This window comes from Solanum dulcamara, chromosome 3, assembly GCF_947179165.1.
Source record: "Solanum dulcamara chromosome 3, daSolDulc1.2, whole genome shotgun sequence".
Taxonomy (NCBI): Eukaryota; Viridiplantae; Streptophyta; class Magnoliopsida; order Solanales; family Solanaceae; genus Solanum; species Solanum dulcamara.
The window spans coordinates 2,840,072-2,912,160 of record NC_077239.1 but is presented as its reverse complement, the minus strand read 5'-3'; the positions used below and the strand labels follow the sequence as shown (position 1 = coordinate 2,912,160).

General features: G+C 32.3%; 6 protein-coding genes across 7 annotated transcripts in view; 1 reads left to right on the top strand and 5 right to left on the bottom strand.

Annotated features, from left to right (window-relative positions):
• The window catches only part of LOC129882148 (F-box/kelch-repeat protein At1g57790-like), a 5,523-nt gene extending 1,811 nt beyond the window's left edge, over window positions 1-3,712 (bottom strand). The window contains exons 1-2 of the mRNA XM_055956324.1: window positions 3,578-3,712; window positions 1-1,016 (exon numbers count right to left, since the gene is read on the bottom strand). The exon at window positions 1-1,016 is cut by the window's left edge and continues 100 nt beyond it. Of these exons, the coding sequence (XP_055812299.1) occupies window positions 1-1,016; window positions 3,578-3,609 (1,048 nt within the window). The 5' untranslated portion in view covers window positions 3,610-3,712. The remainder of the gene's footprint in view (window positions 1,017-3,577) is intronic.
• Window positions 3,713-23,985: 20,273 nt separating this feature from the next.
• LOC129881439 (uncharacterized) lies at window positions 23,986-25,537 on the bottom strand. Its single transcript, XM_055955645.1, has one exon. The coding sequence runs from the start codon at window positions 25,400-25,402 to the stop codon at window positions 24,188-24,190; it is 1,215 nt and encodes a 404-aa protein (XP_055811620.1). The 5' UTR covers window positions 25,403-25,537; the 3' UTR covers window positions 23,986-24,187.
• A 5,103-nt stretch (window positions 25,538-30,640) lies between these two features.
• Window positions 30,641-36,267, bottom strand: LOC129882147 (mediator-associated protein 2). 2 transcript variants are annotated; one of them, XM_055956322.1, is made up of 5 exons: window positions 36,123-36,267; window positions 35,131-35,312; window positions 32,463-32,541; window positions 32,227-32,310; window positions 30,641-31,333 (listed from the first exon to the last, which is right to left on the bottom strand). In XM_055956322.1, the coding sequence occupies exons 2-5, from the start codon at window positions 35,257-35,259 to the stop codon at window positions 30,978-30,980; spliced, it is 648 nt and encodes a 215-aa protein (XP_055812297.1). In that variant the 5' UTR covers window positions 35,260-35,312; window positions 36,123-36,267; the 3' UTR covers window positions 30,641-30,977. The 2 variants fall into 2 exon arrangements, with proteins under 2 accessions (XP_055812297.1, XP_055812298.1); XM_055956323.1 differs by having other exon boundaries at window positions 36,041-36,130.
• Window positions 36,268-41,561: 5,294 nt separating this feature from the next.
• LOC129881438 (uncharacterized) lies at window positions 41,562-42,913 on the top strand. Its single transcript, XM_055955643.1, has one exon. The coding sequence runs from the start codon at window positions 41,660-41,662 to the stop codon at window positions 42,554-42,556; it is 897 nt and encodes a 298-aa protein (XP_055811618.1). The 5' UTR covers window positions 41,562-41,659; the 3' UTR covers window positions 42,557-42,913.
• Window positions 42,914-45,866: 2,953 nt separating this feature from the next.
• On the bottom strand, window positions 45,867-52,815 carry LOC129882146 (alpha carbonic anhydrase 1, chloroplastic). The gene is made up of 7 exons (XM_055956321.1): window positions 52,714-52,815; window positions 52,379-52,462; window positions 49,496-49,716; window positions 48,855-48,961; window positions 48,052-48,154; window positions 47,302-47,481; window positions 45,867-46,135 (listed from the first exon to the last, which is right to left on the bottom strand). Exons 2-7 carry the CDS (start codon window positions 52,458-52,460, stop codon window positions 45,998-46,000), a joined length of 831 nt encoding a protein of 276 aa, XP_055812296.1. The 5' UTR covers window positions 52,461-52,462; window positions 52,714-52,815; the 3' UTR covers window positions 45,867-45,997.
• A 5,459-nt stretch (window positions 52,816-58,274) lies between these two features.
• On the bottom strand, window positions 58,275-65,150 carry LOC129882145 (uncharacterized). Its single transcript, XM_055956320.1, has 13 exons — window positions 64,802-65,150; window positions 62,486-62,550; window positions 62,326-62,398; window positions 62,115-62,133; window positions 61,365-61,484; window positions 60,609-60,678; window positions 60,264-60,307; window positions 60,126-60,167; window positions 59,867-59,926; window positions 59,644-59,711; window positions 58,991-59,048; window positions 58,796-58,886; window positions 58,275-58,702 (listed from the first exon to the last, which is right to left on the bottom strand). The coding sequence occupies exons 1-12, from the start codon at window positions 65,086-65,088 to the stop codon at window positions 58,797-58,799; spliced, it is 996 nt and encodes a 331-aa protein (XP_055812295.1). The 5' UTR covers window positions 65,089-65,150; the 3' UTR covers window positions 58,275-58,702; window position 58,796.
• Window positions 65,151-72,089: the final 6,939 nt, after the last annotated feature.

Sequence of the window (72,089 nt, the reverse complement as noted above, 5' to 3'; positions counted from 1 at the left end):
TTCGCGGATAGTATCTGTCATGATCGAGGGAATAGGATATGCAACGCCTTCCATAAAAACGAACTTTAGAAAAATAAATACTATTTCGCATCACCCCAAGAATGTCTGTCCTCGCTTGGGATGAAAGGAAACTCGCAAAAAGAGTCAAACCACCTAAAGTTTGCATTTCCACCCAAATTTTGTTAATTTGGTCCAACTTATATACCACCGGATTTGCAGTAGAGCAAGTGTATATCACATAGATATCTCCATTGTGCTCTGCCATGAATTTCCCTTTCCACCAATTTTTGACGAAAAAGTTCTCAGGGCATCTCGGAGGTGGAACCACACGAACAAGCCAAGTATGCTCTTCTGGATCATAGACTCCCAACCAGCCAGTAAGACTCAGACAATAAAAGAGACCATTGCAGAAAACTAACTTATTCCAAATGCTGCTAACAAATGGCAAGCGGTTTTGGTAATTGGCAGTTGTCCATTCAGTTGCCCCCGGTTGACATGTGCTAATTGCAACCAAAGTGGGGCTGACATGCTTAACTGTGAAAACAATACAGTCAGGAGATGTCGGAGCTGCCGAAAAAGCAACTATCTGGTATGTTAATTCTAGTCCTGGCAAATTGATCACGTTCTTCGTATAAGGATTGAAGAAGAACACACGTAAAGTTCTTGGTTTGTATAGAAGCAACCAACCATCCTTCGCATAACAAAGCCTAGAGCCACGTAACTCTGGTAGCTCAACTGAATAAGTTTGCCTCACTGAAGGGTCATAGAATTCGACCAAGTCGCCGAATTTCGGGAAAAACATAAGCCAAGGTGGTTTATTCGCAACTCGTACAGAAATGGAGGCAGCAAGCCATTGCTTGCAAACAGCAGAAGCACGGATGTTTTCCTTCAAGTTTAACCGGCTGAGAATCTGTTCAAGAATATCAACAGGTACATGAAACAATGAGTTTTGCTCATCAGATCCTTCAGGCTCCTCACTTGAAGCACCACCATTATTTGGAGCTGTCGCAGCTAATCTAGAAATATGAAAGTGAATTAATTTCAAAAAGGATAGTCAAATAAAAAAGTAAATATGGATACCAAACCCTTAAAAGTTAATGTTATCACTCAAAATATAAAGTACACATTACATCCACTTCCACTCCCGCCCCAACAATAACAACATACCCAGTGTGATCCCACTTGTAATCCCCCACAAGTGGAGTCTGGGAGGGTAGAGTATACGCAGACTTTACCCCTACCTTGGGAGGCAAGAGGTTGTTTCCGATAGACCCTCGACTAAAGAAAAAGCACATCAAAGCAGATTGAAAAAGAAATAATGAAAGTGAAGAAATCATGGCAAAATACTATAGAAAGTATGACAAAGCATTCTGAAAAAAAAGAAGGAACAGTAACTACAAAACAAGAAGAAGAGAGAAACAAGAATAGAATCCAAATGTGTCGCCGCGTGTAAACACGCCAGATGAGGCAGTTCCCTTAATAGCCTTAGCAAGAATTAATATACATGATTATAAAGATAGTTACAGTTGGCTTCCCGCATTATTATCCAAAACATTCTGCTTTTAAAGTAACTCCTCACACGCAAACGACAACATGAAAGACGACAAATCCTAAATCAGATAGTAGGTGAACTTTAGCATCAAAGACTAAAATGTTCTGCTTTTAGCTTTTAGAGTAACTTCTCACATGAAAAGGAAAACATCGAAAGACAACAAAAATATCCTTGATCGGATAATTACAGATGGCTTTCAGCATTAAAATACAAATCATTCTGCTTTTTTTTTTTCGCACGCGAAGGACGATATCAAAAGCGACAGCGTTACTGGTGGCTTTCAGCAATGAATCCAAAAAATACTGCAACGACAACATCAAAGACGACAAAGACATATCCTTAATCAGGTTACACTTGACTTCCAGCATTAAAATCAACCCAACGGACAACATCAAATACGACAAAGACATATCCCTAATCAGGTTACACGTGACTTCCAGCATTAAAATCCAAAACATTCTGCTTTTTTTTTCTTGCACGCAAAAGACAACATTAAAGGCGACACCGTTACTGGTGGCTTTCAGCATTGAATCCAAAAAATACTGCTTTACTTTACTTCTCACACGCAAAGGACAACATCAAAGACGACAAAGAAATATCCTCAATCAGGTAATTACAGGTGACTTTCAGCATTAAAATCAAAACATTCTGCTTTTTTTCTCCCGCGCAAAAGGCAACATCAAAGACGACAAAGACATCCTCAATCAGGTAAATTACAGGTGACTTTCAGCATTAAAATCAAAACATTCTGCTTTTTTACTCCCGCGCAAAAGGCAACATCAAAGACGACAAAGACATATCCTCAATCAGGTAAATTACAGGTGACTTTCAGCATTAAAATCAAAACATTCTGCTTTTTTTCTCCCGCGCAAAAGGCAACATCAAAGACGACAAAGACATATCCTCAATCAGGTAAATTACAGGTGACTTTCAGCATTAAAATCAAAACATTCTGCTTTTTTTCTCCCGCGCAAAAGGCAACATCAAAGACGACAAAGACATATCCTCAATCAGGTAAATTACAGGTGACTTTCAGCATTAAAATCATAACATTCTGCTTTTTTTTCTCCCACGCAAAGGGCAACATCAAAGACGACAAGATCCTAAACTAGTTACAGGTGACTTTCAGCATTGAGTCCACAAAATACTGCTTTTAGAGTAACTTCTCACACACAATAGACAACATCAAAGCCGGCATATCCTAAATCATCCAACAAACTGAACATACATTAAGCTGATTAACTGTCAGAACAACACCAAAACACTTGACTCTCCGTATATACAGTTATGTTCACACTAGGAAAACGTAACCGTTATAAACAGTTTTGATCAGAGTAAGAATAACTCTAAGAGCAACAAATCATTACACAAGTACCCAATAGCAACATTATTCAGCTATACAAGTCATCAATCATCATCATCAACACCACATATGTCTATTCCCTAACATTAAAAAAGTCACAGATATGTTATGCAAAGTAACATCAATTTGGAACGTGTTTAGAACAAAAAGATTGAATTGAAGTATAAAATGATTATCAAATAGACATCCTTAAATTCCCAGATAAACAGATCAAGTGATAAACTGATAAAGCCCCTAATTTGGGCATCCACCAAAATTGTCAAAATTCATCTCAAACACAAGAAAACCAAAAAAACACCACATAAACTAAATCTGCTCATTTCATTTCATTTCAACTCAATTTTTCTTCCACCTCTTGCAAAACTTTGGGGTTGGGGTTTGGGGGTGTGGGTGTGGGTGGGGTGGGTTGGTGGGGTTTGGGAATTCTTTAAACTCAACCACTTGAAAAAAGACCACACCTTTCTCAACTCTAACAGTGAAATCAAAGCTGGATCCACACAACAAAAAACAAGAACCATAAACTAAACCAAAAACCCATATAGAATTCATTAAAATTCAAGTCTTTTCACTCAAATTAAACTCAATAAACCCAAAAAAAAGGTGAAAAAAAACTAGAAAACACACATAAAGATTCATAAAGTTTCAATCTTTGAAGGACTTACAACTTCATTTTTCTTCTTTTTCTTCCAGCCATGGCTGCAAGAACTCAGCTTTGGGCGTTTCTATCTAAGTTAAAAGCAAAGCAAAAGCAGTATATGGTATTTTTTTCCAGTGTGCAAAGAGAAGACAGAAAAGAGAAAAATAAGGCCAAAGAGGATTTATATATAAAGTTAAGAGAAAATGGCAACTGGCAACTGGCAAAGACTGTTGTCAACTGATTTCAGTACGTGAGAGTTACCACCACACGTGTAGTTTCAAAGGTTTTTTTTTATATGGAAAAATTCATGGTCCAACCTCATCATCTCGACTCCCGGTAAGAACTACAAGACACCTTTGACAGCCGAGCATAAAAGATCGATCATAATACCTTATTTGATATAATTTAAGTATTGAAGTTTAAAATGATCTTAAGTTTAACGTAAAATAATAAATGAATTCAATATTGATTATTTATAAATATTTTGTGGATACAAATTCAATGTTTGAACAAAAGGGTGTCTTTTTTTAAAAAGAAAAATTCATGGTTCAACCTCATCATCTCGACTCCCCGTAAGAACTACAAGACACCTTTGACAGCCGAGCACAAGAGACCGATCATAGTACCTTGTTTGATATAATTCAGATGAGAATTCAAGTGCTGAAGTTTATGATATTTTAAAATAATCTTAAATAAACATAAAATGATAAATTAATTCAAATTCGAATATTTATAAAATATTTGTGGATACAAATTCAATGCATGAACAAAAGGGTGCCTTTTTTACTTTCTATTTTTATATAAAAAAATAGTTTAAGTTCAAAACATGAACAACGTAAATAATATTTATACAATTAGATTAGTTATTAAGTATAAGTAAATCTTTCAAAAAGACTGACATCATCATCTCGTAAAATTATGAAATCACCCTAAAATCAAGTTCAATACTTAAGTATCAAAGACGATCATAAAATCTTGTTTAATATTTTAATTTCAAATTAATATAAAATAATAACCGAGTTTACAATCAACTATTCTTTCAATACAAATCTGAAAATATGAAGGAAGAAGTAAACGTTTTCAATACAAACAAAAAAGACACCTTTCGATAATATATCGGTTAGTACAACACTTTCTTACACAGCTAGGTCACGTAAATAATATTTTATTACTAATAACTAATAAGTTTCTTTAAACTGTGAAATTTTATACTCTTGAAAATAAAATAAATTACCTGCTACAGAAAATACACACAACTTGATAATATAAAAGATAATTACAATTTACAAGACAATATATAATACTTAAACTGATAATTATTATTAGTGACAAGGTTAAGACAGTTTAAAAATAGTTTTTTTATGTTGTTGTTATTATTGTTGACGTTGTTGTTGTTGTTATTATTATTATTATTATTATTATTATTATTATTATTATTATTATTATTATTATTATTATTATTATTATTATACATGATTTGACACTGAGCTAATTAGGAAATCGTCACATAGGATAATAGGATTAGTGGTTTGTCATAATTATTTATATGTTGTGTCTGATTATTGGATGATTAGATTCAGAGAACATTACCACTTTTTTAGGGAAAATGGATTTTGTGTACTTACGAATTTTCTAAAAATGGATGATTACATTACTGGTTAAAAAATTAATATTTATTTTTTTAAAAAAAAAGAAGTAGTAGTAATAGTTTTACCTTAAATTGATTTTACTTGCTTGGGATTTTAAAATTAGTCATTGATTTTATAATCACTCCAAGGGGTGTACATCGGTTGGTTCAATTCGGTTTTAAGTATTATCGGTTAGGTTTATCGATTTTTGGTTTTTAACTACTCTAAACCGATACGTAAACCAATAAGATATTTGTTATCGATTTTTGATTTATCGATTTTTTGGCCTTTAACGATTTGGTTTTCGATTTAAGCAATAAGAAAATGCTTTCAAAACAAATATACGATTTCTCCAACAATTTTTAGAAATCTTGAACAAGAAAAAGGAAAAAGAGTTTATTAAGGAAAATATTCAAATGCTCATCAGATTTAACCTCAATTAGGACGAAGTAATTTCCTAATTGTTTATCATCAAAGTCAATTTTTTTGAGAACGTGATACGGAGAAAAGGAGAAATCAAAAAAGGGAGAAAAAGAGAAATAAAAAAGAGAGAAATCAAACTCACAATTCACAACCCTAGTTGTCTCCAACCCTTGTTGTCGTCGTTGCAACTTGCATATCGTAGTCGCCACCGCCGTTCTTAGTTCTTTAGGTGAGTTTTGATGTTGTGAACCTAAAGTGGCAACCTAAAGAGCAATATAGTGTGAAGTGCGAATTGTGTAGCGTACTGATAGTATGATATAGTGATTATATACTTATAGGAAGTATTAATATTTTTTGTTTGATATTTGTGTATGAGTAAAAATAAAAATAATAAATTATTACAGTCTTAATGGGTTATCGGTTGATCTAATAACCCAATATTGAAAAATTAATACCGAACCGATAATTCAATAATTTTTTTATGAGACCATTAGATAAATATTAACTCAATAACCAATAACAATAAAGCAATAACATTTTTTTCAATTCAATTTATCGATCGGTTAGATTTTTTCACACTCATAATCACTCCTTATCAACTTAGTTAAACCTAACAGTACATTAAGGAAAAAGTTTTGAAATGGATTTTGTGTAATTACAATTTTTCCCCCAAAAATAGAATATTTACTGCTATTTAACGTTTGTTACATTGTTGATTTGAAATAGTTGCATTAAATAGTTTGAGGGAAAAAATAGAAATACTATTTATAATTAAATTAATAAAAATTAGTTGGCTCTTAAAAATTAATTAATAACTCTCTTTATTAGGAAATTCTCAAACTTGAAAAATTATTGGATTTTGTGTCCTTACAAGTTTGCCAACGAAGGATTATTAATGCTATAAAATGTTTGCTACTTTTTTGGATAAAAATTTGAAATTTTAATATTAAATGGTTTGAGTTTAAACTAATAGTAGGACTCATTCATAAATTGTACTTGGGTGGATTTTAAAATTGTATATTTTTCTCTGCAACTTTCAGAAAAAAGATTTATATTTATCCTTTTGTTATACTTTTCAAATAAATTGACTATCATTATTCAAATATGATTCTAGTCCTAACGGAGCCAAAGACAAGGGCAAAATTAGTCCCTTTTTTTTTAAAATGCAAAGATATATTTTCTCTCTTAGGTATAGTTTTTTCTTATCTTTCTTTCATCAAATTTAGTGGGTCCATTCGAAACAACTCGATGACCAACACTTATTGATTCGTTGTGATCAGGGGTGGAGCTACATGGTGGCTACGAACCCCTTTCGATAAAAAATTATACTATTTATACATGGTTAAAATATTTTTTTATGTATAAATAGTAGATGTCGAATCCCTTTCGGTTAGTTCGTATGTCTACTTCTTCAGATTTTGAAACCCCTTATTGACAATCCTGAATTCGCCCCTGATTGTGATTGACGTCTCTTTATGGCAGTTCTGAATCATGAAATAAGAATTCATGATTTTTTTTTAGAGTTTTCGGTGTGTGTTAGTCTATTAATTTTTCGAAATTCTTTTGAGCGACTCCGTTGGGCCCCAAACTTGATGGGTCCATCTTAAATACCTCGTAATCAATACCCATTGCTTCGTTGGTGTAATATCCCCTAAAAACGTTGTATACGATATTTCAATTTTCGCCTAAACATGATACAGCCTCTGTATTGTGGGCATAACTTTTCATAGGAATATCCAACTTGAGTAATTCAAATTTCAGAGTAACCTCAAGATCATTATCTACAACTTTTATGAAGACCATATTTTAATATTCGGAGGTTAAGTAGGTCAAATAAATTAATTTTTGTAAGGTAGGATGCTGCGACGGAAATGAGTGTTTATAGAAGACAAATCATATCTCACTGTAGGTTTATCCAAATTGGTTGATTCTTGAACGATATGAAACTAGACTTCCATATCTACAATTCTTATAAAGACACCAAATCCTAATAAGGAATTTATCTTATTCAAACGCAGCTCCTAAAAAGAGTATTCTGTCAAAAATAACCCATTTCACCTACCATAGAAAGATCTAGATACATTTGACATCACTCATGACATAAATTGATAAATTGTCCTCCATTTAACATCATCCATGACATCAATATATTCCATTAAATTTTCAGATTTTTCTTTATAATTATTTTATTTATTGTTAGGTCCCTCTTTCCCACTTATAAATACCCACCTTATTTCCTCATTTTATTCTTCAAGCTTTCTCAAGCAAATCTTCTCTCTATACACTTCTCTACACATTCTCAAATATAGTTTTAGTTCTTAGTAGTGAAGAAATACTATTCCGGTGATTCATATACTCCGGATAGTACACAAAACGTTTCGGCGAGGAGAGAAGATAGGACTCAAGAGTGTTCATTAAGTCTTTCGGTACCGACTAAAGCTTCGGATTCCAGGTATGTAAGACTTCAATGAGAGTATTCCTTCCACTCTCATGTCTAAATTATTTTGATTATATGATAAATTATATTTATTTATTTTAAGCTTTACTCTTAAGTTATGTGGATGTTTATCAATGAGTTCTTCCATCCATATAGTCCAAAAAACTATTTCAATTAAGTCTCTTGATTTCAAGTAATATTTTCTTATGTTAATTCTTAATTTTACTTAATAGTATGAATCTTTGTTAAACTAATGATTATTGCTCTATTTTGATGCAACATAATTTCATATGTATGAATTGATGGTTTACAAGTAATTCTTTTATTTATCTATTTAAAGGTTCTTGAAATTCATGGTGAGTTGTTTAAAGCATGATTTTTAATTAATGGATTTCAAAGTATTTATGTATATTTATTTACATACATATTTGCAAGTTGAAGTGATTTGAACCCACCTAGTTTTATTATATTTTTAATAAAGTTTGACTTGAAAGCTTTGACTCCAAATAAATATTTATGAAAGTAATATCTATGATCAAAAAGAGAGTCTTATGAAATGAAAAAATGATGAAATGATATGAATCATGGATTCTTTACGCAATAAGGACAATTCTTGCATATTTGAATTATCAAATGTTTTAATGAGCTATTCTACCGAATATGATGTTTGAATTCTCAAGTTATATGCTATGAATATTTTGAATTATTAAACTATTCTGTGGGATTGACTTAGCACCGAATGAGGCATTGAGGTGAGATTCGGTAAGGGAATCCTAGTAGCAACCCCTTGTCTCATTAAATATGTGTCAACATAGGAGCCCTTGTAGGCTTAGGCTAATGGATCCATAAATAGCCCTTAAAGTTAAAGTTAAAGAAATAAATGAAGTTGACGGAGTTATACCTGGCAAGTAGTCTCCCCGGCCAACGTAGGGGGTTATGTTGGATTCCATGTAATAGCTCGCATGGTCTTAAATGTCGGTTATGGTTATTTTCCCACAAAATGAATATTTTAAAGGATATCCATATGATTTATTATGCATGTATTACATTATGTTCCATATTACATAAATGTTATAATATTTCCTCAATGTTCATGCATCCTTATATACTTAGTACATTCAAAGTACTAATGCATACTTTTTTGCCTAAATGATATCACCATGTAGGGATCGGTGCTCCTCCTCGTTCTCCTCCACGTGGCTAGTTGATATTCCATTGAAGACTATTTTTGGTGAGTTCCCATGTTCCGGGAATAATACTCCTTTATCTTTCTAGCTTATGATATGTTAAGATATTTTATTATGGCATTTCTTCTATTATGATTGAGGGTGAGCTAGGAACTTGTCTTAGCCCTATTAAATCTAATAGTTAGAGGTATTGTTGGACATATGTAAGTTGAAGATTTATTATTATGATTTTCGCTTGTCTATTTATCATCATTACCTATGAAAGGCTAAAAGAATGCTAAGAGGCTTGTTTGAGGTACTTTCGGGTTCCTCATTCGCCATGTCACGTCTAGGCCCTAGGCTTGGGTCATGACAGTTGGTATTGACGTCATTATATGACATTACAAAACAAGAAGTTTAGGATTTTTCAAAATTTTCAGGGTGTGTTAGTCCATTAATTTTTTGAAATTCATTCGACTGATCCTGTTGGATCTTAAATTTGGTGGTTCCATCCAAAACAACCTGGTGATCAATACTCATTACTTCTTTGGGACTGGCGCTGAATTTTTTGCATTTTGGAATTACGAAAGTAGAAGTCATGTGTTTTCAGATTTTAGGGGCCATCAACAGAAATTAAGAGATTTTCTTAGTTTTTCGTTTGTATTAGTCAATGATTTTTTTGGTGATATAATTCTTGGAAAAAAAAATTTGAAATCTTTACGGGCCCTTCGTAATGACTTGAGAAAACACTATTTATAGCCCCACCATGATCCATACGTATTTTTAACATTAGGAGTCACTCAACAGGAATTGAGCGATTTTCTCAGTTTATCGCGTGTGTTAGTCAATGAATTTTTTTGATGATATAATTTTCAGATATTTTTTTCTTGAAACCTTTATAGGTTCCTCCATAATGACTTGGGTAACAATACATATAGCCTCACCATGATCCAAGCTATTTTTTTAGCATTTAGAGAGAATTCAATATGAATTAGACGATTTTCTCATTTATGTGTGTTAGTCCATGAATTTTTTGGTGATATGGTTTTCGGGCACTTTTCTTTTGAAACTTTTACAGGACCCCCTGTAATGACATAAGGAATAATATGTATAGCCTCATCATGTTCCATGATATATTTTTTTAGCATTTAGGGGTTACTCAATAGGAATTAAGTGCTTTTCTTAGTTTTTTATGTGTGGTAGTCAATGTATTTTTTGGTGATATGGTTTTCAGATATTTTTTTCATAAAACCTTTACATTACCCTCTGTAATGACCTGTGAGAACAATACGTATATTCTCACCATGATCCACGTTGTGTTTTTTAGCATTTAGAGGCCACTCGACAGAAATTAGATAATTTTGTCAATTTTTCATATGTGTTAGTCAACGAACTTTTTGGCGATATGATTTTTGGGCACATTTTTTCTGAAACCTTTACAGGACCCTCCGTAATGATCTGAGAAAACAGTATATATAGCCTCACTATGATTCACGACAATTTTATTAGGGGTCACTCAATAGAAATTAGTTAATTTTTCTCAGTTTTTTATGAGTATTAGTCATTGAATTTTTTTGTGCTATGATTTTTGTGCACTTTTTTGGTAAAATATTTATAGGGTCCTCCATAATAATCTGGGAAACAATACACACCAATTTTTTTAGCATTTAGAGGTCACTTAATAGGAATTAGACAATTTTTTCATTTTTTGTGTGTGTTAGTCAATGAATATTTTGGTGATATGATTTTCGGATACTTTTTTTTCTAAAACTTTTACAAGACCCTCCATAATGACCCAGAAAAATAGTACGTATAGCCTCACAATGATCCACGATATTGTTTTAGCATCTAGTGGTCACTCAGTAGGATTTGACAATTGTTTCATTTTTTTGTGTATGTTAGTCAATGAATTTTTTTGGTGATATGGTTTTGGGCACTTTTTTCTGAAATATTTACAGGCCCTCCGTAATGATTTGGGAGAACAGTATGTATAGTCATATCATGGTCCACGGTAATTTTTAGCATTTAAGGACACTCAATAAAAAAATAGGCGATTTTTCAATTTTCCGTATCTGTTAGTCAATGAATTTTATGGTAATATCATTTTCGGATTCATTTTTCCAAAACGTTCATAGGACCCTCCGTTATAACCTAGGGAAATATTACTTATAGCCTCACCATGATACATGACATTGTTTTAGCATTTAGGGATCACTCAACAGAAATTAGGCAATTTTCTCAATTTTTCGTCTATTAGACAATGAATATTTTAGTGATATGATTTTCAGGTATTTTTTCTAAAATCTTTACAGGACCCTTTATAATGACCTGAAAGAATAGTACGTATAGTCTCACCATAATCCATGATAGTTTTTTAACATATAGGTCACTCAACGGAAATTAGGCGATTTATTCAATATTTCATGTGTGTTAAGAGTCAATGTATGTTTGGTGATATAATACTTAAAAATAAAACTTTCATTTTAAGTTTATTAAAGTAAAAAATAATATTATTAAAATTATCTACATTTTAATTGATATATAAAATAGAGTTTTTAAGTTAGTAATAAACTATTTAATTTAAAATATGTTATTTAGTAGTGGAGTGAACAATTTAAGAGAAAAAAATATAAATAAACATAAGAATTAGAAAAATAAATTCAACTTATAATATATTCATAAATAGAAATTGTATTTATAAAATATAATTTTTTAATAAAAATATATTATCATAAAAACAACGATTAATTAAAGTTATGAATGTTATTATAAGTTTTTTAAAATTATGTTAATGTAAATGAATGTAAAAGTAGTGTATAAAAGAGAGTTTAAAGGGTATTTTTTGTAATTTTACATCTTTATCCTAGAATAAGTAATGCTGCAATTACTATTCCACCATCAAGGAGGGATAAATTATCTCAGTACTAATTGTTAATTATGGGATAAGTTATCCAACCTTTGCAACCAAATAAATGATTAAATGCCACTCAAAAATTATTCTGTGATTAACTCCCCTTATCGATCACATTAGACGACCCCTAAATGTTATAAATATATCGTGGATCGTGCCGAGGCTATACGTACTTTCCATCGAATACGTATGAAGGATCCCTTAAATATTTCAAAGAGTTAATCAAAATTCCTATCACCAAATTACTCATGGCCTAACACACATGGAAAATAAAAAAATCATCTAATTCTGCTTGAGTGGTTCCTAAATGCTATAAATATGTCGTGGATTGTGTCGGAGCTAAATATACAATTCCCCTGGGTACTTACGAAGGATCTCATAAAGGTTTCGGAAAAATATTAACCAAAAGTCATACCGCCAAAATATTCGTGGGCTAACACATACGAAAAATGAGAAAAATTATCTAGTTCTACTTGAATAGCCCTAAATGCTATAAATATGTAGTGAATCATGCCTAAGCTACACTTACTACTCCACTGAGTACTTACAGAGGGTCCAAGAAAGGTTTTAAAAATTAATTGACCGGAGTCATTCCACCAAAATATTAATGGGCTAACACACACGAAAAAGAAAAAAATTACCTAATTCAGTTTGAATGGTTCCTAAATGCTACAAAGATTATGTGGATAGTGATGAGGCTACATATACTGCACCTCTGGGTATTTACAGAATGTTTCGTAAATGTTTAAGAAAAGAATTGACCGAAAGTCATACTACCAAAATATTTATTGACTGACGTACACGAAAAATGAAAAAATTGCCTAATTGAGTGGCCTCTAAATTCTATAAATATCTCGTGGATTGTGCCAAAGTTGCACATTCCACGGGTACAGAGGGTCCCGAAAAAGGTTTCGAAAAAAATAGACCAGAAGCTACACCACCAAAATATTCATGGGCTAACACAGAAAAAAAATGTCTAATTCCACTTGAGTGATCCCTAATAGCTAAAATATTATCATGAATCGTGTCAAATCTACACGTACTTCTCCCTCGAATACGCACGGAGGGTCCCTTAAATGTTTCTGAAAAAAAGTGACCAGAAGCCAAACTATCAAAATATTCATTGGCTAACACACATTAAAATTGACTGAGGCTTCACCTACTGATTCCCTGGATACTTACAGAGTGTTTCCTAAAGGTTTCAAAAAAAATTGACCGAAACTCCTACCACCAAAATATTCAAGAGCTAACACACACAAAAAAATTAAATGCTACAAATATGTAGTGGATCGTGTTGAGTCTACACGTATTGCTCCTTTGGGTACTTACGGAGGGTCTAGTAAATATTTTTTTAAAAATTGATCGAAAGCAATACCACAAAAATATTCATTGTCTAACACACACGAAAAAAATTGACAAATACTTCTTGAGTGACCCTAAATTGCTGCACATATGTCGTGGATGGTGTCATGACTCCACGTACTTCTCTACTGGGTATTTATAGAGGATTCTATAAATGTATTTAGAGAAAATTGACAAAAAGTCATAACACTAAATATTCATTGGCTAACACATGAAAAATGTTATTAATGTGTCATATATTGTGTTGAGGCTACACCTATTGATCCCCATATACTTACAGAGACTCCTGTAAAGGTTTCAAAAAAATATTGACCATAAGCCAGTTGACCAAAATATTAATGGGTTAACACATACGAAAAATTAAAAAATTGTCTAATTCAGCTTAAGCGATCCCTAAATACTATGAATGCACCGTGAATTGTGTTGACGTTATATGTACTGATTCCATGGGTACTTATAGATGGTCATATAGAGGTTTCAAAAATAAATTGACCAGAAGCCAATTCACTAAATTATTAATTGGCTAACACACACGAAAATTGAGAAAATCACATAATTTCCCTTGTGCGACCTCTAAATTTTATAATTGCATTGTGGATCATGCCGATGCTATACGTACTGATCTCCGAATATTTAAGGAGGAAATAGTAAAGGTTAACGAAAAAAATTAACCTAAAGCCAGCTCACTAAAATATTTAAGGGCTAACATATATGAAAAATGAGAAAATTGTCTAATTTTGCTTGTGCGACACTAAATGCTATGAATACGTTGTGGATCCTATCTACGCTATACGTACTGATCCCTCGGGTACTTATGGAGGGTCTCATAAATTTTTGAAAAAAAAATAATCGAAAACCAGTTTACCAAAATATTCATGAGTTAACACACACGAAAAATGAGAATATCTTCTAATTGCACTTAAACAACCCCTAAATGCTATGAATGCGCAGTGGATCATGCTGAGGCTATACATACTGATCTTCATGTTACTTACAGAGGGTTACATAAAGGTTTTAGAATTATTTTTTTATCGAAAGCTAGTTAACCAAAATATTCACGGACAAACACACATAAAAAATGAGAAAATTATCTAATTCTGCTTCTGTGCCCCTAAATGCAATGAATGAGCCATTGATCATTCTGAGGTTATACGAATTGATCCAATGGGTACTTACAGAGGGACCCATAAGGTTTTGAAAAAAAATTGACTGCAGGTCAGTTCACCAAATTATTCATGAGCTAACATATATGAAAAATGGGAAAATCGCGTAATTCATCTTGTGCGGCCCCTAAATGATATGAATGCGCTGTGGATCAGGACAAGACTACACGTATTGATCCCTTGGGAATTTACAGAGGGTCCCACAAATATTTTGGAAAAAAATTGATCGAAAGCCAGTTCACCAAAATATTCATGGGCTAACACACATATAAAAATAAGAAAATCGTCTAATTCCGCTTTTACGACCCCTAAATGCTATGAATGCGCTGTGGATTATGTCGAGGCAACACATATGATCCCCTGGGTACTTACAGAGGGTCTATATAGGTTTTGAAAAAAATAGACCGAAATCTAGTTCGCCAAAACATTCATAGGCTAAGACACACGAAAAAGAGAAAATCGCTCAATTTCATGTGTGCGTCCCTTAAATACTATTAATGCAGAGTAAATCATGCCGAGAATATATGTATTGATCCTTCGGGTACTTACGGCGAATACCATAAATATTTCAAAAAGAATTGACCAAAAGTCTATTCACTAAAATATTCTTAGGATAACTCATACGAAAAATGAGAAATTCGCTTAATTCTACTTGTGCGACATCTAAAAGTTATAAATGTATCGTGTATCATGCCGACGCTACACGTACTGATCCCTCAGGTACTTATTAAGGGTCCCATAAAGGTTTTGGAAAAAAATTAATCGAAAGTCAGTTTACAAAAATATTAATGGGCTAATACACGAAAAATAAAAAAAATCGCCTAATTCTACTTGTGCAGCCCCTAAATGCTATAAATTTTCTGTGGATCATGCCAAGGCTAGACATACTCATCCCTGGGGTACGTACGAAAGGAACCATAATGGTTTCAAAAAAAAATACTAGAGGCCAGTTCACCAAAATTTTCATTACTAACACACACGAAAAATAAGAACATCGCCTAGTTCCGCTTGTACAAACTCTAGATGCTATGAAATGTGAATCGTGTCGAGGCTACACAAACTAATACCCCGGTTACGTACAGATAGTCCCATATAGGTTTTAAAAAAAATTAATTGAAAGACAGTTCAGTCAAATATTCATGAGCTAACACATATGAAAAGTGCGAAATCTCCTAATTTTGCTTGAGCGATCCCTAAATGCTAAGAATTCGCCACAAATCGTACCGAATCTATACGTACTTATCCCCGAGTACTCATGGAGGGTATCATAAGTGTTTTAGAGAAAAGTAAACTGGAATCCAGTGTAAAAAAATTCTCATAGGCTAACTCATACAAAAAATGAAAAAATCGCTTAATTTTGCCCGTTTATGGGGCCTCTAAATACTATAAATGAACCGTGGATCTTGTCGAGACTACACGAACTGATTCCTACAGTATTTATGGAGGGTATCATAAAGATTTTGAATAAAAATTGATCGAAAGCCAGTTCACCAAATTATTAATGAGCTAACAAATACAAAACAAATTAGAAAAATGGCCTAATTCCACTTATACGACCCTTAAATGCTATAAATGCATCATCGATAGTATCGAGGCTATACATCTTTATCTCTGAGGTACTTACAGAAGGTACCATAATTTTTTTGGAAAAATATTGACCAGAAGCCAATGCACCAAAATATTCAAAGGCTAATACACATAAAAATGATAAAATTATCTAATTCAGCTTGTGCGGCCCCAAAATGCTATGAATGTACTGTGGATCATGCATAGGCTACACGTACTGATCCCTCGGTTAATTAAGGAGGTTCCCATAAAAAATTTAAAAAAAAATTGACCCTCGCCAGTTCACCAAAGTATTAATAGGCCACACACGAAAAATGAGAAAATTACCTAATTTTGCTTGTACATTCCATAAAAGCTATGAGTGTCGTGGATCGTGTCTAGAATACACGTACTGGTCCCCCGAATACTTACAGAGGGTCCCATAAAAGTTTTAGAAAAAAATTGATGAGAAGCCATTTTACAAAAATATTAATAGGCAAACACACACGAAAAATGAGAAAATCGTTTAATTCCACTTGTGGTTCCCCTAAATGCTATTAATGCACCATAGATCATGTCAAGGCGACACATATTAATCTCCTGGGTATTTACGAGGTGTCTCATTTAGGTTTCAAAAAAAATTAATCGAAAGCCAAGTCTCCAAAATATTTAGGAGCTAACATACACGAAAAATGAGAAAATTGCCTAATTCTGTTTGTACGGTCCCAAAAAGCTATGACTACATGGTGGATCGTATCGACTCTACACAAACTTATCTCTCGGGTATTTATGGAGGGGACCATAAAGATTCGGAAAAAAAATTGACCAGAAGCCATTTCACAAAAAATATTAATAGGCTAACATACGAAAAATGAGAAAAACATCTAATTCCGCTTGTGCGACCCTTAAATGATATTAATGCACCATGGATCATGTAAAGCCTACACGTATTGATCCCCTGGGTATTTACGAAGTGTCTCATTTAGGTTTCAAAAAAAATTAATCGAAAGCCAAGTCTCCAAAATATTCAGGAGCTAACATACACGAAAAATGAGAAAATTGCCTAATTCTGTTTGTACGGTCCCAAAAAGCTATGACTACATGGTGGATCATACCGACTCTACACAAAATTATCTCTCGGGTATTTATGGAGGGCCCCATAAAGATTCGGAATTTTTTTTGACCAGAAGCCATTTCACAAAAAATATTAATAGACTAACATACGAAAAATGAGAAAAACATCTAATTCCGCTTGTGCGACCCTTAAATGATATTAATGCACCATGGATCATGTCAAGCCTACACGTATTGATCCCCTGGGTATTTACGAAGTGTCTCATTTAGGTTTCAAAAAAAATTAATATAAAGCCAAGTCTCCAAAATATTCACAAGCTAACATACACGAAAGATGAAAAAATTGCCTAATTCTGCTTGTGCGATCCCAAAAAGCTATGACTACATGGTGGATCGTGCCGACTCTACATAAACTGATCTCTTAGGTATTTATGGAGGGTCCCATAAAGATTCGGAATTTTGTTTTGACCAGAAGCCATTTCACAAAAAAATATTAATAGGCTAACATACGAAAAATGAGAAAACCATCTAATTTCGCTTGTGCGACCCTTAAATGATATTAATGTACCATTGATCATGTCAAATCTACACGTATTGATCCCCTAGGTATTTACGAAGTGTCTTATTTAGGTTTCGAAAACAAAATTGATCGGAAGCCAAGTCACCAAAATCTCCAATAGCTAACAAACACGAAAAATGAGAAAATTGCATAATTCTACTTGTGTGGCCCCACTGCTATGAATGCACGGTGGATTGTGTTGAGTCTACACGAACTGATCTCTCAATTATTTAGGGAGGATCCCATAAAGGTTTCAGGAAAAAATTAATCGGAAGTCATTTTAAAAAAATATTAATAGGCTAACACATTAAAAATAAAAAAATCATCTAACAAACACAAAAAAATACGAACATCGCATAATTGACAGAAAACCAGTTCACCAAAATATTCATTGCTAACAAACACGAAAAATAAGACATCGCATAATTTCCCTTGTACAACATCTAAATGTTATAAATGCCACGTGGATCGTGCCGAGGCTACACAAACTAATCCACAGTTACTTATAGAAGGTCTCATATAGGTTTAAAAAAAATAATTGAAATCCAATATACCAAAATATTCATTAGATAACACACACGAAAAATGAGAAAATCCCCTAATTTTGCTTGAACAGCCACCAAATGTTATGAATGCGCCATGGATCATGCTGAGTCTACACGTACTCATCCCCTGATTACTTATGGAGGGTCCTAAAAAGGTTTTGGAGAAAAATAAATTGGATTCTAGTGCACCAAAGTATTCATAAGTTAACACACACAAAAAATGAGAAAATCATTTAATTTTGTCCGCTTGTGTGGTCGCTAAATACTATAAATGAATCGCAGATCGTGTAGAGACTACACGAACTAATCCCTCTGATATTTGTGGAGGGTCCCATAAAGATTTCGAATAAAATTTGATCCAAAGCCAGTTTTTCTAAATATTCATGGGCTAACACATACGAAAAATCGCTTAATTCCGCTTGTGCGGCCCGTAAATATTATGAAAGCATTGTGGAACATGACGGACTATACATACTCATCCCCTGGTTATTTATGGAGGGTCCCATAAAGATTTCAAAAAAAATTTGATCGAAAGCTAATTCATCCAAGTATTCATGTGCTAACATACTCAAAAAAATGAGAAAAACATCTAATTTCGCTTGTACGACCCATAAATGCTATGAATGCATTGTGAATCATGCGAAGGCTACACATACTCATCCTCAGGTACATACGGAGGGTACCATATAATTGTTTTAAAAAATTGACCGAAAGCCAGTTCACAAAAGTATCTATGGTCTAACACATATGAAAAATTAGAAAATTGCTTAATTTCGCTTGTGCGATCCCTAAATTCTATGCATGCATCATGGATCGTGACGAGGCTAAACATACTGATCCCTCGGGCACTTATAGAGTCCCATAAAGATTTTTTAAAAATTGACGGGAAGCCAGTTCACCATAATATTCAAGAGCTAACAAATACGAAAAATGAGAAAATCACCTAATTCCGCTTGTGCAATCCCTAATTGTTATAAACGTTCCGTGGATCATACCGAGGATACAGATATTGATCGCCTAAGTACTTATAGAGGGTCCAATATAGGTTTGGGAGAAAATTGATCGAAAGTCAAGTCACCAAAAAATTTATGTGCTAACATGCACGTAAGATGAGAAAGTCGCCTAATTTAGCTTGTGTGACCCCTAAATGCTATGAATGCACAATGGATCATGCCAAAGCTACACGTATTGATCCATCGAAAACTTACGGAGGGTTCCATAAAGTTTTCAGAAAAAAATTGACAGGAAGCCATTTCACCAAAATATTAATGGCAACATACATAGAAAATGAGAAAAATCGCATAATTCCGCTTGTGCAACCCATAAATGTTATGAATGCGCTATAGATCATAGTAAGGATACACGTACTCATCGCCCGTGTAATTAGGAGAGTCCCACATAGGTTTTGAATTAAAATTGACCGAAAGTCAGGTCACCAAAATATTAATGAACTAACAACACATACGTAAATTAGAAAATTGTCTAATTTTGCTTGTGCAGCCCCTAAATGCTATAAATACACCCAGGATCGTGTCAAGGCTACACGTAATAATACCCTGATAACTTACAAAATGTTCCACAAAGGTTTCAAAAAATTTGACTGGAAGTCAATTAACTAAAATATTCATTGCTAACATACACGAAAAATAAAAAACAAATTACATAATTCCGCTTGTGCGGCCTCTAAATGCGATGAATACGCCGTGGATCGTGTCGAGGATGCACGTTCTCATTCCACGGGTACTTTCGGAGGGTTCCATAAAGGTTTCAAAAAAAATTGAACGAAAGTCAGTTCACCAAAATATTAATAGACTAATAGACAAAAAATAAGAAAATCACCTAATTCTGCTTTTGTGACCCGTAAATGCTATAAATGCGACATGGATCGTGACGATTTTGTACGTATTGATCCTATGATTACTTACGAAGGGTCCCATATAGGTGTTGAAAAAAATATTAATCAAAAGTTAGTTCACCAAAATATTCATGTTCTAACACACACGAAAAATGAGAAAATTGTTTAATTCCCCTTGTGCGCCCCCGTAAATGTTATGAATGCATCATGGATCATGTCGAGGCTACACATACTGATCCCTCGAGTACTTATGGAGTGTTCCATTAAGGTTTTGGAAAAAATTTATCGAAAGCCGGTTCACCAAAATATTCCTGGGCTAACACATACAAAAAATGCAAAAATCACTTAATTCCGCTTGTGTGACCCCTAAATGCTATGAATGCGTCGTGGATCTTGCCGAGGCTACACGTACCTATACTCGAGAACTACGGAGGTTCCCATAAAGATTTCAAAAAGAAAAATTGAACGAAAGTCAATTCACCAAAATATTCATGGGCTAGCATAAACGAAAAATGAGAAAATCGCCTAATTCCGCTTCTGCGGCCCTAAATGCTATGAATGGTGGATCGTGATGAGGCTACACATATACTCATCCTCTGACACTTACGTAGGGTCCTATAAAGATTTTGGAAAAAAATTAATCGGAAGCAAGTTCACCAAAATATTAATGGGCTAACACAAATGAAAAATGAGAAAATTATCTAATTCGACTTGTGATGCTATGAATGCACGGTGGTTCATGTCGAGGTTACATGTATTTTTCCCCTGGATACTTAGAGAGTATTCCATAAAGGTTTCTTAAATAAATTGAGACTGTTCACTAAAAATTTTATTGGATAATATACATGAAAAATGAGAAAATCGTCTAATTACGCCCCTAAATGCTATGAATGCGTCATGGTTCATGCCGAAGATACATGTACTGATCCCCCAAGTACTCACGGAGGGTCGTATAAAGGTTTCAGAAAAAGATTGACTGAAAGCCAGTTTACCAAAAATGAGAAAATCACCTAGTTTCGCTTGTATGTGCCCTAAATGCTATGAAAACTCTATGGATCATGCTGAAGCTACATGTATTGATCCCCAGAAATCACCTAGTTCCACTTTTGCAGGCTTTAAATGCTATGAATACTCTATGGATCATGCCGAAGCTGCATGTATTGATCCCCGGGACCTTACAGAAGGTTCCATAAAGGTTCAAATTTTTTTTTATCGAAAGTTAGTTCACCAAAATATTCATAAATACATGAAAACTAAAAAAAGGCCTAATTCCGCTTGTGCGACCCATAAATTTTATGAATGCGTTGAGGATCATGCCAAAACTACACGTACTCATCCCTCGGGTACCCACAGAGAGTTCCATGTAGGTTTTGAAAAATATTGATCGAAAACCAGTTCACTAAAATATTCATGTCAATAATACACTAGAAAAATGAGAAAATTGTTTAATTCTACTTACGTGGACCTTAAATACTCTAAATGCGCCGTGTATCGTGTCGAGGCTAACATACTGATCTATCGGGGTACTTATAGAGGGTCCCATAAATGTTTTTAAAAAAATTGATCAGAAACGAGTTTACCAAAGTATTCATGGTTAACACACATGAAAAATGAAACAATCGCCTAATTCCGCTTGTGCGACTCCTAAATGCTATGAATGCGTCGTGGATCATGCCAAGGCTACACGTACTGATCTCCCGGGTACTTACGGAGGGTTCTATTAAGGTTTCAAAAAAAAATTGATCGGAAGTCAATTCACCCAAATATTCATGACTAACACACAAAAAAAATAAGAAAATCATTTAATTCTTCTTGTGCGGCCCATAAATGCTATGAATACGTTGTGGATTATGCCAAGGCTACTCATATTGATCAGTCTTGTATTTACGGAGGTTCCCATATAAGTTTCAGAAAAAAAAATTGACCAAAAGTCAGTTCACCAAAATATTTATGGGTTAAGACACACGAAAAATGAGAAAATCGCATAATTCCGCTTGTGCAGCTCCTAAATGCTATGAATGCATCGTGTATCGTGTCGAAGCTACACTTACTCATATTGAGGTCTAACTAAATTTGAAATCGTTCAGGAAAATCTCATATTTGGGGATATTGCCCTTCCTAACAAAGGCAACTTTGTGTTCAATAGGGCTCTAACCAAAATTTTTAATTAAGAATGATTGTGTACTTATCACTCTATCACATTTCTTACAAGTGTTATTTAATTAAGAACAGAACTAAACATGACTAGTTTGATGTAACTACTGAAAATAGTGATACCAAGAACTTGAGAAATGAGGCCCACAATTAAGGACCTAAGCCCGAAGATGCATCAATGGGCTGAACTTGATGTAGCCCATATTGCATCAATGTAAAAGGGATCCATTTGACTATTTTTATTGCTCAATAAAACCTTTCTGCCATATCCTTAATAGCAGGTTGGTTACACCTACAATCGAAATAAAAACCGAGCGTTTCGTGGTTCATCACTTAATACATAATCTCAATGTGGTCACTATCCAGTACTTGTCAGTGACTATGAGGGTTTTTCTTTTATTACATCATAAATAAACTCCAACAATCTTTGGGACCAATTTATGTCAATAGAATGTAAAAGAAATAGAAATAATACTGATGATTTGGTTCAAAGCAATCCAGGTATATGTAGAATCCTCGACGATGATATTATCATCGTTTTAATTTATATGACATAATTTGATTAAGAAAGAAACAAAGACCTTTCTGGCTATTGTGGTGCCAAGAGGTTTATTGGCTGTTAAAACCATGCATTAAGAATAAATGAGAAGTTTGTTATTTTTAAATATAGAAATATAAATTGTTTTTTAAAATGGACTAACAATATTGTAACATAAAATGAAATGGAAGTTGTATTGAATTGTGGTTTGTTTTTTTACTCTTGAGGAACCATTTGATAGTTTAATGTGATAGCCTATATCTTGTATGATCATAACATCAGTCCCTAATTAGGTCAATTTTTTGTGACATTCTATCGTTCAAGATATCATTTACTTCTCACAAGAATGGATCCTCGTCAAAGGAGTAGAAGTTACTTAGGTTGCAGATATAATAAGAATAGAAAACGAATCCTCAATTATTAACATTGAATCTGATGTTCTTAAACTCACCTTAAAAGTTGAGTAAGCCAATGGGGAACTTTGAATCGTTGGTTTGGGGGGGTGAAGGGGGGGGGGGGGGGTGTTGTATAATTGAAAGTTACTAAACCAAGCCACTAGACCACTTGACCCAACCATTCCCCTAGCAACCAAAGAGTTGTCACTATCTACCCCAAGACAATCAAAGTTTTTATTGTGCGCTAAAAGCTAAAAAGTCATTAGCACGCTTGACATCTTAAATTCCTTAAACAACAAACAACAATCTGCACATTGAAAAGGACTAATTTGACAGTTGGGGGTGTTTCTTTTACTACATTCCCATACAGGACCAAGCTATAACTTGGGACGGCTTGTGGCACCCCGACTAATTTCATGAAGTACTTGCTGCCTCCCATCAGCACAAATATCGGATAACTCTGTCCACCAAGGTTTGGAAGTTAAGAATGTTGTGTGGGTTCATCATTCGACTAAACATACTTGTGGTGTTCAAAGAGAGTAACAAAAGTGTAGGTACTTCGTGCAAATTGATCGAAATACACTAAAATTGGTACTTCGGGTACTTCCACGTGATTGTTCTAGTTAAGTACCCATAAACGAGTCCGAGTAACATAACACTACATGCTAATTAGACAGATTCATCAGTAAATGATCACACAAATAAATTCATTGCCATTTCAAATTACAAAACTTGCATATCAAACAGACAATGTTATGCAACAAAGCTAGTTCAATGATCACACAATGTTATGCAACAAATCCTGAAAGAATTTCAGTTAGTGCAAAGCACACACAAAATGAGCAAAATAAACAAAACATAAAATGGTTAACTTACATGGCTAACAACAAATTGGACATTGAATCAAACCATTCTCATTGCACTCTCCACATTTGACAGTAGTCTTTCCATCCTTAGCCAACATTTTTCGACTTCCATTGCAGTCCATACACATCACGAACCGGATCCCCGCGCAGCCATCACACGTGGCGGCTGCCCTCGGGATCCCATCAAGTAAAATTCCCAATTTTCCCTCCTCCTCCAATTTCAATATTTCATCAGCTCCACCAATCAACCTCCCTTTAACAAACACTAAAGGAACTTTCACCTCTTTTGTCCTCATAAGTCCTCTTAGTTCCTCCTTATACCCTGAATGCATCGATATATCGCGTTCAATAACACAAATATCATTCGATTCGAGTATTACTCTAGCAGTGTTGCAATCCTCAAATGTCTTCCTAATACCCCTCAATGTAGTTGTGTAGATTACAACTGCATTTTCACCACCAGGAGGGCATTTTTTCTCGAATAACTCGAGCATTGTCTCTGCCTCTTGTGAATTCCTAGCTTTTCGCGAAATTGGCGTTACAGACACCATTTTCTTGATCTGTTCTTCTTCTTCAGAAATCTCTTTCTCGAAAGCTTCCACGAGCTGTGGATCGAATAACGGACTTAAACTCCTCCTCCTCGTCGATACCACAACAGAATCAACCCTCAAACTATTACATTTCGCCTCATTCGGACTCCCCTTCTTCGAAAAATTCAGTCTTGGTGACATTTTCCATGGACTCTGCTGCAATTTACTCTCTTTCAACACATTTTTGGGACTAAAATCAACCACATTAGCTCCATTAACCCTTCCTCCTTTATTCTCCTTCCCACCCAATTTCTTGAATTTTCGCGGTGAGCTCATCTGATTCAAGAATTTCAATGGACTACGAGCATCAATATCGCCAAATCCACGAAGAAAAGCCCGAGGTTTTGGGCTAATCTTGGAATTTTGAACTACTTCTTCTTCATCAAGACCTTTCATAAGCTCCCAAGTGTTAATAACTTCATGAGATTCTTCGTGGGGTGGCGATTTCTTGATTTCTTTAACACATTCCTTGATACAGGGAAGTGGGTTTCGCGTAAAGTTTGAATCTTTTTCAAGATTCAATACACCATAAGTGCTTGAAGTTAAAGAAACTACATGGTCAGGGTAATCATCACCATTTTTGTTCAAATTTTCTTGCTTGAATTCGTTTTTGAAGAGTTTGGATGATACACAACCCATTGATTTGGGGTGGTGGGGTGGGGGTAGGGGTTGGGGGTTTCAGACAAGGATTTGCATTTGGTTGTTGTTGGGTTTTTGAAGAAGATGAAAGTGGGAATTTTTCAGTTTGAGGAAAATAATAATAACAACATCAACGGTTATGACTGTCCTTATAACGGGACCCAACGGTCGAAAATTTCGAATGAAACATGTTAAGGGTAAATTTTTGTAAGAAGCCCTTCATTTTTGTCTTATATACTTTAAACACCACTTTCATATCTCAACATTTTATTGATTTTACGGGGAAAAATAAAACTCTAACAAGAGTCAGAAATATGATGATGTTACCCATTAATAATTGAGCATATAAAGGTCATTATCGTGATCAGTCGTGACATATTTATGAGATTGGTATATTTGCTCTGAATTAGTAAAATAAACTTCTGAATTTGACAATATTTATGCTTGTAGGTTGTTGAAGATATTCCGTGAAGAATCAAATTAAGTTATTAATGTTTGAGGGCTCATGAAAAGTTTTGATTAAAAAGTTGTTATTCAAAATTTTAAGATTAACCAAAAATCTCGGACTTTTCTTTGTGAATTTGACGATATTAATGCTCGTAGCCCGTTGAAATTCTTAAATCAAATGAGCTCACCGCGAAAATTCAAGAAATTAGGAGGTAAAGAGAATAAAGGAGGAAGGGCTAATGAAGCTAATTCGTTGGTGAAATGATTAGATTTCCGTTTGGGATCAAGATAATGACATAGTAATTAGAAGCAAGTGGCAATAAAAAGTGACAGTTTCAACAACTAGTACTGTTTGAGTACTTACTGTGAAGTGGTAGAAGCGGCCATGTATACTGGTAATTAGGGCTGTACAGGGCAAATCGATAAACTGCATCAAACCGACAAATCGAATCAAATCGGAAAAAAAACCTGATTAGTGGTTTGGTTAGACTTGGTTTGGTGTTTGGAAAAAAAATCCGACCATATAGGATTGGTTTGGTTTTAACTAAAAAAAGTCAAACCGAACCCAAATCGATCCGATTATAGATATACTACTTTTAAATTATGTTATACATAAAAATATTTATTAAAATATAATTTATAAATATTTTTTTAAAAAAATTCATAATTTTTGTTTTCTTTCTTACATTTAAATTTGGACTTGAGAAGCCCATCTAAATAATATACAAAAAAGCCTATCTTATAAAGTTATATTATAAAGTTAAAACTTCAAACAGTGTTATGCCTCCATCTTATATGTTAATATTTTGTACTAGAATTCTTTTTAAGAAGCACTGTGCTTTTTATTAGATACTATGAAAAACCCGAGAAAATCTGAAAAACCCGAAAAAACCCGAAAAATTCAAAAAAACCGAGAAAAAATGATATTGAAAAACCCATTTTTTATTGATTTGGTTTGGTTTATAAATTTAATAACCCGACACAAATAATTTGGTTTGGTTTGTAAAAAATCTGAACCAATCTGATTCATGTACACCCCTACTGCTAATAGTTTGGCCATAACAATGTCATCGTGACACATTTGTCCCTCATGCCATGATCTAAGTGAGGCAATGCCTTTGAAGTAGCGGATCTATAGATGTGACTGAACTAATCACTAACGACCTACACAATCGAAATTTAAAGCTAAATTCTTTATTTTAAATATTATATATGCACGTGTCATCCAATTAAACGACCTACATCACCGAACATATTCCCTGTATTTTACCACATTCCTTTTTATTTATCACACGGAATATATTGTTCATAAAAATTGATTTTTGATATTATTTATTAAGAATTTAAGATCAATGCCAAAAATTATATTTAATAACAAGGACATTACTTTATTTTATAACCAAATCCATCCAACAAACTTGGAATATCTTCATAAATTTTCCTTTCCTTTTTAATTATTGTCCTTTTAAAGGTCAACTAAATAAAACCTCGTGAAGTTAATATCAAGAGTAAATATTAACATATTTATTGCATAATTTTTTTAAAAAATTATCTTCTTTACTTTCTTTTTTTATATCTTTTCATTTTTACCCATTTAATTTATGGGAGATATAAATAGGCCTCGTGAATATGCACGCTCTTTGGAAAAATATTATTTATTTATAGCCTAAACTTTATAGGTGACTTTAGTAGTAAATGACATTTGCCTTGACATTATAAATGTCAACATTCTTAGAAGCATAGGGACAAGTAGATTAATGCTTATGAGAAGGGACAAAAAAGTTGTCAATTATCAAGAATGTTGGAAGTTAAAAATTGTCACTAAATTGACAACAACAACACTCCTAAAGAATAATGGACCTTTCATATGGATATCATATTTAAAATCTCTTTAGAAATTAGGGGAGTAAAATGAATTGGATGAACAAATTGAATTAAATTTATACAGATTAAAATTAATATATGGATAAGTAATGAGTCAAAGGTCAATCCTCCCAACTTCTATTAATTCTTGCTTAGCGTTTGATCGTAGATTTTTGAATCAAATTTTAAAAATTTATCTTCAAAAATATTTGTTTGACTATGAAATTTGATCAAATTATGAAAATCTAATATTCAAATATTTTCAAGTTCTTCACTCTCAAAACTTCCGACTTTTTTCAAGTAAAATGTATGTCCAAACACAACTTTAAATTTCAATTACAAGAGCAGAACTCTACCAATTGAGCTATATCCCTTGAGCCAAGTGGAACATGCATGAAGTAGTCAGATGCTTCTTCTATTCTTTTTCCTGGCGCAGCTGGGCCATCCTGAACTTTAACCAGGGACCTCATTCGTGAAATAAATCATCGCACCTACGGTCCAAATCACAACTTAAAAAAACTCATTTTTTTCAAGTTCTAACTTCAAAATTTATGATTTGTTTGGTTGTTTTCTTATAATTTGTTTAATTATCTAATAATTTTTTTATTCTTTATTATGATTATATATATAACATATTAAATTTAAAAATTAAAAATATTTTAATAAAAATTTTATGAATTAATTTAAATTACATATTTAGCCTAAATCAGTTCAACTTTTAGCCTAAATCCCCCAGCCCAACAAGTTAGCTATCATGGACTTCATACAATAGGCCCAACTTTTGTTTGCTCCAAGTGAAAATGAAACATTTTTATCCGTAATAACTTAATTAGCCTTTGACCATAGATATTGCATTAGATTTAAAAAATATTTATCTTTCAGATATCTATTTGACGATGAAATCTGACCAGATTTTGAGAAATAAAATATCTTCAAATTCCGATTCACCATAAATTTTGATCAGATTTTGAAAATTTATATTCAAATATTTGTTTGATCATGAAATTTAACCAAATTTTGAATAGTTATTTTCAAATATCTATTTGACAATGAAACTTAACAAAATTTTAAAATATATATTAAATTTGACCATATTTTGAAAAGTTATCTTTAAATCTATGTTTGACCATGAAAATTGATCCGATTTTGAAAGTTTATCTTCAAATATTGATTCGACTATGAAATTTGATCAGATTATGAAAAGATATTTTTAAATATCTAATTGACCATAAACTTTGACTATATTTTGAAAATTTATATTCAATTATATGTTTGATCATAAAATTTAACCAGATTTTGAATAGTTATTTTTAAATATTTGTTTGAATATAAAATTTGACCATATTTTGAAAATATATATTAAATTTAACCATATTTTTGAAAAGTTGTCTTCAAATACCTATTTGACCATAAAATTTGATCAGATCCGTTTGCCCCACACTTCAAAAAAAGTGAAAAAGTATGAATAAAGTAAAAAAAAGGATTTTAAAAATTTATCTTTAAATATCTATTTAACTATGAAATTTGATATATTCTGTATGACTAAACCTTTTATAATACAATATATTCGTTAACTTAAATTGACCAATATAATTATTGTAACATAGTTTGACTCGCCCCACATTAACCAAAAATCTTGGATTTTAACCCTTACAAATGAAAAAAAGAAATGTTGAGAGTATTAGAAATCAATTTTGCAGTACAGAATTCTAATTTAGTCGAAATTTCAATAACAAACACCAAATAGCCAAAATAGCCACAAAAAAAAAAAGAAAAAAAGAGGAGAGGATAAACTTAAATTCATAAATCAAATGATAATATATTTCTTTATTTTTCCCAATAAAGCACTGTCCACACTTCCACCAAACGTGTATAAGCAAATAGTTGCAAAATCAGAACTTTATTCTAAAAAAGTAATGCTTTTTCGATTTCGTTTTATGCGATATATATTACTTTTAAGAGAATAATATATTGTTTAATTCTGAACTTTCCCTCTTATTTTTTAAACAAATTTTTTCAGCCACACAAATATTATGACACATCTAAAATATAAATACAAAATTAATCTTATAGTCACACATGATATTTGACGTGTTTTAAGAATCTTCATACGTTTATGAAATTTTATAACGAGTCAAATTATGTTACGTAAAATAAACAGAAGATGCATCACCAATCGATGTGGTAGAACGGATGAGTTCCTAACTCCATCACTAACCACATATTTTCGATCCAAGCTCCAAAAGTAAAAAAATCTTTGATAAAAAAAAATCTTAAAATTTTCATACGCAAAATAAATCTAAATTAGTCGAATCAATAAATGTCAAATAATTATTTTACCAAAGAGACATATTTTCTTTTCAAACTAAGCATATTCTTGGAATTTGGGATTATCAACTTTATGTGGTGGCTTTAGTACACGGTATATGAACAAATAGTGACAACAAAGAAGTCCAAGGTGGTGTGCATAATTTTGATTTCTGTTTATATTGAAATTCAAATAATTTAAATTCATTTTACAGGACTTATTTTAAAGGATAATACTATTAATATAATTTTTTTTATATTCAGAATTTGAACATAAAATCTTTGATAAAAGATAAAAGAATCCCGACCATCTCATCATTACCCAGCCTGGTTACTTATCTATATACTTTCACCTTTACTTCTTTAATCTTTACTAACTCATATTATCTTTGTTTTCTTGTTTACTAATTGTGTCGGACTAGTTTGAGTCAAGTCAACTATCTTGTTATATATTTTTTAAGTTTTTTATTTGATATTTATATTGAGACAGTTTGATTGATTTGAATTTGTATAACAAAAAGTCAAGTAATTATGGTTTCAAATTAACGAATAATGGAAGAAGCATTAGCTCATGTGTACAAACCATCTAGAAGGTTCATATTGTCTAACTACACTTGATACTTTAAAACAAAGATAAATAACATTTGATACTTTGAGTATCAACAAAACTTTGTCTCTATGGATATTCCACTGGGAGATTAATCTCCAGCAGGTCAAAACGTATACATAAAATCATAACAAGGCACCCAAGCTATGGCGCAAAAACCTCATAACATTTGTTCTACAACTAACATAAGAGAGAAATCAATGTCGCAGAAGAAGAATCGATCTGATCAAGCTTATAATCTTTATGAATAAGAAAGTGCTCGAGTTCATGGCTGAATGGTTAAAGCGCTCAATTGTACTAGGGCAGCTAAAAAGAGATTCTTTAACCAAAAAGAATTCGATTCACAACACTTCAACCAACAATTTTCCTTTTCTTCTTTGATTTTTGATCTTGAGATTGATCAAAGGACCCTGAAGAGGTCAATGCACTATGACCACTTTTGCCTGAATCTTGCACAGATTGGCAATTGGATTTTTTAGGGCCGCCATCACCGTGTTTTCTCTTGGTAGATTTGGATGAACTCCCTGATCGCATAATACTCCGTGTCCTAGTACTTTGAGTAGGAGTTGCAAAGCGACGAGACGAATTGGTCAATGTAGTAGCAGACGACCTCTGAGCCATCATCTGCTTCAAGTTTATGCTGTTCTGTTTAAGTTCACTTGGTTCTGGGTAATGGATAAGGGAAACACGCCGTGAAATTTTGCCAGCTGCCAAAACAGGCAAAAGCATCATAATTGGTTCAATAAACCATCTCTCATGATGCTCAACAATTATAACAGTGTGGGAAAAAGAGTTGAATCTCAAAGTAAAAGGATCATAGTATAGTGCCGTAAACAAGATAGTCTTTGTGCAAAAAAAAACATTATGCTTAACCATCAGAGACGATCTTGAAGAAGTGGACACTAACTGACATATGATTATACTGTTTGAATTCAGTTCATGCTTCACACTGTGTGCGCTCTTTCCAAGAACAATTTCCTCGAAAAATAAAAGCTGGAGTCATAGGCCCATAGGTACAATCTAGGCGCAGATATATTTTGGTGCATTTGTAAAGTTCTTTATATTGCTCACTATAACAACTTCAAAACAGATCATTGTCAAAATCTGCTCAAACGCCTTAATTTTGTTCTTGTATGGGAAAGTAGCAGCATTTGGATCATATAGAGGTTTACATTAAGGAATAAGGAATAACAATAAGTTCTACCAAAAATATGAACAGAAGAGCATTAGTAGTAGGATTATATACAAGTTCCACACAACTAAGAGAGAGCAGTAAATTTTCAACATGCAAACAGAACAAGTATGTCATATGTGGACATGGTAGATTAAATTGAAATCATCAAAAATATTGAGTGACATTAGCTTCAGTACTCACATGACAACAATGCATAGTACAACATAATGGTTTGTACAGCAAGATTATGAAGTATGACGCTTCAACTGTCAATAGAAAAGCTTTGGCTTGACCAACATCACAAAGAAGAAATAGAAATGACATATCCAAAGGGACATTGCAGAATTGCGTGTTTTGAGTGTTGCGAATCATGAGTGAATAAGCAGACAAATGGACAGCAAAATGCAAAGGAACTTAAAGAGTTACCAATTTTTGGCTCAGAATCAGAAGATAGAAAGACCACCGCATCTGGGTCCTGCGCTCTACAACTAACCACTTCATATGATTTACCTGTTACAAAAAAAAAAACAATCATTGAGCAAGACGTTAAGAAATTAAAAGTGTCTTTCATTATCTTAAAAAGGTTTCTATGAAAACTAGAGGTGTTGAGGTGGGGAAACAAACACATTAGATGTAAATGTTATTCTTAAGACTATACTTGCCAGATGAATCCTCAAAGCTGCCCATACACCCATCATGATGGAGCTTCAACGAAACTTCTTGTCCATCAAGACCTGGATGCTGGATAGCCAATTGGAAATGTCATAACTCGGAACCAATGTAAGTGACATGGACTGAAAAATATATTAACCACCTCAAGCGCACACCCAACATTAAGAATCATTCTCATTCTGTTCAAAATCATAGTAAATCTCATAAGTAAACTCTCTCTTTGTTGACAAACTAGGCAAGGATGGGAATTTTTACATGGCTTGTCCTAGAAAAGGAAATAGAGAGAGACAGAAAATCTCTTCATTAACTGGGTATTTTTCACCTAAGTTGCGCGGACTCTTTGTTTTTGCTGCCGCACCCGTGTCGACACGAGACGGGTGCGGGATACGTGTGGGATTCGGTCAATCCACATCAGATGCTTTGACCAAGAGTCCATGGACAACCCACATCAGATACATCAGACCGGTGCGGGATACGTGTGGGATTCGGTCAACCCACATCAGATACTTTGACCAAGATACTTTTCCTCTTGGTCAGTATTCGTTGCTTCATGTTTCAAGCCAATCAGAGAGATGCTAAATATTCAAGAAATTGTGTTCCGACTTATGGTAGACAGTAGCAATGATCTGTAAGGAGAGTTGGTGGAAAGTCTTGAATGACTTTCTTTTTTTTTGAAGGGAAGAATGTCTTTATCTTTATAACTATATTTTTATAATATTGAATATTTTTAGCCGAATCCCCGCACCCGTATCCATACTCAGATTCGTATCCCCAAATCTTAAAATTTAGATTTTGCCAAACCCGACTCTCAGATTCGCATCCGTCTCGAACATCTGCACCGGAGTCCGAGCAACTTAGTTTTTCACCTATGTGAGGGACACTATTGACTCAATCTTTATTCCTTTGCCAAACCAATTTTCACTTAGAGACCATGGCATCTGATTTTCTTCCCTAAAATCTCTTATTTGCTCCATTTCGTGATCATTTTCCATCCTTTCCCTTTCTCACTTGCCAAATGAAACATCAAATCAAGGATTAGAAAATTATCTTCTAGAAGAGAAGAAGCAGAGATGCCCTAGTGAGGAGTGAAAGGCTGACTATAGTGGATGTAAGGAGAGGTAGAGGAAGAGAAGATGCACATATGCCCCAGTGAGGAGAGAGAGGTTGGCTATAGTGGATGTAAGGAGAGGTAGACTAAAGAAGTCTGAGGGAGCAGTAGTTAGATAGGACATTTCTCACCTGCAACTTGATGAGGACATGGTTCTAAATAAGAAGATATGGAAGTAGAGGATTAGAATAAAAGGTTAATAGGTCAAGCTTTGTCCAGTACCATTTTTAGTATTGTTATTATTACTCTCTTACTATCTTATTCTTCGATTTTAGTATTACCTAATGTTTCATTTCCTTCGGTAATCGTATTATTTTGGTGTTGCTATTGTTCTATTGTTCTATTGTTCTATTCTCATTGTTTTTCGCATGACTTCTTCGCTACTGTATTTTATTTATATACTTGTTTTTTATACGCTTTACTTGAGTCGAGAATCTATCGAAAGTAAGTTTGTGTATACACCACCCTCCCCAGACCCCACTTGTGGGATTGCACGAGGTATGTTGTTGTCGTATGATGAAAGAAATTCATACCTTCTTTAAATGTGTAAATAAGATCTCATGGATAAAAAAAAAGAAAAAGAAAGAGACAATAATGTACATCAGACTATAATAACGTAAGAGTGTTCACTAGATTATGATAACGTGAGAAAAAATCCCAACAAATATCATCTTATATACACTAACATACATTAAAGAACTTGTTCCGCTATTACTAGGGATGGCAATGGGGCAAGGCGGGTTTAGTCAAACCCACAAAATTCTCAACCCGCCCTGCCTTGCCCCACTTATGTTATTACTACCACATACATAAGAGTAAGTTTTTTTTTGATGACCACATACATAGAGTAAGGTATTGTCTATAAATTATTGGCCGACGTTACAGATCAACGTGGAATATCGAATTTGAAGTCTAAAACTAACTTGTTAGAATAAAATAAAGTTTGTTGAACTAAGGAGAGATACTAATGATTTTACTTGAACAAATTAAAGGCAAGAGTGAATTTTGCACATTGATATTGAAAGCAAAGTTAATTTCCTTTTTTTGTGACCTCTATTTTGTCATACTAGAACTTTAAAAATATGACTTCTTGCTCCTCTTGAAATTATAAATACTTATTAAATCTACCAGTTTGGCCTTATCAAACAAGTTTTTTTCTTGAACCTTTTCTCCAAAAGTTTGAAACTTTTCACCTAGACACCAATTTGTAGTTTGTGCAATAGAAAAAATTTTCAAAGTGCCAGCCATAGCTAGATGTATATAAATCTTTTCCTAACTTTTAGGCAAGTGACATATAAAATGATACAGGCAAGAAAAACTTCTGTGTTATTTGAGATTTTTATCAAACAAGAAGCAGTAAAACACAAGAAGGGAGGAGACCAATTTTTAAAAACTAAGGCTTTGACCCACCCTGCCCCGCACCACACCCACACCACCCTGTTGCCATCCCTAGCTATTATTTCCAATTGTCACTTGAATGATTGGGAAAAAAAGAAAGCACCTTATTACATCCTAAAAGTGGAAGAACAAAAAATTCTCATGAATCTTACTTGATTAAAGGGCCACTGTATAAGCCAGAGCTCAGTTGAGTCTGTAATGTTCAGATTGATAAGTGAATCCCTTTTGACCTCCTCAAACTCTGGGGGTGGTTTGTAGCTCAGTTCATTCGGAGCATCCATAATGATGGAATATAATCAATAAGAGCTCTTGAAAATGGCAGACAAAGCAGCTCCTGAACCAAAGTTTTACACAGAAAAGCATGAACAATGGAGATTTAATAGACCTTTGACCAACAACAACAACAAACCCAATGAAATCCCACAAAGTGGGGTCTGAGGAGGGTAGAGTGTAAGTAGACCTTACCACTACCTCTCCGAGTTAGAGAGGTTGTTTCCGAAAGACCCTTGGCTCAAGCAAATCAAAGCAGTAATTAAAAGAAAGCCATGATACCTAATAGCAAAGTAGTGCGGAGCATATATGCAAGAAACCTTAACATTAACAACAAGATGTTGTCACCTAAACACAGTAAAACCACAGATGATAATCAGAAACCCAAAACGAAAGACTACATGAATATGCTAATACTATGATCGACACAAGACTCCACTCAGCCAAAGCCATGTAGTCTTCCCATTTCGTCATGTGGCTTATGTTCTTCATGTAGCATTCAAACCAAATCCTCAATGTACATGCCATACTCCCTCAATACTTCTTCGGCCTACCTGAACCCACTGGACTTAAATTCGCACAATCAGAAGTCCATATCTAATGTTCAACTCACTTGAACTCCTAAACACAAACTCCAACAGATCAATTTAAGAATTGAATACGGCACTTTCTGTCTGAATAACTATTAGTTCAGTTTCCATGGCAGAAATCAAATTCTCATGTGCCAAAATTTCAGGAAAATACAGTATCAATTCAAGAATAAACCAACAACAAGGTACTTGTGTAAACTACCTAAAACAGTTGATACTACTGCAAATATACTGAGAAGAGAAACTGAGCGATGAGAGTGGGAGTAAGAGACTGAGAGATACACCTGCGCCGCTTCCTGGCGGTCGCCGACGGTTGCTGCGCCGGTGAGAGTGAGAGAAGTGAATCAATCAGATTTTTGGAGTTTTGATTTAGGGCACCAAATGCAAATAGGGATTGGGTTAAACTGGGTTTGGACCTTAGTTTTAAAATTAAAATGTTTTGGATCGGAATATATAATTATATATAATTTAAAATATTATTTTTAAATTTATTTAATAAAATTTTGGTACGGAAAAGTTGCAATTTTTACCTGAATATCGAATTGGAGAACCGAATTTTTAAAATCAAAACTGAAAAATTGAATTTGATCAGTTTGGTTTGATTTTTTATACTATGCTCATTTTAGATTAAATTGAAATATGCTTAAAATGCAGATTATAGCTTCACTCGTTCAATTCTTACCAAAATTTCATAGTCTGTTAAGTATTTGATGAAAAAAATTATTATGATTATATATAACATAATATCAAATAAAAATATATTTTAGCGAAGTTTCTCATTAATCAACAACTTTTAAATGATTTAAATTGGGCAAATCAAAATAAGTTTAGTTAGTAAAATGGGGTTGGTGGTCATATTTAATTTTGTCATAACTTATTCAAACTTAAAGAGCGAAAAGTCAAAAAACGCACCTAAAATATCTTGATTTTTAAATTTCATACTTAAACTATCAGGTGTACAAGTTTTTTATATGAGCTATCACAAAATGTTTATCACAACACACATTGACCATCTTTTTTTTTTTAGCTGAATGATGGTGATATTTTAGATAAGAAAAAAAAAAAGGAACAACATATTGTTAAGGTGTATTTCGATAAATATTAAACATTTGGTTATAATTCAGGTATGAAATTCGAAAAATAAAATAATTTAAATGTATTTTTTAATTAATAACCCTATACCAAAACTATAAATATTTTATTCTTGTCCTTATTTTCAGTAGATCTCTATTCTCAACTTCATCATGTTTTTTATACTTACAAATTTTGTTGTTTTTCCAAATTGCAATTTGAGTAGCCTTTTATAGAATTTTTAGGACATTCTTTGACTTTTATAGTTTCTTCTTCTTAGAAAATTTGAATTTATAATATATTCTTTAAAAGAAAAAAAGAAAAGAAAAGAAAGAAGAGATAGAATATTTTCCTAGCTCGTGTTTTTTTTAATCAATGAAAAGTTGATTTTTCTCACACACTATTTTTGTTTTTCTATTTTGTTCGAAATTATACTTTAAGTCAACAAAGCTAATGATAGCAAGACCAAAACAAGAAAATAGTAGTAAAATACAAATAAATTCTGCCTAACTAGTACTTACATTTCTTACCATTAATAAAAAAAAATATCCTTGTTGACTTGACATCGAGATGACGGTGTACATATTTCGTTAAATACTATATTATAATATCAAAATTAAAAAATTGAACGCTTTAATTTTAATATTATGATATTCAGTATATACTTAAAAGATGGTGTTTGATATTTTAAAAAAAATACTGAAACATTGAATATCATATCAAAATATTTAATTATATAAAACAATTCATATATATTATATTACTCTATAACTAATAGTTTAATTAATCTTAATGTAAAGTAACGAAAGGCCTAAATTACTCAAAAAAGCATGAAAAAGTTCCTATATTATTGTTGAAATCATAAATTTCTATTTTACATAACTCGAAATGGAACGAATTATAATTATCAGCTTGTTATATTTTACAAACTAATTTTTTTAAAAATCATATCAAATTAATTTAGTATTATAATAATAAATTAATTTTAAAAATTTAAAACTCAAATTTTCAAAATCGTACTGTGCCAACAACCCTACTTAGTGATAAATTCAAAATCTTGTCAAAGAGAAATAAATAAATAAGTTGAAAACTCTAGTCTTTGCCATTGCTTACGTACTTATTACAACTCTATAAACTTCTTCTCGAAATATTCTTAAGAATTTTGTTAGGTAAAATATAAAATCAGAGGTTCCTAATAAATTTCTTTTAATTTCTTCTTCATTTTGTGACTTTATTATATAGACTTCTTAGGTCTTCTAAGTTCTATGGCTTCACCAAGTGGTGATATAAAAGATAAATATCCCAACTTTTTGGAGTTTGGGGAATGAAAAAAATCTTTGATAAAGAGCATTTTTTTTAATGAGAATTGAGTGTGGTACAAATTTTAATTATTAGGATTAGGGTTGCAGATATAGACGGATCCAAAATTTAAATTTTATGGGTTCGATTGTTAATGATGTTGATATTGAAACTATTATAATTTTAAAGTTATGAGTTCAAACATACTATTTAATGTAATTTTAGTGAAATTTTTATAAATAAATTTGAATTTTATATTTAAAGTATTGAGTTCAAATGAATATAATGTTATAAAGTTGCTTTCGCCCTCGATTCTGAAGACCAAATTATTATAAAAAAAAAAGAATTTTTTTAATCATAGTGTCCAGCCAACTTACACCACCCCGATTAACTTCACAAGTATCTGCTATCAACACAAATACTAAGTAACTTTATCTGGTAAAACTTCGACAAATAAAAAGAAATCGCGTTATATTTTTTTGTGGCGTAACTTATTGTTGTTACTATGTTCCCCATCATTTTAATTGACCTAAAACTAATACTACTATCTAGTGAGGTTGACTGAATTAATAGTGGTTTAGTTTTAATTAATTAGTCTTTTTGAAGATTAAAAATAACGAGACTCTTTCTAAAGAAAGATTTATGATGAAATTAAGGTCAATTAAAGCTAGACAATTGAGTTTTGTTATTGCTAATGCCTAATTGTTGTACCTAACATATGTAGACTTCTTTCATTCATAATTAAGAGTACATCAACTTAATTCCTAAAATAAAAACCTATAAGCTAATATAAGGCCAAATATTTAAAATATTTTAGACTAAGTAAATAATTACAAAGTAAATATTATTTTAATGTTGTGTGATTATTGACGTATTCCACATTTAAAGTTGTCTAGCTAGCTCTACCCAGCTAATTACTTGTTGGTTTGACAAATGTCTTACCAAATCAATTTGGTTGGTGTTCTTTTTTTCTATCAATTTAAGCTAATTTTGAGAAATTATTTTTTTTTATTTAATGTTTGATATTTATTTTGGAGCTTTCTTTATCTATATAGATTTAATTTAAAAAGATCCATTGCGCAAGCAACTTGATTGTGTCGTACATGTGTTCTACGAGGCGCACTCCATCTTTTTTCCTAACCCCAAACCTTCATTTGTTTATTTTTTTTTAAAAAAATTGAAAGATAACATTACGTTAGGTTTGAAAGGCATGATTTTTTATAGGTCTCTAAATAGGACTTCCACTAATTCAGTTGGATAGTGATCGATTCTTTTGGGCTGAAAGCATGTCGGGCTTTATAGACGGACATTTTTTGCAATACAAGTATCATTGTTCGATATCACCGAGAACCAAAAATTTCATCACTTTAGATTAAAAATACTTATATAGATCAAGGGTAGAGCTCAAAATTTTGTCAAGGATATTCAAAATTTAAAGAAGTCACCACCATCTTATTTAAGTTAAACTCAATCAATAATTATTATTCCTATCTATAATAACCACCTCAGAAATTCTTTAGAATTTATTAAGACTTTCCTCTCCCAATTATTGGGTTTATTGGTCACAAGTCACAACCTCCAAGTTTATCATGTCAATTTTAAAATTCATTAGTAAAATAAAATTTATTTTCTTTCAATTCTTATGGCTAGAATTTTAAAACAATTAACATCTACTGATACCTAATTCCACTAAAAAGTACTTCTAACACGCCAAATTTGGTACCTAACAGAAGTCATACATATCTGATTATTGTATTTAATTAATCTAATCAATTGCTAATAATCAAATTATTGATTGCTGGCTTTGGCAACTCCAATAACAAGTATTTTAAAATTATTATGTTATGATTGTTGGTACAAGTATATGATTTACTTTGATATAAATGTTTAAATAATAAATGAAAAAGGGGAAATTATAAAAGAATAAAGAGGAAAAAATTCACTCGCGAAAAAAGTTAAAATTGCTTAATATACAAATTGACGCTTCTAATTGCACTATTTTGTAAAGTCGACTACTTAATTTCATGAATTTTCAATTTTCAATTTCTAGTTAGTCCAAAATATTTTTTTGAATATTTCTAAAGTATGGTGTTTTTCATTTGTTCTAACATGAATAATACATCAAATTCACGTGGGTGAAAATAGTGAAGCATCACTATCATCTTTTCAATCAAATACTCTCAATTGAGGGAAGTGGTGCACTACCATCAACTCCTTTGTTGTTGCTAGCCAACACCTCTTCACACTTCATCGTGAAACTCTGTAAAAAAAAATCTACCATACATTGATGATGGTGCATCGCTTCTCCTCGATAGATAGTATTTGATTTTCGATTGAAAAGATGATTGTGATGTCTCACTATTTTCTCCCACGTGAATTAGATGTATTATTCATGTCGGGGCAAATAAAAAAGCACCATACATTAAAAAAATATTTTGGACTAACTAAAAATTAAAAATTGAAAATTCATGAAATTTAGTCGACTTTACAAAAATAGTGCAATTAGATACAAACACCAATTGTAGGATTAAAGCATAATAATCATAATAACAATTTTTCATTAGTTACTCAAAAAGTAGTAATGACAAACACAAAACACAATTTTGAATACTTTAAAACTTAACAAGTTAATGACATTTGAACTAAAGATCTCTTAAATCATTTTTTTACAAATATTGTATTACACTAATTTATAAATACGATTGTCCCTCTTATAACTAACTTCACTTTTCATTATTATTATTTTGCTATATATAAAAAAGACAATCTTAAAATTCAGCACCTTATTCAAACACAAATAAAAAATATTCCAAAGTGTCCCACAGATTCATAGTAAACAATGTACAAAAAGTTCATCAAATCATTTGACTATCTCAAAAAGTAACAAAAAAACTTTTGGAAGTTTCTATTTGGTTCACTTTCATTTTGGCAAAAATGAGCTTCACCTTCTAGAAAAAGAACCCCATTGGTCCATTATTATTTAATATATTATTTCTTATTATCGAGAATTTATCAAAAATAAATTCTTCACTTAATAAAATTTGAGGTAACTTGTAAAATTAAAGTGAGTAATGTTATTGTTATTTTTTGCAATTCAAACCATGTGAACTTTGATCAGTATTTTAAATATTATTTTTAATTATTAACAAAAAAATAATTAAAACAACAATAATAACTATACTTCATCTCTATCAAATATTAATTTAATTAAATTTTGAATATTAGTTAAATTATCATTTGAAAAAGGAAAATGGATAATTATTTTGGAATGGAAGAGTATATTAATAATAAAATATAAAAATAAATCAAATTCATTTTATTTTTCAATTTATAAATATCTACTTCCGTATACTCCAATCGCCTTAGGATTTCTTCCTTTCACATTTATTTTCGTTCCTACTCTACTATTTTCACTCTCTCTCTAGAATTTCTTCTACTTTCTCTCTCTAGAATGCCTCAAGTTGATCTGGAGACTCTAGTTTCGGCCTGTGCCGGCGGCGGAAGTGACCGGAAAGTTGCATGTGAGACTTTGGCTGACGGCGCCGTCGACGGCGAAAAACGTGTGAAAGACGATTTGGATGACGAGGAGAAGCAACCGGAGCATCTGCCTGATTTTCCGCCGGAATCGTACTGGCTTTCGAAAGATGCTGAGTTCGATTGGTTCGATCGGAACGCCTTTTTGGACCGTAAACAGTCTACGAAAGGTATTGGTCCAAACACGATGAACTTGAATCCAGGTTCAAATTCGAGTTCGCAGAGATTTTCGACGACTTTGAAAAGTAAGGCTTCGATTATTGGATTTCCGAAGACTCAGAAGACTAGTTACGTCGATTCGAAACGCCGAACTTGTAAACCGGCGAACATAAGGCTTTTTCCGGCGAAGCGGTCTGAATCCACATTGAAAACGGCTTCGGTTACGGAACCGTCGTCACCGAAGGTATCTTGTATGGGAAGAGTAAGATCTAAACGCAGATCACGAAGCCGACGATCATCGGAAAAATCGAAAAAATGTGAAAAAAATTCACTCAAGAAATCACGAAGCAAAAATGAAGAGAAACGCAAAGCCGGATTCTGTTCCCGATTACTATCAATGTTCCGATCCAGCCGGAGTAACAAAAAGCCGGCGAGGTCTAGTACAGATAAAACGCTAGGTTCAAGGTCGACGGCGGAGCCGATGAAACCAATGAGAAAGAGCAAAAGTGTGAGCGTAGGGAAAACTCGCGGAGGAGCTCCGGTTGGTGCTGAGCCGGTTTTTTCTGAACCGGCTGGTTTAGGAGGGATGAAACGGTTTGCTTCCGGCCGGCATTCGGAATCATGGGGAGGCGACGAAATCAACGCAGTTGTTTAAGTGGGTCCCAATAGAAAGAAGTTGTGAAAAAGGCGTTGGACTTTTGGCAGGAAAATTAACGGCCTTTTTTCATATATTCGGTTAAGTTTCAGGTAAAAAAAAATGCTACTTTTTTGGAATTTATTTTTCTTATATAAAAATGTTTTTTTCCCCTTTCTCCTTTGCTTTTTTATTTTTGACCTTTTCAATAATAGGATAGGTTTTTTCATATATTGTAAATAGATTTTGGCTTTGGGGTGAAGGTTTGTAAATTTTTACTATTTCTATTAGTTTAGAATATTATAATGAAATTTGGAAATAATTGTTTTTGCTTTGTTTTTTTATTATTTTTATCTAGTGTCTAGTATTCTTTTGTGACGTCTAATTTGAGAATCATGAAATTTCATGTTGAGATCTCAATCGAGATAAAACTTTTAGGAGTCTTTGATAAAGTGTATTAGCAAAATTAATGCATGCATTAATTAGTTATACACTCTATTGCATGATTAAATATTCAATTACTCCTTAAAATCTTTTTTACATCTTTTTCACTGTAATTATTGACAATATTTTTGTAAATAAATATTTCTATGCAATACATGCTATTTTAAATACAATAAACCAAACAATGCATAACAAAAATTCTATTCATAATTAATATAAGCATAACTAATACATTCTATTTTTCATTATTTTAATACATTCTACCAAACAATCCTTTTGATAATTTTTTGATTGACAGAATTATGTGATACTTGTTATTAAATGATAAAATGTGATATATTCTGAGTTAGATTTAAGTTTGTATTAAAAAGTTCACTTGAAGAGTAAAGTGCGCGGTTTCATTTGTTGAATTTGAATACAAACAAAGATAGTAAGATACTATGGTTGGTACAACAAGGACTCCACTACTAATTGGATTTCTTTGGTGGAAAATATTACACTATTCTTTATATAATCATGGTCTTTTAGGTAGCAATATTTTTTTAGTTCTTATTTTTTTATATTTCGGTTATCACTTGTGTTTGTTTGTTTTGATTTGGCTATTGTCTTTTTTTATTATTGTTATTTTTTCCCTATATGTTGTGTATTATTTTTTATTTTGTATTATTTCATTGTTGTTACTGTTTTTTTAAATTGAGGGTCTATCGAAAATAATCTCTCTATCTCTACGAGGTAGAGGTAAAGTCTACGTACACCCTATCATTTTCATACTCCAATTATGAAGTTACACTGGGTATATTATTATTGTAATCATTGTGTTTTAGATAAGTTTGCACGTAAGTATATTACTATTTTTTCACCATCATAAATATCAAAAGAAATCATCTAATACTTTTATTTCTATTGATATTAAAATTTTATAATTTTTATCGTACTTCATTATTCACTAGATCGCATTCTTAAAAGCAGAAAATATTACAGTTTTTTTGGTTTGTTTGTAGAAGGGAGAAATGATATTGGTCCATTCATATGCTTGCCTAACACAAGTCATTTCGTATTTACTATTATTGGTGTTCCAAAGTGAAATGAGTGAACTTTATGTATTCAATTTTTTCTAAAAAAATTCCTTACATTAAACTAGACCCTCACTTGGACTTTATAATATATAATTGGAAAAATTTAAAAATATATTTATGATATTTTATTATATTAAATTCGAAGTGATTAATTAAAAAAAAAGAACTAAAACAACAGGTTTACAGCAAATAGGGAGGAATCATACAGACTGTCGAGGCAGAATTGTGGACTTAGCACATGAAGTATGCTTTCACGTCGGTGTATTTATTTTAAATCGAAGAAATAATTTTCTAGTCTTTTATAAAAAATAATAATTATTGTATGTTTATATTACAAGAAATTTTTGTTTTTTTTTTAAAAAAAACATATTTTTCTATTCAAATTATAAGTAATCAAGAGATGTCGTTTTCTCAAAGAAAACAAGACAGGCAGACGATTGTTTAGTCATACAAGCTTTTGACATTTAAATGGGTTTGATTAATTAATGTGAAAACTGTAAAGCTTGAGATTGTTGAAAACAAATTAATTGCTTCTTTTGTTACTTGCTTTTTAAGATGGGGAATCAATTAATTAGTCAAATTGTGCGACTTAGTATTAGTGCTTTTGGAAAGAATATTAGTGATCAAATAACTATGTTGGGCTATATTTGTTGAAGACATATTCTTAATAAAGGTGTGATATTATTTATATTGGGTTAAATTCATACGATTTTTTTTTCCAAAAGATGTCACACATATCCTACACTTTATATATGTGTAGCTTCTTATTCTTTTTAATTATTAATGTGATTGTTTGTTTGCACACTCAACAATCTCTCCCTCGAACTAAGCTCCAAGGCCAATTACCACGCTCCATAGGTCGATTTTTTGAGATTCATCGGGTGTCACCTACATTCGACTGTTTTATGGTAATCAAAGCTTACAATTAACTTTTTGTATGTGTGCGTCTCTAAGCTAAGGGAAGTAAATAGAGTCCTACACTATCGTATTCATCTTGTTGACATGGTCTCTAATACCAGTGGTTGGATTTTATTAGCCCAAATATACTTTTAATAAGGTGTGATATCATATGTTTTAAGCCAATACAATTTAATTTTCAAAACGCCTCACACCATTAAGAGATTCTACACCTTATATATAGCCTCCTAATATTTTCAACTACCAATATAAGGCTTTGCTCACACACCCAAAAAAATACTTTGCTTCTGCTTTATTAACTATGGCAGAAAATCAAAGGAGGAAAAACTAGCTCAACTATAACTATTTCCTCTATATATTCCAGCTTCTTGATTTAAATGTCATAAATCAATTCATATTTCATTTTGTGGCGCGAAATTCATACATGCAATTTTTTTTACCTAATTACACTCCTTTATTTATCATATTTTCCATTATTTCCATTCATTTAAAAAAAAAATCAAAAATTCATTCTTTTCATTTGGATACATTAATTCAGTAATCTGGATACATTAATTCCTATTCATAAATTATCTTTATGTTCAATGTATCATGCTTTAAATATTACCCGCTGATACATAAAACTCTAATTAATGTATCCGAATTATTGAATTAATGTATCCGGATTACTGAATTAATGTATTCGAATTACCATATTTTTAAGGAATTTCTGTAAATTAAAAAAGGGTAGAAAAAAATAATAATAATAATTCCTTTACACTATGTGATTTATGTAAATTATACAATAATTATTATATGATTATGCAATTTTGGGCTTTATTCTAATTGAAATTATTGCATTGTTTGTTACAATGATAGCCTTTTAAGTCTCATTCGTATTTCAAGTCCATTAGTAATCATAATTTAAGAAGAAAATATCCTCTGATATATCTTATGTATTTATGTAAAATTAGACTTTAGGTAGTAGCCAACTTAAAGTAAAGGAGTCTTTTATGAGGGATTTTTTTGTACAAATACCACACATTTATTGAAGATTGGGTTGGGCTTCATACATTTGGATTTGTCTTCCATTTATGGGCTGGGTTGGTCTTGCATTTCTCTTGCATGTTGGATCCAATGGAGCTCTCAATTCTTCAACTTGCTCTCTTGATATTGATCTCACCTGCAATATTCACATTTTTTTTAAAAAAAAAATTATTTATCATTTCATCTATTTTAAGTACAAAATTAGTGGATTATGCTAACTATGATATGTCATACTATTTTCGTGCCCAATCAAACTACGATATATATAAATTAAAACAGAGGGAGTACATGTACTAGACTACTAGAGTACTAGTTATGACATCAACTTCCAACAAAGTGTCTAATGGTCAATGAAGTGAGTTGAGAATCACGAGATCTTAGATTCAAATTCTATCAAAGACAAAAATAATACTAGATAATTTCTTTTGATCTATTCATTGATGAACAGAGTTAATCGGTGCATGTATTGGTCGGATATCGTTACAATGAAACTTATGGTAATGAAAGAAGAGAAGGTGTGGTAAATCAAATGCTAACTAAGAAATCTCATATTCCCTCCGTTTAGGTTTATGTGATAATCAAAGGCAACCCACATGTATAGGTGAGGATACATGTGTACCCGTTAACTTTGAAAAGAACCACATGGATATATATCTTGAAAAACTGACATAAATTGAATATAACAAACAGTGCACCCTTAGAGGGCATAGAAGTGCTCTTGGTCGCTGGTGTAAGCCTAAGAATTCACCCCGTGACCTGGGGTCGATCCTGGCCAACATCAATTTTACTATTTTTATTATAAGTTAATTGGTGCACCCAGAATCTTCAAATCCTGAGTTTGCCTCCGGTGGCAATTACATTTCTTTTCAAGATGATTTTTTTTAAAAAAAAATCACAATTTTCAAGATTTTTCTTAGAGCCACAAGTATCATGATATATTTAAGATCACAAATTTCAAAAAAATTTCTTTTTTTTCCTCAAATTTTCATGCCCAATCAAACTACATATATAAATTATAACAAAAGAAGTACTAGTTATGAGATTAGAACCCAAAGGTATTATGTAGTGGTCGATGAAGTGAGTTGAGAACTATGACGTCTAAGGTTCAAATTCTAACCGAGACAAAAATACTAGATAATTTCTTTCTACCTATCCATTGATAGACAAAGTTACCCGATTCATATGTTGATTAGACATAATAGGTACACGTAGAATTAGTCAATATGCGTGCATGTAGCATTCATATAACTAGCAAATTAAGCTCAAATACAAGAAGAAAACAAAGGAGAATTTTTTTCATACCTTGCCTAGGATGTACCAAGTGACAATTTCAGAGCATGGTGGAGTTGTTAAAGAACCAGTATAAGTGTAATATTTGTGAGAATGTTTCCTTATTTCATGTGTATCAATTGTTCCAAGCTGCACTTGTGTTTCTTTTCGTGTTGCTACATCCCTTGCTAGCTCATTCAGTTTGTTTTGAAGCTGATAAAGATTTAAAAAATAATTACAATGTTATTATAAGAAATTAGTGATAGTGACAGAATCAGAATTTTAACTAAGAAAATTCAAAATATGAAGAGTATATTACATAAGAGCTCTAAGCTTGTATCAGGGGATTCAACATATAAAAAATAACAATTTTATATATATAATGTAATTTCTCAACTGGAATTTAGATGCCCCGTTGCGCCCCTAGCTCCACCACCGATACTCTGATAGGTTAGCTCAAGATTTAAACTTTATTAGGTTTGAATTCAGTATTATATACAACCCATTTGATTTACTGATCAAGTTCGAAGTCTATTATTTGTATTTATTTAGTGAATATATTTAAGGCTATTTTTGATGCATATACATGACCTGACCTAAAATATTGAGTTTGGATGAACCAGTAGCATCAACGCAACGTTCTCTCCTGGCTAACGTCTTGTCATTAATAATTGTATCATTAACAAAATTTTAATGATGGGTTGGGTACATTTTTCCCCGATTTTAATTAAAAGTCTTGAGTTCGAGTTCTAAAAATGAGGAGGATAATGTGAGAATTAGTACCTTGGTCATTAGGGGATCAGGATGGCCTAGATGAAAGAGGATTGATAAAACTGCTATAGTATTGTCTTCAGAAAAATGAACTAGATGAAGCTCTGCTGCATATCTGATCAAAGGAAAAAAAAAATTAACATGTTATTATTATATAGTTCATAAAATATACTATATGATACTTGTAATCAGTATTTGCACATACAAATGATAACAAGCTTTCCTCTTTATTTTCCCTTTTTCTTTTTCTTGATAGTATTTGGGCCAATTGACGCACACCTTAATTATTTCATCGAACATCTATTACCATCAGTAGTGGTGGAGCTAGATGTTGACAAAGTGGTTCAATTGAATTCCTTTCGCCGAAATTATACTATGCATACAACAACAACAACATAGTAAAATCTCACTAAGTGGGGTTTGAAGAGAGTAGAGTATACGGAGACCTTTCCACTATCTTGAGTCTGTTACTATCCACCAATACAAATAACTGATAATTTTATCTATTGGGAATCAAGCAACTAGAAAAGAAATCACCTAAAAAGTTGCAAATCTTTGTTGAAATTTAAACTTAGATTTTGAAAATATTCATCCACTTCATTAATCATTATACCAGAGAGTTATCGTGCTTACAAGACTACAAGGTGATAGTTTGTAATTGATTATAGATAAATACTTTAGGTTATAGTTTTGTTAACCCTAACAATTTTTTTAATCTTAATTTCATTAACAAAACACATTTAATTTTGTATAATGACAAACAAAAAAAATAAATATTTAAATGATTAGGCTAGTGAAAAAAAGAATGAACATACTGAGTGCCATCAATTTTGTGTTCAGAAGGAGAATGCCAATGCATTTGCTTAAAGTTGTAAGTTTTACCATCCACAGTTAAACTTCCTGCATTATCACCATATTTTATCTGCAAATATTTATAAAAAATAATTAATCCCATGAGAAATTAATAATCATGGAAAATAAAATTCATGTCATTTATCCTAATAATAACAATCACAAAAAAAAAGAATTGTTTTTTGTTGGGAAAATAACACATTTAGTCATTCAATTATTGGTAAATTCTAATTTTAATTTTTGTGGTATAAACTCAGCACATTAATTTTTAATTAATTAAAATATGCATTTTTGTCTCTTTATTTAGAAAATATGTTGTATTTATATTATTCTTAGAACTATATAAACATCAAAATATAAATATAAAGTACAAACTTAACATAACAAAGGGGTAATTAAATATTTAAATAGTTCTTAATCATAATAAATTTGAGACCATTCACAAGTAAAGAGCTCAAAGCGCATGTTTAAATTAATTAAAAGTTAAATATACTTCGTTATATATCACAAGGACTAACTTCATACTTTTTACCAATAGCTGAAGGATCAAATGTGCTATTAAGGCAAGTAATGTGATTAAAATAAAAAGATTAAGAAAACTAACCCCAACATTAAAACCATTATCAACCAAAGTAGCAACTTCAGAATGATTATATTGCATAATCAAGGGCTTCAACTTCTTATTAAGAGGAGAATTATGAGTGATTATGTTAATTGGGGACTGTGATTTGCCATTTGAGCAGATTGAATATGTTGGGCTCAACCTTCCCCAACTATTTGGGCCTACTGGGCCTGTGTAACCAAATTTGACTCCCAAAGCATCACCTAACCCAAAAAGAGTTTAATTAGAGCAAATAACATAAATCCCAGTTGTCCCTTTTCCAGACATTTGTTATCCTAGTTAAGGAGAAACTATCTAATTACAAAAAAAATTCTATCATATTTACTAATTCTCACATTTTATATCACCAATTAATAATTTCATATCAAAATTCAAGTCAGACACATCTAGAAACATGTTTTTTCCTATGAGATACACTGAAATAGGGAGAGAGGCGAGCGAGAATAGGAGGGAGGCGAGCAAGATTGGTTTATATTCAGATACATGCGAATTAGACTAGATACACACTAGATACATATATCTGGATGTATCTAGTGTGATTTGCATGTATCTAGGATACCATCTACGCGAGCAAGATGGGAGAGAGGCGAGCGAGACTCGTCTTTGTATCCCTGGTACATGCAAATTCACTTGGATACAATGTATCTAGAACAAATTACACTTAATTTTGACCCCATGTATTCCGAGATACATATATGTGGACGTATATGGATGCACCAAAATCTCGTAAGATTCGTAATATTACAAATTAGCGTGTATCTAAGTAATTAGCTCCTAAACACGTGAAAATTCCGTAAGTTACCCTTTAGCTGATGGTCCTCTATTTTATTTTTCTCGCAACTTATGAATTTTCTAGACAATGATCTATTTATTTTATGCAAATTGAAAAATGTTAGATGTCTAATAAAATTTTACAAGTTATTGCAATCATTAGATGAAAGTCTAATGTTTTGCATGTAAGGCTGAAAAACATACGAGCAAATATCAGATCCGAGTCTAACGTTTAATCAAGACTAATAATTTTCTAAGATTTATATTTGCACAACTTTTACAAATAGAAACATAAATCTAAATCAAAGCCTAAAAAAGGAACATTTGCGTGAATCACTATCAGGAAAAAAGTTATAATAGTATAATTTTTTGACATAATGCATAAATATGCCCTTTAATTTGACATCACCTGACATCTATGTCCTTCAACTTTGAGTGTGCACAAATAATCACTTAAACTTATATAAAATTGAACAAATAGTACATGCGTCCTATGTGTCATCCTACATAGCAATCTGTCCTATATGTATTATGCAACATATGAGTAATGACATGTCTAATTATTCAATTTTATATAAATTTAAGTGCGTACTTGTGCATATCCAAAATTGGAAGGCTTAAGCTAAATTAATCACATATTTATATATTATGCCTAATTTCTTTTTATACTACCAGGCCATACAAATGATATCTAGAACTAAGGTCTACACAAGTAAGGCACCTTCTATTGTGAGACTTCTAGTTTTGAAGATAAAATAAATTATCTACCATAACAAATAAAAATGGCCTGATAATATATATAACTTAAATAAAAGAAATAATTTCCTAAGATCTTATGTACAATTCTTGGGATCATAGTATAAACATCTTGCTCTAAATATTTGAAATGTACAAACAAAACTTTATTATGTTAATTAATTTATTAGGCATAATACATAAATATGTCCTTTTACTTGGCCTCAATTCACATTTATGTCCTTCAACTTTGGATGTGCATAAGTAGACACTTAAATTTGTATAAAATTGAACAAATAGACACATGCATCCTACATGGCAATTTGAATCCTACGTGGTGTCCTACGTGTATTATGCCACGTAGGACTCATGTTTCTACTTGTTCAACTTTATACAAGTTTAAGTGTCTATACGTGCACATCCAAAATTATAGAAAAGACCAAGTTAAAGAATACATTTATATATTATCCTGATTAAGAGAACAAAATCATAAAGTTATAAAGATAGTAAAACTTTAGACAATTAAAAAGCCTGACCATGATGTTTTGTTCTTTTAAAAAGCATATTCTCATCACAAATACGTCAAAGATTTTTCAACAATTAAAGCAAAGCTTCAAACTAGGATGGTTTTATTGCGTGTACTTTATTATTATTATAAATAATTTTTTAATATTTAAAATCCAATAGCTCTACTAATTTTGATTTGTATGAACAATTTAAGTGAAGAGGCACTTCTTACCAGAGGTTTTCAATTCACAAGGTTTGAACTCCATCAAAACGTCTAGTTAAGATCGGACAATTGAGAATTCAGAATTCAAAAGTTATAGGGTCCTAAAACACGATAATTTGTACATATTATATGGATTTATTAAGACAGTTACAAAGTTTAGGCCAAAAGTTAATGCACTTTGTCGAACCTGTAAACCAAACTGTACTTCCATCCAAAAGGTGGAGGAATTCCATCCATCGCATTTGTGATACATGGTTCCAAAGTTACGTAGTTGAGTTTCCATATTTTGGAAACTTATATTGTGCAAAATAAGGTAAAAATAAATTATTTTCCTTTCGATGTTCAATATCTGCATAAACTAGAGCCCATCTATCCGGATTCACACATTGTAGGACCTGTTTATGAGGCAACGCTTTCAATAATTTTTTTTTATCCAAAGCTTGAACTCGAGATTTCGAACTTGAGATTTCTAATGAAGGATAGGGAAATCTCAAATTCCCAGCAATTCATAATAGTTGAATCTTATCATTGAAATTTTAGAATTATATTTCGATACTTAATATTTATTGTACATATTAGAATATTGAATTTAGTTAGAAACCGCATGAAAGAAAGATAAGTGGACTTACCAGATGCAGTAGAAAATAGATTGAGTAGAAGAACTACACATACATTGATCATCCAAACTGAAACTCCACCAACAACAGCCATTGCTGTTCCAAATAAATAAATAAGAAAAACCTTCAGTATCAATTTTCTTGAAAACCCCCCAAAACAATTTGAATGAAACAACAAATTAAAAAAAAAGAAGAAGAAAGATTATATTATTGAGTATATTGCTCGGATTTTTTAAAAATATCAACGGATATGTGTCAGATTCTCAAAAATAATATATTTTTGATGAATTTGACACGGATACGACATTGAAAGTGAAAGAGTTGTGTTTAGATTATTGATGGCTTACAGAGGATGTCTGAAGCAGAGACAATTCAATGTGTGAGAAGTTTTTTTATTTTTATTTTTTTTGCTGGAACATTAACTCAATTTGTGTCCTTTATTTATAAGCTTTTTGGACAAACCTTTTTAATATGTAAGCAGTTGCACATTATTTGTTTTTGCCTTTTTTGTTTGAGGATATGGTTCTTTTCTAACTTAACAAGTAAAAATTTATAGTAAGTTACTTATTCTATTACTATGATATAAGACACATTATTTGATTGGTTTTTTTCTTTTTTTAAAAATAAATACTGATGATGTATATAATATAAACTCATTTAAATATATAGTTAGAATTTTATATCACGTGTGAAAAAATTGATTAATGATTTAAATTTATCCACTTTAATTTTACATGGACATGAATTCTTATCTCCATAGTTACTAATTTTGACCATCAAGGAGATGATCTGTTCATTTTCAATATAAAATTTCAGATTTAAATTTAGTGAATGAAATCGTTTTTGGGTAGAAATTTTTTATCCAACAAAGTGGGATTTATTATTGTGAATCTGAATTATCGACCCCGAATGTGGGTGGGAAACCAAATAAAAGGTTACTAAATTGTGGAATTTTGTTTTTTTCTTACCAAAAAAACAATTCATTTAACTTTGTTATACTATATGTTTGGAACTTTTTATCTTTTATAATTTGGTTCATATGAGATGCTTAAAAACTAAACAATGTCTTCACTCTTTAATTTCTGTTGACATAGTTAAATGTCGTAATGGAAGTCATTTACTAAGAGTAGAATCTCATTTAAGAATTTTAGTGGAACGATTTCTTCGTTTTTAATAAAAATTCTTAAATTCAAATTCAATTTTGAAAATATAATTTTTTTTAATAAAAAATATTGTAAATTCGAATTAATTGATCCTCAAAACAGATAACCATCAAACCAATGTAAGTAGCACAATTTTCAAGGAATATTGGGAAATTATTGAGAGGTGCATTTATTATTACTATGATATTGTTAGAAGGAATATGAATATTGTAAATTTTTTAGAATACTAATATTGTTTTTCTGAAAGTGTATTGTCCCCGTGACCTGTGACATTGAGCCAGTAAATTTTGTAATGACATGTTTTTGGATAAAGGGAAATATTTTATTATTGTTACTGGGACAAACAATTTTTTTAAAATAAAAAAAATGCATATGTGAACCCAATTGGCAATAATTAATATTGAATTTGAGTATATATACTCCCTATTAATATATTTTAACAAGTTATAATATGTAACTTGTTATATTTTAGGTTATCAATTCCATTTTTATGGAATGTCTAGATAAACTAAGAGTATCAAAAATTTTTAACATTGATATTCACTAAATAATCTTGTTATTATTTAATTTCAATATATTATTTGAGGATTTTTAGAAAAGTAAGTATATCTACCTAGCAAACAGAGCAAGTTTGATTTACTTGATCAAAAGGTATAATAGAATTTTCAATCTGAAGAAGAAAAATAAATATCTGATCTATACTTCATTATAATCTCATAATAATTTGTATCCAACCAAATGATCCCCCAAAAGAGTATTAACACATGCATATTTATGAGTTGATTCTTGAGATTATTTTAGTACTGAAAGGCCAAAATGTAGAGTGATTTTATTGCACCATAGGAAAAGAAAGAAGAAGAAACTAGAAACTAGTAAGGGAGTAGTGAAAATTTTCCAAATTTTTAATTCTTCTTTTTTCCCCCTTTAAAGTGGATGGTGACAACCACACTACTCTATCTTTATTGGAGAAGCCACAAGTATCCACTGTTAATTTAGAGGTCACTAATATCTCAAAATGGTACAACATTCCATAATATAAAAAAGTTGTGGCATAGAGAAGACATAAAAGGACTGGAATTGACAAGTGCACACAATTTCTTTAAGATCTATTTTTCTTTCATCCTATCTTCCTTTTCTATTTTGAGATTCAATTAATTCAAACTTCCGTTTGAAAAGTTCAATTTTAGGGTGAAGTATTTTATATCAAAGGTGACTCCATTCGCACTTCGACTTATTTAAATAAAGGAACCTTACCACCCCACTAGCTGATATTATCAACTCATTTTCGTTGATATCACTAGACACTACCGCATTTGAGTTGAAAGTAACATAGCAAAGCATTGTTACACTAGTAATATTTTGTTTCAAAGTGTCTTCAACTAATTGCACTAGTAATATTGTTTACACATAATTACCGTAAGATTTCAGATTAGTTTAATTATTAAGTTTTGAAGTTTAAACTTTGCTTGATATTTTCATTACCAAAATTAATTTTACAACTGATGTTTTAACGTTTACTTCTAAAACAACTAGTAACATAACACAAAATTAACTTAATATTTTTAGTTTGAGCCAGAGGATTACCCCCTTTACCTCGTGGAGGTAAATGTAAAATCTGCATATACTCTACTATTTTCACCACCCATATTGCGGAATTTCACTGAGTATGTTGTGATTATTATTGTTTATATAGTCAATGGTGTCAAATAAAACAAGACAAAGAGAGAGTACAAAGATTTATTTCTTTTAGAAGCATATACAACCTCCCTGGTGCTAGATCTAAATTTTAGTTTCCAGCAATGAGTTGCTTCTTCCTTTGGAATTTTATATGTTTTTTATATATAAATATTTTGGTTCATTTCTGGAAAGAAGAAAAACTTAAATTCAATGCCACATTAAAGAATTTTATTAAACTTGTAGCAAGTCTCAACCATATTTGGCAATTCGATGAGAAGAAGCCAAGATCTTCCAGCTTGAATCTTGTTTCTTGTGACAGTTGCAAACAATTGACCAGCTAGTGACTACAAGTTTATTATGTATAAAGTTCTGAATAAAAAAAAAATTGGGTCTGTCAGACCTTATTTATTTTTCAACTAGGGGACAAATAATCCTAAGCTGAATATGGATCATAACTTAATTCGACCAGTAAGTTTTTACCTCTCGACTATTTCACCGTGTACCTGCTATCTCCTATTAGCTAACATTGACGGAGTCACCTCAGGCGAAGGGTGGCACCCTCCTTGAAAAACTGTCTATGATTCCACACGAGAAGATGCCCCAAAAGACACACACACGGAGACCATTTTCTAAAATAGTTTTCATAATGCTATACTTCAATTAAAGATTGACTCAATAGAGAATTCCTCTTTACAAAACAGAAAGGCTTTCTTATGTAGAAGAAAGTCAAGCACACCAAATGCATGGGATCACTAGAAATTCATATAATTTTATATAGTCTCGAGTCTTTCATAGAAAGTATGTGGTTCAACAGTTTCAAGATTTAGGTAGGTCACATATCAAATATTGGCCAATCAAGGCATATAGGCAGAACGAAAAGCATTTTTTGCCACCGACCAGTGGATGCAATAGGGATCTACCCCCAGATTCCAAATCCTGGATTCGTTGACTTGCTAGAGTATAATCAATCTAGAGTATTATCAATCAAACATGTTACCAATCAACAGCGGAAGCTCCTCTCAAGCAGCCAAGTTGAAAACCCATTCCATATAAGAAACCAAATCATATAAAGAAAAAGTTGAACAGAGTAGATTTTACCAAATTTACTACTGAGCTATGCATGTTGCAGTGGATTTCTGCATTTGTTTCAATCTACTTTCACACAAAAGAAAGTAGACGAAAGCATATTCAAGTCAAACAGATGCAGTAATATTCCCTTGAACCGTTCACTTCTCAACTGTGCGTGTGTAAAATTCTACTACATCGATAAAGAAAATACGTCTAAAAGATCCAGAGAATAATGCAAGAAACATCAAAGTAACTAAGGGAATCCTAGAACAAACAAGAACAGAACAAAGTGTTGACAAAAATGATATCATAATCAGCCTGATCAGTCAGAAAGCAAAATGTAGGGCCAGGAGGATTCAAAATGAGCATTAAAGTGTAAGCACTAAAAGCCATATTCTTAATCTTATAGTCACTCAAAGTGCAAGAACCAATATCTAACCAAAAGATCATCATGCTCCAAAGAAACACAACCTTTATGAATTGTGAAAGTGGAGGAAGCCTGTCACTGGACCACAGAACATGCTAATACCCAACTTCCACAATAAATGGCTATTATTGATTACTTCTTTTCTTCTGAGCTTCAAACAGACATTAGGAATTCCCAAAGTCAAGTTTGATACTCCATGGGTCCTAATTTAGGTGGTATTGTGTGACTGGTTACGGCATTCAAAGAAAGAAAGGACTTACGAAATTTGTGGTCTAAAACAAGCCATAAACATTTGCATGACTACAAATAATCATTTTAAGAGTAAAATGAGATAATTCCAGGGACAAACTGTCTTGTAATGAGAACTCAAAACTAAAAGGATTGTGAAAAATAGCATAATGTTTTCCAACTTTATAATCCTATAGTATTCCTTGTTCTCAAGTTTATCATCCTATGTTTCAGACACACTAAAGGTATTCCTTACACAAAAAATAATGCAATGTTGCCTAAAGAGAAGTAGTTTTTGCAATATCCTATCAGGATTCTGTGTCAATCAGAGACAAGACACACTGCAAGAAGTTCTTTGCTTGTTTTTTGATGATATATTAGTCTCATATACTTAGGAGAATCTCTTCATCGTCCTTCAAGTATAGGTGGGCACTAGGCACTGAGAACCAAGAGATGAATAAGTATTGCTACGGTGAGGTGTTCATATAGACACACTTCTGTTAAGGAGAGGTGTCTGTCTGGTCACTTGCTAAGTTAAAGTGTCTAACTTACAAATCGTGCCAAGGGTCCATCTAGGTATTTAACCAAAATATTATAATGTTTTCCAACTTTATCATCCTCTTCTATTCCTTGTTCACCAGCTCATCATCCTATGTTTCGAACACACTAAATGTAATCCTTCACAAAAAAGAACACTAGGGTGCACTAAAGAAAAGTAGTGCTTTGGTAAGTGACATAGGCAGTGATTTCGATCATTCAATATCCTTTTCCTTCTGCGGCGGAATTTCGTAAGGAGTCTGTATCAATCAGAGAAAAGACACAGTGGAAGAGAAGTTATTTGCTTGTTCTTGATATGATATTACTCTTACACTTAGGAAGAATCTCTTCATTTTCCTGCAAGTATAGGTAGGCACCAAAAGATGAATAACGTAGATGGAGCACATAAACGGTCAAGAGAATTACCGAACACGAAAATACAGGTTGCATCAGTTAGGTAAAATATTTATAATGCATGCACATATCTCAGCTGATTGTAATCAAAAGACGAACTACGAACATGAAGGAGAGAAACTTGAGGATGACAGACCTGATGGCCATACCTGCTATGCCGTGCAAATGGAAGGGTGATGAGTGGTTTATAAGCCATGTTACTCCAGCATAAGCTTTAACAATTTAGAAGTTGAATAAGCCAATAATGGGAGAATTAACCATAACATCTCATTAGCACCACTCGTAATTGATATTATAAGTCAACGAGTTGCACAAGTGAAGAGATGGAGCATCTTTTCTGCCAGACTGAAAAATATAAACACCAAAGGCTGCTCACAGTTTGTTGGACTAAATATACAAGTCATACATAGCAAATCCCTTTATTGTGAACCATAATTTTTGCTCTGGGGAGTACATATTTACAATGTTAATCACCTATATAGCCAAGCTATGGTCTAACACAAAATATTTAACTGAAGTTGACTGTTAATACAAACAACATGACATGAAATAATAACATATTGTATTAATAATAATGTGAATAGTGGGCAATGGATGAAGTTCCCTGTCGGCTTTAAGCAACATAGGACAATCTTTTGGACTGTGTCAAAGCCATTTACTTTTGCCGACTGAAAACACAGATTTGATGAGGATGTAGATGAAACATCAGTGTACTCCAGAGCATCTTTCCTTTTATATACTTATCTCCATATAAAAATTTATCTTCGGTTCATTTATAAGAGAAGTAACTTTGAACCTCATAGCATGTATTTTCCTGTAAAACTATCCAGAAAGAAAGCAGCTCAGACAAATTTGACCTCTTGTTACAGAGGCATTAAGAAATTGAACTATTGAAAAAGGGAGAAGGTCTCACACCTTAACGAGCATAAGTTGCCTGTATATATTCCACAATATCTGCACTTTCAAACATCTGGACTCCAGTATTTGGATCTTCTAAGTATGGGACCTAGAGACAGACAGACAAATTTAAGTTTTCCACATTTCTTGTGGGAATGTGTGTAACACTTAACAGCTATCCAAAAGGTAGAGTAACATAAAGCAACGCAAAACCTGGAAATGACCAACTCTCTCGTATAATACTTGGCGTTTGGGGCTACCACGAGCACAGCTGCACCATTTGGTTTTAGTGCAGTCAGAGCAAATCAAAAGCAATGAAATTGTTGTCGAGCATACAGGAATGGATATGTCAACTGTATCTTATTTTCTTATTTTAAATAAGTCATGAAAAATAATAGAAGCATCTTGTTGATCAAGATAGTCTTCTTGGAAACAGAATGCAATTAGTGAAGCTCCACACCAGCTATAAATATCACCAATGAAATTTCTTCAAACCTCTCTCCAAAACTAGCTAAGAGGAACTTCATTCTTGAAAGCAGTGACAAAGTACACTTTTGACAATAAATCAACAATTCAAAAGACAAGTGAATTAAATGCATTCAGATTCTCTTCTGTTTGGGTGAGAGGAGGCTCCTCTATTCAACCCTATAATGGATGTCAATTAACTTCTAGGCTAAACACTTTGCGTGGAAACCCACATAAACCAAATGTATGAACTTATATAAGACTTCATAGAAAACATATTTAATTGTTGATGGTATTCTCACAGATAACATTCTAATTTATTCAGCTTATCATGGTGCCAACAGCATCCTATATTGCAGTGTACAGGTTTTGTTCATCATCCATTTCGTAGTAACATGTACCTGTGAAGTATGTGGGGTAGCTCTAGTTCTACAAGTACCTCACGTACAACTTTGCAAAATGGAGAAGGCTGAAAGAATGACACAAGCGCAAGTAAGTCATGTAAGATGATATACTACTCAGCAAATTATTTTTTTTTAACATAATGATCGAATTAGAAATCAGATAGAATTATTAATTTAGATTCATTTAAACCAAAACTGAAAGCAATAAACACAGTCTAACCTCGTATGCCCATAACTCAAGCGGCTTGGGAGGCAGTTTAGATGGCCTATAAGAAGACCCCTGGAATCGTCACAAAAAGATCATCTATTTGTCCTGTTCCCAATATTAATACTTTTCTGACAACAGTGTCTATATACAGAAGTCTTAACTTTGAATGAAATTATATGCATTGGAAGTGTTTTAACTTTTGAGGACTACGGAGAAGAATTTGTGAAACCAAAATCCATAAACTTATTAGCAGAGAGCAAAAAGCCTATACCTTCCCCATTCGACCAATCATGGCAAAGCCTGCAGTAAGTGTCTGCGATGACAATATCCAATATTCAATAAACTGTACATCTATTAAATGCTCTATCTAATAAATGTAACTCATTGATGACCAATGTTTGTAGCTTACAGTGAAAAGACCAAGGGACAACATAAGTGGGATATTTCCATCACCTGCACAAGGAAATTAACAGAAATGACGCACACACTAAGAAAGAGATTTACCAAAAAGATAGAAAAGTAGTAGGAGATCAATGTGTATCAAAACCAAACAATTTCTTAAATGGGTCATTTGGAATCAACTGCGATTCATGCGAATTAAAAATCTAAATGTTGCTTTTTCTTTACACAATAAAAAACTATATGGACACCAGTATATAGCTTCAAGTTTCAGATGTATGAACAAGTTACAATAGTAACATTCAGAAATACAATTTAAATAGCTTTTCAATATAAGTTGGACATTGCAGCATACCATATTTTCCAACCAAGTACTTGATAATCTCATCTGATTCATACATGGAAACTCCAGTGTTTGGATCAACCTGCAGCAGAATAACACAAAAAATTAGATGCCATAATGTTATAATAGACCTGATCAACAAATAGAATAAACAGCCGGATTGTTATGAAGAAATTAAGTTCAGTGGAGTTGCAGCATAGCTAGTCATTTTCGCATTTCAGAATGAGCAAAAAGAAAATGCAACACGAGACATCAGTGTCCAACGGCGAAACTACTTAAGCATATTTTAAGTAATCTGAAGCCATCAAATTATTGTGTTGAGTAGAACATAGTTTTCAAAAAAACTTTTAGTAAATTATTCCAAAGTATCAATTAGAAAAAGTTTCTTAGTTGGCAGGTGGACTACACCTTGTGCTCTTCAATTTCATTCAATAACATAGTTGTTGAGGGTTTCTGAAGGAAAAAGAAGCATGTAAACAAAAAATCACTTCAATGAAGATTGTCTTCCTCACAGCTTTGTTTTTGTCTCAACATAATTGTTCAAATGATCCTTCTCTTGACTCACAGTCGCACATCAAGAGAATACAAGAGGAGAACATTTTGGAAAAAAAAAATTCAAGTGGATTTTAATAGCACTTTTAAAAATGATGATGCAGGTTACAAGTCGCCATATTATTGTATTTTAAAGCACATAAAAGGCTTGTGGTCGTAATAGCTTGTGACTGCTTATGTTCTCTACAGGGAGCAGTAGGAGAGAAGTTATCTAACCATATAGGGGAACTGCTGCTTTCCACCCATCTGACCAACCTTGGGACGGAAATTTGGACCACTTCTTGGGCAAGGATAATAGAGGACATCAAGATCTAAAATAGCAACTATTTCCCTAACCTGCAATAAATTGACATCTTTAACAATCAGGAAGAAAAGGAAAGGAAAAAGATCAAATGAGTAGTTCAATCTGTATAATATTCAAAGAAAAGATGGTCCAGGCTGATGAAGAAAAATGTCACAAGATTCTTTTTTCTTTTTCTAGAACTCCAAAGAGTTAGTAGACTAATCAAATTTGAAAGCATAATATAATAGTTCTACACATTTTTTAAAAGTAGTTCTACAGACGTTAGTGTAAACTTTAACTACCAACCATCTTAACAAATGAAAGAACTTTTGATATGAAGGCGCATTTGAGATGCTTGGTAACAGTAACTGGGTTTATATAAGCAAAAGTTGATTCTGTCAATTCCTGCTTCTTTTTTTTTTTGAAACTGGAATTTAATTCACATAACAACAGTAGATGAGTTGGATTATGCTGTTCTATTTTTAGTGTAAAGAAAGTAGAATAAAGGAGGCAGACTCCTTGTTAGATTTGATAGCTCTCTGTAAATTCATTTTGCACAGTAGGGTTCTTCGCTTTTTATATATACATATGTTACCAGTTTCAAAAAAAAAAAAAGAAGAGTAGATTATAACTATGAACCTCAATCAGGTTGAGAAAGAAAGAGCAAATGCATCTGCAGTTACCTTCCTACAAAACGGGCAGCTGAAGAAATCCCCACATATTCCATGCCAGACAACGTAAGAGAGGAAACAGGTGAATTAAGTCTATCATATGTCCAAAACTTGGATAGAAGATAGGAAAAACAAAAAGTATAAGAAGCATAAATTTGTACTAACTAGATTCTGACAGTTGAATGTAATGGTGAGCATTGTAACACTTCCCCAGCAAAAATACCTTTCAAACTCATATATCTCGATTGGCTTCTCAGGTCGAGGACCGATATTTGAACTCTCCTTTACCTTGAAGCCTATTATAAACATCTCGTCTCAGAAAAGCATCACCCAAGACTTATGCTCTAAAGTTCAAACTAAAGGTGGATAAGAATAATAACTACCAGCAATTTCAAGTGCATACTGATCAGATGGAACCTCATTTTTGGGGACAAAAGATGCTGAATACCTGCAGTAGTACATAAAGAATAAGTATCCTCTATTCTATCAACATCTGTATTTAAGAAGAATTAATACAAAGTTCTTTCAGAAAACCCAAGAGAAAGATGTAGAAAAGCTTCAACTCATAATTCCTAAGACTGAAATGTTACAACAAGTGGCATTCTGGATTCCATGCAAATCATATCAAGAATAACTATATACGTCATATATGAAGATAACTAGACAGTCCAACTTAGTTTTTGTACATCTTAAAGCATCACCTTGCATTGTCTCATACAACTAAATAGAATTTGAACTTCAGAAAAACATCATTGCACCGTAAGTGTGCTTCTTCATTTATAGCAATTACTTTTACCACACAAAAGCATAAATACCCCACCAGCTGCACCTCTACGAATTGACTCATTACTAATGTACAAAAATCGAACCTTCTCTGGTGATCTACTTACTTTTGGTTTTCATCTTCTGCAAATAATTTTGAAATGACATTCCATGTATTGCCTCAAAAGTACAGAAAAAAGGACCAAAGGTCAAATTCTTATTAACTCTAAAAATAATATGCCTTTCGCTGAAAATTCCACCAGGCATCCTACACCCCTGCTATGAACTACCAAATACCTCTACTCAGGCCATATCTCAGTCTTGATTAACTGATGTGTTCTGCTAATTTTGTTAAGATAAAATGTTTCCAAACTACTATGAAAGGTCACATATTAATGAGATCCCGGGAAACTTGACCTATCACTGATTGTTCTGCACAAAAAATATAACAAGGTAGAAGGCTGTTATCTGCCCATGTTACATTACTTCTATCTAGCCAGCTCAATTTGCTTTCCTCATATAACAATCCATCTTGGACACTAAGATCAAAGAATTGTTCCTTCAGTTTTCATGTTCATGAGTTTTTACTGTTGTCATGTCAACGATCTATTTATACCGACCATAATAAGTTGAAACATACCAAAATCTATAGTGCTCAATACAGATAGCTGGCTGCTCCAGTCCAGCAAATTGGTTTTACGCTGGGATGAACGTTGTTACTCTTGGAAAAAAGTTAAAAGAAAAGAAATAATTTATTTCATTTCCTGGCTGCCTGAAGGTACATATAATTGAAAAGAAGAACTCACAAAATTTCATTTCAGAAAACTTTATTTGAAACGTCTATCACAAAAGCTGATTCTTATCTTTCTTTACTAATTTGTGTCTTCTTCTTGTATTAGTAAGCATATTTTGTATACTGGACATGCTGCTTCTTCATAATGGATGTCAAATCACGGGGTTATTGGAAGAAGTTACTGCCAGGCAGAAGGTAAATTTAACTGAAATGAGAGACTCATGTTCTCGATCTAAAGTTATAAAGGGCATTCTTTCGTAGCAGATAGTCAGTTGGAATTTAGTTGCCCAAAAGTACGATAAGTTCTTGCAAGACACTGGGATCACTAAACAAAATATTATATAAAAGCTTGCCTGTATTGGTTTACCAGTTATCCTTGGGCAAGTTCTCATCCATTGAGACCTAGTCCCTTCCCTAGGACTAAGCTCACCATCTCCTTGCCCTAACACACATTTCAACCACTAGTCACTAGATGGAGTGCTTAGAGTTGTAAGTCGAGCCACATAAAAAATAACTACAATGCTAATTGCAAAATCACAACTTCTATCAAATCAAAACTAGTACTTTGCAACTACTTAGCTCCTGATGTTTTTCGTTCTTCAAACTTGAACTAAATTAAAAGCTTATAATTCTCAACTAAACAAGAGTAATAACCCTAATAAATGTGGTGTCTGGGCCAGCTTGCGCATCTTAACTAATTCCACGGGGTACCTACTATTGTTACCTTCCACTAGCACAAGTACCGGATAATTCTATCCACGTCCTTGAACAGATGGGAAGAAATTACCTAGTGCATTTTCCTCCGCTGAGATTGGGCCTAAGATGTCATAGCTCCCAATCTACTTGACCATTGGGCCTCAAGTGCATAAATCATTCCATTTCTGGAAACACTTTTCCATTTTCCAATTCACAAAACCTCAACAATTAGGAACTCTATGGTATATAGTTATCTCAACAAAATCAATCTATCAACTAACCTCAATCCCAAATTCTCAAATTAGTTAGGGCCAGCTAGAAGAATCCTCTGTATCCATTCATATTCAGATAATTCATCATAATTAGACTACTTTAAAAACACACAAATCAAATTTTGGCAAAAGTTGAGGTGATTAAACATGAAATTAAACTGAATGAAGTAACATACCCAGAAACAAGAGCACCGGTACCAAGGCGAAAAATCAAAGCAAGAGAAGCACTCAATATGTCCAAAATCTTATCACCTCTCGGTGTAAACGGCTTAGGTTTCGGTGGCTTGAAGTTCGGCGGCGGCGAAAATGAAGAATTAGGTTCCTCTTTAGTGCTCACAGAAGTGGAACTATCTGAAGATTGCGCCATTGATTTTACGAACAAACCTCTGTTGTTTCTAGAGAGTTTGTGAGCTGAAATTGGCCGGAAAATTGGCGCCGGCGAAACGTTGAGAACTCCGGCCATGGTTTTCTGGCGAAGCGCAGTAGTAGTATCTGTTTGGTGTGGCGGAAAATGGAACAAGTAATTCTGTTAAGAGGTTAATATTTATTTTTAGAAATATTAATTTTAGTCCCTCAATTATTAATGTATTAATTCATATAATATCTAACTAAACATATTAAACCTTCAATTAATAAAAATACGTACTTTTGATTCCTTTACGTGAAAAATATGGTATACTTACATTATTTTTAAGACTATACTAGCATTCAAATATTTAATAATATATAAATTAACATTACACCTAAGTAATTAAATGCTTTAGTAGTTGATAATTCAATTAATTTATAATGAGTACAAGGACTAAAAGTGCATTACTTTTATTAATTGAAGGTCTTATATACTTACTCAAATATCAAAATTAATGGTTAGTGGTAAAACCCAAAATTTTTGGTGAATTGGACTTATAGTTCGATCTTTGTTATCACTTAATAGGAGTGTCTCAAATTAATTAATAATTTTTTTTTCTAGTTTCATATTTTAACTATTTATTGTTCTTTTTTTCTATTTAAACTATTATTCTCTAACATACTTTGATGCTGAATTGGTCAAATATTTGTTCCCATTAACAGATGTATGTAGATCAACTCAACATTAACGTGTGTTTTAATATAAAAAAGTGATAATTAAAACATGAAGCTCACAAAAAGGTGATACTTACATTTATATAGATCATAAAATCAGGAACGGACCCACATTAAGCGAAAGTGTGTTAAGTGACACCCCTTCCACGAAATCTTTTACTAAGAATATATATTAAATACTATGCATAAAGATGTATTTTGAACGAAATGTCATTATTTGACAAAAGTCATTTGTTGGCGTGTTAGTTTGCTATATAACAAAATTCTATATGCAATAAGTTGACAAATTAGATGAAAATAATAGAGTTAAAACGGTCAAATCTTATTAAAGAATTTAAAAACTTGATATACCTCACTTTAATATATTCGTATCATTGTTTGAAATTTAAGAAGAAACAAAAAAAATAATCTACAATTCACTTTGTTCCAAACTTTTTTGATTATTGACTTTTTTTGACAGAATATTACTCTAATTTATTAGAGATTCGAAGAAAGAGAGTACAAAAGGAGGTAAAGAGAATAAATAATGAGAGTGTAGGCGGACAAAATATAAGAAGACAAAATAACGTTTTCTTAATTTCTTCAATTTGAAAAAAAAAACTAAAGAGAATAAAATAATATAAAAAAATAAACTTTTTATCACAAGCAATCATTTTTCTTTAAAATTAACATAAATATAGTTTTGTAAAATTTGTGCTACTCCAAAGTTGAGAGCCCAAGACACATGCCTTATTGGGCAAAGTATAGAGCTGCCCCTGATTCAATGTAATTCCATAAGTAATTTGGGAGTACGCAGATTTTACCCCTACTTTGAGAGATAGGAGGTTGGTACCCTCAGCTCACGAAAAAGTAAGTCTCTTCCACAATTTATATAAAGTTTATTTTCACTACCCCTTTTCCCTCTATTCTAAATTTTTTGATCTTTTAATAGTCCCACATCAGTGGCGAGATCAAAAATTTGGTCTTGGACATTCTTTACCTTATGAACTATCTTTTGAGACTTAGTTAGACTCAATTTTTTTTATCATGATATTACAGTCAGATTAAGTTTTAATTCTTAATTTATTCGATTTCATATTATATATTACGAGCCAGTTAATAGTCAAGAGTGTGTCGTGTGGAGCATGTTGAGTCGCACATCATTGAAGGAATTGGAGACTTGATCTCCTTATAGGTCTAGAACAATCTTCGCCTTATATATTATTTTTAGAAATTAATTAAGGCTCAAATTCCGTCTTTTCTCGCACTGTAATAATAAGGTTTTTTTATTTTTTAAAAATAAAAGATACCTTTCCCGATTTAAGACTCTCAAAATGAAATTTAAGTCAAGTTCAATGTGTATCCAACAAATATTTTATTCTCATTTTTAGAGCGAAATCCAAATCATGAATTCTTTTACATAATCGTCAAGTCAAGAAATGTAACATGTTTTATTCTCTCTTTCTCACACACACACATACATAATATTATGCCGAATTTCCATAAAACATGAGGACTTTAATTTCCAAGGGGTCTCTCTCACACACACATCTAACAGAACCACTCATGATTTTAAATCATCATCATTTAGGCATTGACTGATCAAGCCCCGCATAAAAAATAAAACTGAGAATATATAGCTAGTTGAAGACATCATTTTGAGATCAAATACTTATATATATTATATTAATAATAAACTATACGAAAACTATAGATTACATATATTTTGCATATGACTAATTAAGTCTAACAACATTTTGTCTTGCAACAATTTTTGCCATCGTTTATGGCGCAGAAATATGAACATTTGCAATATGAAGTACCATTGTTGTGTAACTTGCACATCGCCTTATCGATAGGTTCAGTATATACTATTGAACCACATTTGAAGTTACATTCTTCATCAGATTTGCAATTTGAAATAAATTCAAGATCACATGCAAAAGTTGTTCTTGTCCCATATACCATTGGAACAATTCTCATATCTGCATTCACAAAAATTAAAATCAGAACAACAATGACAATAACAATGTATCAACATAGTTTTATAAGTGGTGTCGGAAGAGGGTACATAGACCTTAGCCCTAATTCGTACAGATAGAGATGTTGTTTTCAACAAACTCTGGGTATTGTAGTTTTATAAGTGGTGTCTGAAGAGGGAACAAAGTGTACACAGACCTTACCCCTATTTCATAGATATAGAGAGGTTGTTTCAAACATACCCTACTGTAATTCCATAAATAGTGTCTGAAGAGGGTACATAGTGCATGCAGACCTTTCCCCTACCCCTTTTATGAGATATATAGAGAGGTTATTTTCAACAAGACCCTTGACTTAAAATAAAGCATATCCAATCAATTTGAGAAAGGGAATATATAATTGAGGTTGAGGTCTACCTGATGCAATAACAAAGAGGACAAAAAATAAACCAAGAAACTTTGCCATTTGAAATCTACTACAATACTCTTCTTCTTTTTGGGTGATGAACTCTTACTTGAGCTTCCTTTTTATGCTTGTTTTTGTACTGCATTTTTGGTATATAAGTATTATAGTTATTAGAATACTATATATGGATATAGGAGAAATAAATGGATTTCACATTTGATGATTTTACCATTTATGGATATAAGAATATGCAAATAATTGTACTAATTATTTAACTTTATAAACAAGTCAACGATTTTGTGACTTTAATTATTTTTTCAATAAAGTCTAAAGTTATCCTGTGGAATGTGGCATTAATTCATGGATCGTTTTTAGACAAAACTTTTATTGCAATTTAATTTGTTGCAAGAAAAGTCTAGTCTAAAGACGATCCTTGAATTAATCTCATATACCACAGGATAACTTCAGAATTTTTTGAAAAGTTAATTAAAGTCACAAAAATCTTTGACATGTTTATAAAGTTAAATAATTCGTACAATTATTTGCATATTTTTATATCCACAAATGGTAAAATCATCAAATGTGAAATCCATTTTATTCTCCTATATCCATATATAATATTCTAATAACTATAATAATTATATTCCAAAAATGTAGTACAAAAACAAGTATGAAAAGGAAGCCCAAGTAAAAGTTCATCAATCCAAAAAAGAAGAAGAAAAAAAGCAGAGTATTGTAGTAGATTTCAAGGGGCAAAGTTTCTTGGTTTATTTTTTGTCCTCTTTGCTATTGCATCAGGTAGATCTTAATTTTAAATTCCCTTTTCTCAAATTGATTGGATATGTTTTATTTTAGGTTCAGGGTCTGTCGGAAACAATATCTCTATTTCGTAACGAAGTAGGGGTAAGGTATGCCTACACTATGTACCATCTTCAGACACTACTTATGGAATTACACAAAATAAGGTCTGTTTGAAACAACTTCTCTATCTCTATGAAGTAGGGGTAAGGTCTGTGTACACTATGTATCCTCGTAAGACACCACTTATGAAACTACACAAGGGTCTGTTCGAAACAACTTCTCTATCTGTACGAATTAGGGGTAAGGTCTGTGTCACGACCCAAGCCTAGGGCCTAGACGTGACATGGCGAATGAGGAACCCGAAAGTACCTCAAACAAGCCTCTTAGCATTCTTTTAGCCTTTCATAGGTAATAATGATAAATAGACAAGCGGAAATCATAATAATAAATCTTCAACTTACATATGTCCAACAATACCTCTAACTATTAGATTTAATGGGGCTAAGACAAGTTCCTAGCTCACCCTCAATCATAATAGAAGAAATGCCATAATAAAATATCTTAACATATCATAAGCTAGAAAGACAAAGGAGTATTGTTCCCGGAACATGGGAACTCACCAAAAGTAGTCTTCAATGGAATATCAACTAGCCACGTGGAGGAGAACGAGGAGGAGCAGCGATCCCTACATGGTGATATCATGTAGGCAAAAGAGTATGCGTTAGTACTTTGAATGTACTAAGTATGTAAGGATGCATGAACATTGAGAAAATATTATAACATTTATGTAATATGGAACATAATGTAATACATGCATAATAAATCATATGGATATCCTTTAAAACATTCATTTTGTGGGAAATTAACCATAACCGACATTTAAGACCATGCGAGCTATTACATGGAATTCAACATAACCCCCTACGTTGGCCGGGGAGACTACTTGCCAGGTAGAACTCCGTCAACTTCATTCATTTCTTTAACTTTAACTTTAAGGGTTATTTATGGATCCATTAGCCTAAGCCTACAAGGGCTCCTATGTTGGCACATAGTTAATGAGACAAGGGGTTGCTACTAGGATTCCCTTATCGAATCCCACCTCAATGCCTCATTCGGTGCTAAGTCAATCCCACGGAATAGTTTAATACTTCAAAATATTCATAGCATATAACTTGAGAATTCAAACATCATATTCGGTAGAATAGCTCATTAAAACATTTGATAATTCAAATATGCAAGAATTGTCCTTATTGCATAAAGAATCCATGATTCATATCATTTCATCATTCTTTCATTTCATAAGACTCCCTTTTTGATCATAGATATTACTTTCATAAATATTTATTTGGAGTCAAAGCTTTCAAGTCAAACTTTGTTAAAAACATAGTAAAACTAGGTGGGTTCAAATCACTTTAACTTGCAAATATGTATGTAAATAAATATACATAAATACTTTGAAATCCATTAATTAAAAATCATGCTTTAAACAACCCACCATGAATTTCAAGAACCTTTAAATAAAAGAATTACTTGTAAACCATCAATTCATACATATGAAATTATGTTGCATCAAAATAGAGCAATAATCATTAGTTTAACCATGATTCATACTATTAAGTAAAATTAAGAATTAACATAAGAAAATATTACTTGAAATCAAGATATTTAATTGAAAGAGTTTTTGGACTACATGGGTGGAAGAACCCATGGATAAACACCCACATAACTTAGAGTAAAGCTTAAAGAAAATAAACATAATTTATTATATAATCAAAATAATTTAGAAATGAGAGTGGAAGGAATACTCTCATTGAAACCTTACATACCTGGAAACCGAAGCTTTAGTTGGTACCGGAAGACTTAATGAACACTCTTGAGTCCTAGCTTCTCTCCTTGCCGGAACGTTTTGTGTACTACCCGGAATATATGAATCACCGGAATAGTATTTCTTCACTACTAAGAACTAAAACTATATTTGAGAATGTGTATAGAGAGAAGATTTGTTTGAGAAAGCTTGATGAATAAAATGAGGAAATAAGGTGGGTATTTATAGGTGGGAAAGATGACCTAACAATAAATAAAATAATTATAAATAAAAATCTGAAAATTTAGTGGAATATATTGATGTCATGGATGATGTTAAATGGAGGACAATTTATGTCATGAGTGATGTCAAATGTATCTAGATCTTTCTATGGTAGGTGAAATGAGTTATCTTTGACAGAATACTCTTTTTGGGAGCTGCGTTTGAATAAGATAAATTCCTTATTAGGATTTGGTGTCTTCATAAGAATTGTAGATATGGAAGTCTAGTTTCATATCGTTCAAGAATCAACCAATTTGGATAAACCTACAGTGAGATATGATTTTTCTTCTATAAACACTCATTTCCGTAACAGCATCCTACCTTACAAAGATTAATTTATTTGACCTACTTAACCTCCGAATCTTAAAATATGGTCTTCATAAAAGTTGTAGGTAATGATCTTGTGGTTACTCAGAAATTTGAATCACTCAATTTGGATATTTCTATGAAATGTTATGACCAAAATACAGAGACTGTATCATGTTTAGGCAAAAATTGAAACATCGTATACAACGTTTTTAGGGGATACATCCACATGCACCCCATAGAGGTAATGCCTCCAAATCTAGCCAATCGGTGAACATCTTTCACCAACTCCCTCTTCCTTTCATCCACATGGGCCACACTCCCCATAGATATTCTACTAAGTGCATCAGCAACCACATTGGCTTTACCCGGATGATAGTGCACACTCATGTCATAGTCCTTAAGGAGTTCTAGTCACCTCCTTTGCCTTAGATTAAGGTCCTTTTGGGTAAACACATATTGAAGACTCTTATGATTAGTATATACATCCACATGCACCCCATAGAGGTAATGCCTCCAAATCTTCAGAGCAAAAACAACAGCCGCCAATTCAAGGTCATGGGTAGGGTAGTTGCGCTCATGCACCTTTAATTGCCTAGAAGCATAGGCTATTACCTTGCCTTTTTGCATTAAGACACAACCTAAACTAATCTTTGAAGCATCACAATAAACTACAAATCCTTCTAATCCTTCTGGGAGAGTCAAAATAGGAGCAGAGGTAAGTCGATCTTTTAAGGTCTGGAAACTCTTCTCACACTCATCTGTCCATATGAATTTGGATTTCTTTTGGGTCAATTTTGTCATAGGAGATGAGATGGAAGAAA

Coding starts and splice junctions, on each gene's coding strand:
- LOC129882147 (XM_055956322.1), bottom strand. CDS start 35,259: ATGGATGCTCCGAATGAACTGAGCTACAAACCACCCCCAGAGTTTGAG. Junction 32,311..32,462: donor CAGCTTTGAGGATTCATCTG/GCAAGTATAGTC, acceptor TTTTTGTAACAG/GTAAATCATATGAAGTGGTT. Junction 31,334..32,226: donor TGATTCTGAGCCAAAAATTG/GTAACTCTTTAA, acceptor CTGTTTTGGCAG/CTGGCAAAATTTCACGGCGT.
- LOC129882146 (XM_055956321.1), bottom strand. CDS start 52,460: ATGGCTGTTGTTGGTGGAGTTTCAGTTTGGATGATCAATGTATGTGTA. Junction 48,155..48,854: donor CACAAAATTGATGGCACTCA/GTATGTTCATTC, acceptor TCCTTTGATCAG/ATATGCAGCAGAGCTTCATC. Junction 46,136..47,301: donor CTTGGTACATCCTAGGCAAG/GTATGAAAAAAA, acceptor TGAATATTGCAG/GTGAGATCAATATCAAGAGA.
- LOC129881439 (XM_055955645.1), bottom strand. CDS start 25,402: ATGGGTTGTGTATCATCCAAACTCTTCAAAAACGAATTCAAGCAAGAA.
- LOC129882145 (XM_055956320.1), bottom strand. CDS start 65,088: ATGGCCGGAGTTCTCAACGTTTCGCCGGCGCCAATTTTCCGGCCAATT. Junction 62,551..64,801: donor ACCGGTGCTCTTGTTTCTGG/GTATGTTACTTC, acceptor GTACTACTGCAG/GTATTCAGCATCTTTTGTCC. Junction 58,887..58,990: donor AGAGAGTTGGTCATTTCCAG/GTTTTGCGTTGC, acceptor GTCTGTCTCTAG/GTCCCATACTTAGAAGATCC.
- LOC129881438 (XM_055955643.1), top strand. CDS start 41,660: ATGCCTCAAGTTGATCTGGAGACTCTAGTTTCGGCCTGTGCCGGCGGC.